General features: G+C 38.5%; 2 protein-coding genes and 3 non-coding genes across 5 annotated transcripts; all 5 read right to left on the reverse strand.

Annotated features, from left to right (window-relative positions):
* Nucleotides 1-34,996: 34,996 nt before the first annotated feature.
* TRNAE-UUC (transfer RNA glutamic acid (anticodon UUC)) lies at nucleotides 34,997-35,068 on the reverse strand. Its single transcript has one exon. It is a non-coding gene; the product is annotated as a tRNA-Glu (tRNA).
* A 202-nt stretch (nucleotides 35,069-35,270) lies between these two features.
* TRNAE-UUC (transfer RNA glutamic acid (anticodon UUC)) lies at nucleotides 35,271-35,342 on the reverse strand. The gene has a single exon. It is a non-coding gene; the product is annotated as a tRNA-Glu (tRNA).
* Nucleotides 35,343-37,232: 1,890 nt separating this feature from the next.
* On the reverse strand, nucleotides 37,233-37,304 carry TRNAE-UUC (transfer RNA glutamic acid (anticodon UUC)). Its single transcript has one exon. It is a non-coding gene; the product is annotated as a tRNA-Glu (tRNA).
* An 8,757-nt stretch (nucleotides 37,305-46,061) lies between these two features.
* LOC149663980 (uncharacterized) lies at nucleotides 46,062-48,270 on the reverse strand. Its single transcript, XM_089841976.1, has 4 exons — nucleotides 48,219-48,270; nucleotides 47,024-47,283; nucleotides 46,472-46,945; nucleotides 46,062-46,414 (listed from the first exon to the last, which is right to left on the reverse strand). The coding sequence occupies exons 1-3, from the start codon at nucleotides 48,268-48,270 to the stop codon at nucleotides 46,502-46,504; spliced, it is 756 nt and encodes a 251-aa protein (XP_089698102.1). The 3' UTR covers nucleotides 46,062-46,414; nucleotides 46,472-46,501.
* An 11,785-nt stretch (nucleotides 48,271-60,055) lies between these two features.
* On the reverse strand, nucleotides 60,056-60,947 carry LOC149663981 (uncharacterized). Its single transcript, XM_089842122.1, has 2 exons — nucleotides 60,722-60,947; nucleotides 60,056-60,660 (listed from the first exon to the last, which is right to left on the reverse strand). The coding sequence occupies exon 2, from the start codon at nucleotides 60,650-60,652 to the stop codon at nucleotides 60,170-60,172; it is 483 nt and encodes a 160-aa protein (XP_089698248.1). The 5' UTR covers nucleotides 60,653-60,660; nucleotides 60,722-60,947; the 3' UTR covers nucleotides 60,056-60,169.
* Nucleotides 60,948-72,089: the final 11,142 nt, after the last annotated feature.

Genomic DNA, 72,089 nt, shown 5'->3' on the forward strand with positions numbered 1-72,089 from the left:
TTACGCTTCCTGGATATTTCACTCACCTTAAAACGCGCACAACATTTATTCCTCGTCTGAAATAGTACCAGCCTGGCACGCGCGTTTGTGACGTAGAATTTAAGGCATATTCAGAGGGGGGGGGGGTTGAAGTTTTTCACGTGATCGAGTTCTAATTTTGGATAGCGCGCGCGAAATTATTTTTAGAAAAGCGCGCGCGCACGCGCGCCGAAAGAAAAAGGTTTGCCTCAATTTCTACGTCATCAGCCCCCAGTCCCCACCCGCTCGAATTTTTATGACATAAATGTGTTTAAAATCAAAATGCCGTACTGAAGGCTACAGTGTAATATCCATGAAGCGTAAGCTTTTATTAAAAATCCATGGCCTAAGTTCAAGTTAAAGTTCCAAGGCGGTGAAATGGCAAATTAGCGTCGTCTACTGTAGAGTAATGAACAATTAGCGTCGTCTGCTGTAGAATAATCTTTTCAGGTACTTACATTTTTAATTAAATTAACATACTTAGACTTAATTGATTTTGATGAAACTTGAAAAAGGCACACCTTGAATAGTTACTTGTTAATTTGAAAGTATTCCGAAACGTAACTTCGCTTTAGTTTTTAAATGATTCGATGTGCTGGAGTACCAAAAACCCCATGTTATTCTTATGGGAAAATCGGTGAAAATCTGTGAATTTTCATTTAACATTACAGGAGGGTGTGGGATCTTATCTAGAAGGGCCTACCGGCCCTCTAGAATGTTGCCAAATTGTTATTATAAAATGTTCAATAATAGCAGTTAAGAATTAAATAATTTTTTTCATTTTGTAGTCCGTGGTTTGATTTTCTATAGAAAATTTCTTACATTCCTTACTGAGCTCTACGAATCCGAGGGATTTTCGCTTTATACACGACCCCTACATTTTCTCTATAGCTCCAAGGCGGCGTATCTCGAGGGGTGCTACCTAAAATGATGTTAGGTGAGTTTACAGTTTCACGGCCACTTTGACGGCTTGTCACGGCTGTCACAGTAGAGATACGGAATGCCTCCAATCGTTAATTGACTTCACATACTTCAAACTAACTTTATACCAAGTTTCATACTTTCTTGAAAAAGTGCACGATTAGTTCAGCTATCCTCCAGACTATAAGTCACAGCGTATTCGATTTTTATAAATAGAATACTATTTCTCAAACCGAATAATGAATATTCTCAAGGTTTTGAATTTTAAAACCAACTGACAATACAAGTTTTATTCTGGGAAAATACCGACTACACAGCAGCAGCCTCTAAATTCTCTTTTAACTCTTCCCTTACCGTGTAGACCTTGACATAGACAGGGGCTCGCTGCCTTTCTTAAATTTTACCCCAAAAAAATTGTTCATAAATTTAAACACACACAACTGATTTAGTTACCGCATACCGTTGACAAAAACAAGACTCACGTGATCCGTATTATATGCGGTAGCGTTAGCAAAGCTAGACTTGCACTGGAAACGACCAAATATATTTTAATATTACCGTTATATTCTTATGTTTTTACTAGTGTATTTTTACTCCATACCTTTTTCAGATATGGTTCGGGTTAGTTTGCGTCATTGTCGTACTGGTGGCGATTGACATACTGCACATGATGGTGATGGGAACTCGAAAATCAGTCATAGCCTTTGCCTCACTAAAATTCATACAATACTTTGGAGCCATTTTGGGAAAAGGTAATGGACGACTCGTATTTGTTTTTCACTTCAACTTTCAAAAGCTCTTAAAAATCAGGATCGAGGTATAGAGCTTTTCAACTCATCACAGTCAAACGGCTCACGTAATTTTAGCTACCCAATATTTTCAAATAGTAAAATAATTTTTCAAATTAAATATTTCAGAGATAAGATTATACTTAAAGCAAACATTATTCAAAATTAGACACTAGTATCAAGCAAGCATCAATTAAAATTTTTATGAAGATACCATTCTTTTTTTTTGGACTACAAAGACAGTGTTTATTAAAGGGAATGAGAAGCTTCGTTTGGAAAACCTCTGATTTTTATAGCAAAAGATAAGAAATAATTTCTGTGAATTCAAAAATATCAAGCTTTTAATTCTCCGATTTCTGGTTATTTGGCAATATACATTTGAAAATGCTTCATATGCAATTATTTGAAATCTTCTTTTTAAGAAAGGCTAAAACGTTTCCCGTAGACTGACGTCACAGATATCATTTTTCACGTGAGATGGTGCCACTCTCTCCGCTATCAGACCCAGAGTTTGGAAATGCGTATACCTCGCGCGTATAGGATTCCCGCGCTTTTTCCCCCCTGACGTCATAGTGATGTCATGAAACGGGCGAACACGCTCGACAAGACAAAATTGTTGATTTATCGTAACTGAGTTTTCATGATTTTTCAATGGATTTTAAAAATAGAAACTTTGGTTCAATTACATTAAAAACCTGATATTTTGAAAGTAGAGACTTGAAAGTGTAGCACAACACCACTTTCGTGGTAAAATATGATATGAAATCCAAAATTCGCATACCCTTTAATGTCTTTAACTTCAGTCTTAAAATGAATGAATTTCCGGACTCGACCGCCAACGTTCATAACTATAAATCATATTCGTGTACATGAAGGAGGAAGATTAAGGCTTGACACCCGCTAGCGCCGAGGGGCCACTCACTCAGTGTAATCGGTATGCACGGCTGAACATTAGAAACTGAATATGCGTAATCTTTAAAAGCCCAGCCCTTGACAGTCCTAAAATGATCACACTTAGTTTTTTCTTAGAGTTTTCCGGGAGTAAAGGTAATGCGTTCAGGGTTGGCGGTGGTTTAGGCGCAAAAATGTTGTTATATTTATATTAATTTCGCAACTGTCATTATTCTCGTTTTATATAATAAGGAAAATATATTGAGTGAGCTTTAATTTTGCTCTTGTAGGGTTCGATATTTCTTCGTCACAAGCCATTCGCTTCAGCGTGGGACCTTTCATCTTGATAATTGTCATTATCGTCAATTTGTTCAACGGAGTTTTGAAAGCCAACTACTCATCTCAGAAAAGAGAAAATATCAACAGTGTAACTGATGCCCTGAGATTATCTGATGACATCCCGATTCGATTAAATCCTGAAACTTACAAAATGGATGAATTTTGTCGACGGGTTAGGATATCGTACTTTCTTCTAAGGAGTCTTCTAGAGTTCTGCCCTAATACTATTCGAATCATTACAGACTGAAACTGCAATGGAAATGCTCTGCGGCAAGCTGTTACGGCAATTTACCAAATCCCCTAATCTCGAAAAACTAGCTAGAGGAAGGGAAGTTTGGTTTGCGGATATATCTCTTTTTCAGATGGCGTCCGTTAACTCAGATAAAGAACACATTCTTCGGGATCTTTACCTTGGTTCTGATAAGTACTTCGAGGTACCGACGGTTTTTAACGCAAAATGGCCAATGAATCCTGAAGCTCTGAAGCATATAAACCGAAGGTTGGTTTCCTTACTATCCTAGTTCAGTAACACTCTGCGTGCTAATCTTTTTCATTCAGAACATTTAAAAATCGCAGAAACTGTTATCTGGACTAATTAAGGTTTCATTTAGTAGAACTTTATAAAAGACTAGCAACAAAGGCATCCGGCGTTGCCAGTTGGGACGTTTTTATTACTTAACTGGTCGCTATTTTAATCGATGACGACAAATCGAACTTAGGCCCGTTGATAGAAACGGTGTAACATGCAAATCAGTACCCGAAATAGGAACCAACAGCGGTGTAGGTCAAAATTTGTTTTTTAGAAAGAGCGGTTGCGGTTTTAGCCAATAGCTGTTTTTACCTAGAATTTTGAACCATTCTTAATCCTACCGTTTAATCATAGCCTATCAGGTATAACGAAACCTAAAATTGCTTATAAAGTAGATAAAAGCCAAAAATTACCATAAAAAAAACTCACCTCACCTATCAAGTAACTGTAAAATCCTTTGCATAAAACTTGTATTTTTATCTATTTTTTATCTATGTAAATAATTGAAAAACATTTGTACCAAAAAATAACCTTAACAAAAATAACCTAACCAAGAAAAAGTAACATGTATAGAAAAAAACCACCTGCAAAAATATCTCCTTCAAAATCAACAATAGCTTAAAACCCAAGATTCAATACAACAAAAAAGAACAAATTGTAAAACCGAAAAACCGTGAAAACACGCCCAACTAAATTCCCTCCGAGAGCAAAAAACTTTAACCCTTGACCTGACCTAACCCTAAACCAGGAGTAACACGCTGACCAAGGGGGAAGGAAGTTGGGGGCGGATTCATGATTTTCACGTTATCTATAGAATCGATGTAAAAAAGAGGCACTTCGCTTCGCAACCTTAACTTAGCAACTTCGCTTCAAACTCTCAACAACTGAAGCTACCTTAAACTCTGTCCCTCCCTGACACAGAGTAACGACCAATGTAACCAAGCATTTAAATAAACCTTTTTGTTAGTTGTTTAACTTAGTAGTTTTACTATATCACGCGCTCACGATTCACACGAATTAGGAATTTAGATAAACTTTAAAACCAACTCATTTCAATGAACTAAAATTATTCAGTCTAACAAAATAACGGATAAACGGGGATCCTTAAAAAATAAACTATTAAACCCCCCGCAAGAAATAACAGTAACCTAACCTCACCAATCATGTAGCCCAAAGTTACCTTTCGTGTAACTTATTATATTACCTATCAAGTATCCTAAACTTACCTGTCAAAAACAAGCAAAATTAGCCTTATCACTTCAGATAATCCTGGCTCATTTTAACCTAATACTATTAGGGTTTAAAATAACCTAACTTAACCTAACCTAATGCTATTGGGGTTTCAAATAACCAAATTTTACCTGAACTATTTATTCTTACTGACCTGGTTCTATTTAAGTTCAAATAACGCAACATAAACCATCCGAAATGACAATTGTTTATCAAATCCTGGTTGTAGTGCTCTCTAGGAAATTGCTGCAACCACAGAGGTTTACGAGAAGCGCGGTACAGGGACCTGTCGTTATGGGTAAACGTAATTTTGATTAAAAAGCTTTTTAGGGTAACGCGGTTATGAGAACCGCTATATTAGGATACGGGAACCGCTTATATGAGGGTATCTTCACAGATTAAAGGGAGCGTCTGTACTAATTACTAGAGAAATCGGTTGAAATGAGCTTACGTTATTCAAAACCGAAAGTTTTTTCCATCTGTGACCACCAAGATGGCGATGGATTGGAATAATCATTGTTTATAAGAGTAACTTCCTTGCCAATTTCAGTCTCCTGAAGCGGTTTTGGGCTCAGCGTTGATTACCAATTGTTCAGCCTAAATCTATATAATTAGATGTAAATAATTGGAGAGGCTCCTCAAGACGACGTATTTAATAGGCCTAATAGCTGTTACCCTCGACTTTGCTCGCGTAAAATGAATAGAGTTTCAAACAACGAAACTAGAATCGTAAACGCAATGCAAAAGAAATTGAACGGCGCTCAAAGATCAGATTATTAGGCTCACTCGGATTCCACCTGTTTTACGCTGCTGATTAGAAAACTTTAATTATGACCTATTCTTGATTAAAGAATGCGGGCTTTCTTCGAAACTGGTCAATTGACACCATGGCTACGCTCCGTCAAGAGAGACTAACACATCGTATTGGACCATTCAGAGGCTGAGAATGTAGTACATGTACTCAGGTTCAAGGACATTGCAGCCAAGTTGGCAATGTGGGCGGCAATGCTTGGAGTCGCTTCTTTTGTCTTCACCTTGGAGATGCTGACAATTTTCATGTTTCGTTAAACACTGATGATGATGGGAACATTATAAGAATGTAACCAGGTTATTAAGGGTTTTTAAGACAGCTAATCAAATCCAAAAAGATTTCTAAAACAGTTAGGTATTTGAAGTTTAGTCGTAAATATTTAACTATTGCTAGGTATTGACGATAAAATCTAACACAGAGTTAATCTGCCTACGAGCGCCATGTTCCTTCTCTTTTTAGCTTATTTGTTTAAAAAACTCCTGACAAACAAGAAGTATCTTTATCGCATCTTGCTAATGTTGGGTTTAATACTTTTAGCTATTCTTCAGAGCCGCTGGGGCTTGAAGATACGACTTGACACACCCCCTTAATTTTAAGTGAAAAAAATTCACGTCTTTTCGCTAGATTCCCCATTAAAAAGCATGGGGTTGTTGGCGGCCCAATCTATCCTATTTCTTAAACCTACAGCGAAGTTACCATTCGTGACACTTTTATATTAACAAGTCCCTATTCAAAGTGCGTCATTTCCAAGTTTATTCGCTGTACATGTAAGTTTAAAACGTTAGCAAGTTCAAAGCTATTTGATGGCATTCTCAAGCTTGTTGAAAAACAAGGTGGTCTAGCGTTTTCCTTAGTAACAGGTTATGTTGATTTAGTGTTATTTTATAGGAGAAAAGACTTTCAATACAAAACTATTACAACTATTACTAATACAACAAAGCTATTTTTTTAAATTTTCGTGCCGTTTGAAAAAGAAACGGGCCTACCCCTCTCAGTGCTAACAAGTTAACTTGGTTAATTGCAGTTTTCAATACAAATCTCGTGAAATATCAACGATTCCGTAAAGATATCCTGTTATGAGCAACGTAGAAAATTCGGAATCAAAAAGTGTCACGCTTATGATGCTAATGATTGACGTTGCAAATCTCTGAACTTATAATGAATAATGTTTCAAAGTTTTCTTAATGATTTTGACATTATTTTAACAACAGCTCGTTTTCGTGTTGAGGTTCGTGAACTAAAAGCGATATTAATTACAAAATTTCTGTGTTGCTTAAATAAAGTATATTTATCGTTATAGTTGTGTAAAATAGTAATCTATAGTAAGTTTTTGTAGATGAAGTGCTAGGGATAAAAATTGTATTCGCGAATATTTATATCTTACGGTGGGAATATAGTCTCAGATTTTTGTGGTCTCCTAAATTCAAGTTCAACATTATACTACCTAAAAATATATATAGACCATCAAGGTGATAATACACAAAGCTGACCCCATTGAATTATGGTGCGATATTGTGGTTCGCAAGTTAAAAATTTAGAATTAATAGCGCAGATATAAGGAAAATAATCACTTCCTTTAATATCTGATTGCTTAAAGCGCGGGAAAACAGCTTCCCAATTATTGAGACTTAAAGAGGGATAATTAATGATATGTAAAGACGAAAAAGCAAGAGGGCCATTGCTGTCTTACCTTGCACATGGCTTTTATATTGTGATATTTATCATATTAACAATTTTTTTTCTCAAAATTTGAATGTGAAATTAAAAACTCTCTGCTCTCACGAGCAAGGTCGAAAAAAGTGTTTAAGTTCATGTTAAAGAATTTTGGGCAAATGAAATTATGGTGAAGAAACGAAGATGTGCAGTTTTTTCAATTATTTCCTTTTTCATGATCATATCTCTAAACTAAAAATTTTCAACATCTGGACTTCAGTCATTCCATTTTGTTCTATTATATTATACTTTTTCTATTTTTATTAACTAAGATATTTTTTATGATACTACGATAAGTACTTTTAAAAATTGTTGAATTTTATAATCATGACTTTAAAACTGAAAATTTTAAAATCGGGTCCTTCAGCAAATCGATTTTGCATACCCACGCTTTATAGAAGCTATTTGAACACTTTTTCTGTTTGATAAAAATGTATTGTGAAAAAAATCGTTTAATCGCCAGTGTTAAACGTTGAAACTAGATTAGACTCAGAGAGATCGTGACATTATTTGTGGTCACTGATGACATAAAGTATCCTCGTGACTTACACTATTAACTGTATTATACAATTTCCATTTTGACCACGAATCCTATGAAGTATTTTTGACGCAAAATTTTAAAAATGCGTAGCGACGCAGCGTCTAGAAAGCACTGGTACATTATTAAATAGAGTAGAAGTTTTAAAGTGGAACACTCACGTTAAATCAGTATTAAGAAATTCTGATATTTGTATAACACAATTGTAACCGTAAACAACTTCTTGTTGCGCATCGTGTATTTTTATTACTACAGGGATAGATTTAATTTTAGAAGTACGAATGGAGAACGGTAAGTCCGACTCGTAGCCCAGTATAGAGCCCCTCCCTCCCTCCAACACGTAACGAAAAGTTTAAATTATCTTATTGGCTCACTTAAACAACGTTTTGATGACGTTACTGACGGGGACGGCGAAAAAGACGTAATTCCTTTTTACCTCTGCCGCTATGACTCGCCTCTTCTTTCATACCCCCTCCCGTCCCGTCTCGTGGAAGGGGGTCCGTAACTTTGACGCAGGCCAAGATTACTCTGTTCTCCATTCCTACTTCTAAAATTAAATCTATCCCTGTTACTATCTGTAATGTTATGACTGAATTGCTTAGGGAAATTCTCATTAAATTTTACCCGATCATCAAATTGAGCGTTAATTGTCAGTGCTATGACACTGCGTTCCAAACCAGAGTGAGTGACGTATTTGGTTTCACGAGTAACACTGGGATACACAAAATAAGTGTTTTACAGTGCATGGTGAAGTTCAAATGATGTCACCCCCGTGATTTTACGCCTTCAAATCATTGGCAATTGAATTAGAGAATACCTATAAAACTAAACCAAGGGGACATTACTAAAGCAGTCAACTTGACTAAGAATTAAAAATACTATGAGCGGAATAAGTGTAAACGAAATAATATAGTAAAGGTCGCTGCCAGAAACTGAAGTATATTTAAAACAATTGGAAACCCTCATAATATTGGAAATACAAATATTTTCACTAAGACGCCGCGACTCTCTATTTCGTCCGAGGGGTTAGTCACTTCAATAATCAGGTGTACCAAGTCGCAGAAATCGATTATTTGATTTCTAGAATTCTTTGAAAATCTTCAGAAACCAAAACTATTCTTGTGGGTAATAGGAAATATCCGATAATCACTGGAAATAACGAGAAATCTTGAGAAAATCAGAAATAGTCAGGTGATTTACTAAGTAGTATTTTGTAATCACCTCGAAAATCAGACCTTTCGTGAAATAATCACGCATAATCAATCGAGGCCTTCGAAAATCCTAAATTAAATCGTAATCAGTTGAAATAGAAATAATCACTTCATTCATAGTAAATCACGAAGAATCCAGTGGTAATCACGGCATTCACCAAAAAATCACCGGACTTGAAACAGAAATCACACGTAATCTGCGGCAATAACGGTAAGTCAGTGTAAAGATTATGAAAATCACCTAAAATAATCGTAATCACAGAAATCAAGGAATTCGTTCAGTAATCATCGGAATTCACATAAAAATTAAGAAATCAGTATTCAGGTGTACAGTCTGTTAGAAAAGTCTTTGCCCGTTGATTTTTTTTCCGAAAATTTTGAATAATTCAAAAACCGTTTATCTCAGAGAATTGATATTTGACGATAAGATAGATATTTTAGTTTTCCATCAAATGAGACCAAATTTGAAGTCGTAGGTCGAAGCACGTGCTAATAAAAGCGAATTTTTCGAAAATCTGAAAATGTTCAACTTTTTAAATATTAGTTTTTGGAGAAAATAAATGTGATTTTCGTTATCAGGGGGGTCAATTTATATTTAGAAAGTGTCTTCAATTTCCTTGTATCTTTAATATTTCGCCAGATATTTCAATTTGTTTAAATTTATAAAATTGAGAACCCTCTAAGTTCCACAAAAAGTGAAAATGAAAACCGTTTACCCAGATATCTAGAACATCCCATATAGGGTATTTCTACCTATCTTTTTGTTGATATGACGAATTAGTAAGTTCCAGCTAACTTTAACTTTTCATTATGTTTAAAGGGATACATAAGTGTTCTAATTTTAAGAATTTAGTCTTTCACTTCAATATTACCTGGCCGTTGTAAATGTCACAAGAAATTTTTTTTAAATGTAAAGACTACTTTCCCATTGGTTTAGTAGCAGGGCCTGAAATAAGGTAAAATTATTATATAACGTGTGTCCAGTAACCCCTCCTTTGACTGGAAAATATATAGAACCCTGTCCTCCGGAATGTCCAAAAAATAGTGTCGAAACCTAATAGTCAAGCTATCTCAACTTCGGAAATGTTTATCGGTCAAAATGTGAAGTGACCTTAATTTTAAAAAAAAATATGGGGCATTTTCAAATTTAATTGGACAATGTCCCGTGCCCTGTGCTTATTCCCGGCCCTGTTTAGTAGTGTTTACCTGTTTGGATTAAATCTCGTAATCTAAGCTGCTGTTAATGACCGAGCTTCACGATATTTTGACTTCACCATGAATAATCACAACGGTCGTTCTACTCAAGCCAAATATAACCCATAAGGAGAAGGTTCATAAGTAGCTGTGATCTTATATTTGAAAAGTTAGTTTGTATTTTAGTTTATTTAGTCTTTATGCACAATCACGGTTAGTTACCCAATTTGACCACTAACAATAGAGGATGACTTCACATGTGAATTAGCTGAGGCTGGGTCTACGAATGTCTAGTTATTCACTCCCTTAGGAACGTCTTATTATAGATTCGCAACATATTAGTTTTATGAATAAACCCTGGTTAGGCATTGTTTGAAATCCTTACACACCACACTAACTTATTCATAGAAATAATGTTTAAATTTACGATTGCTGTGACGTTCAATTTCTGAATGTCTTGTATGGGTCATGAGTAAAAATAGTAATATCAAATGATCATTGGTATGAAACTTCGGGCTTTTCTATTGCCAGGAATATCGTAACATTGTTAGTACAACAGCAGTTACCACAAATACAAGTGGATTTTTAGTTCCGAGTCTTAAATTTACTTCGAAACGGTATACGGACTAAATACCCTCAAGACCGAAACCCCAGGTCATAATCCACGCTATTAAAAAAAATAAAACACCCCTCCTTAGACAAAATCCCCGGTCGTTTTCCCCCATTCTCAAGGAAAATTCCTCTGGTCCGTTTCGCCTATCCTAGAAGAGAGTAAACCCCCCATTCTCAAGGCAAAATACCCCGGTCATTTTCCCTCATTGTAGAAGAAAGTAAAGCCCCCATTCTCAAGGCAAAATCCCCCAGTCATTTTCCCTCTTCCTAGAAGAAACTAAACCCCCCATTCCCATTCTCAAGGCAAAATCCCCCGGTCATTTTCCCTCATCGTAGAAGAAAGTAAAGCCCCCATTCTCAAGGCAAAATCCCCCGGTCATTTTCCCTCTTCCTAGAAGAAACTAAACCCCCCATTCTCATGGCAAAATCCCCCGGTCATTTTCCCTCATCCTAAAAGAAAGTAAAGCCCCCCATTCTCAAGGCAAAATCCCCGGTCATTTTCCCTCATCCTAGAAGAACGCAAAGCCCCCCATTCTCAAGGCAAAATCTCCCGGTCATTTTCCCTCTTCCTAGAAGAAAGTAAAGCCCCCCATTCTCAAGGCAAAATCCCCCGGTCATTTTCCCTCATCGTAGAAGAAAGTAAAGCCCCCATTCTCAAGGCAAAATCCCCCGGTCATTTTCCCTCTTCCTAGAAGAAACTAAACCCCCCATTCCCATTCTCAAGGCAAAATCCCCCGGTCATTTTCCCTCATCGTAGAAGAAAGTAAAGCCCCATTCTCAAGGCAAAATCCCCCGGTCATTTTCCCTCTTCCTAGAAGAAACTAAACCCCCCATTCTCATGGCAAAATCTCCGGTCATTTTCCCTCACCCTAGAAGAACGCAAACCCCCCCCCCGCCCATTCTCAAGGCAAAATCCCCCGGTCATTTTCCCTCATCGTAGAAGAAAGTAAAGCCCCCATTCTCAAGGCAAAATCCCCCGGTCATTTTCCCTCTTCCTAGAAGAAACTAAACCCCCCATTCTCAAGGCAAAATCCCCCGGTCATTTTCCCTCATCCTAGAAGAACGCAAAGCCCCCCCCATTCTCATGGCAAAATCCCCCGGTCATTTTCCCTCTTCCTAGAAGAAACTGAACCCCCCATTCTCAAGGCAAAATCCCCCGGTCATTTTCCCTCTTCCTAGAAGAAAGTAAAGCCCCATTCTCAAGAAAAAATCCCCCGGTCATTTTCCCTCTTCCTAGAAGAAACTAAACCCCCCATTCTCAAGGCAAAATCCCCCGGTCATTTTCCCTCATCCTAAAAGAAAGTAAAGCCCCCCATTCTCAAGGCAAAATCCCCGGTCATTTTCCCTCATCCTAGAAGAACGCAAAGCCCCCCCCCCATTTTCAAGGCAAAATCCCCGGTCATTTTCCCTCATCGTAAAAGAAACTAAAGCCCCCATTCTCAAGGCAAAATCCCCGGTCATTTTCCCTCACCGTAGAAGAACGCAAACCCCCCCCTCGCCCATTCTCAAGGCAAAATCCCCCGGTCATTTGCCCTCATCCTAGAAGAAAGTAAAGCCCCCTCATTCTCAAGGCAAAATCCCCTGGTCATTTTCCCTCATCCTAGAAGAAAGTAAAGCCCCCCATTCTCAAGGCAAAATCCCCGGTCATTTTCCCGCTATCCTAGAAGAAAGTAAAGCCCCCCCCCATTCTCAAGGCAAAATCCCCTGGTCATTTTCCCGCTATCCTAGAAGAAAGTAAAGCCCCCCCCATTCTCAAGGCAAGATCCCCTGGTCATTTTCCCTCGTCCTAGAAGAAAGTAAAGCCCCCCCCCCATTCTCAAGGCAAAATCCCCCGGTCATTTTCCCTCATCCTAGAATAACGCAAAGCCCCCCCCCAATTCTCAAGGCAAAATCTACCGGTCATTTTCCCTCTTCCTAGAAGAAAGTAAAGCCCCCCATTCTCAAGGCAAAATCCCCGGTCATTTTCCCTCACCCTAGAAGAACGCAAACCTCCCCCCTTCCATTCTCAAGGCAAAATACCCCGGTCATTTGCCCTCATCCTAGAAGAAAGTAAAGCCCCCCCCATTCTCAAGGCAAAATCCCCCGGTCATTTTCCCTCTTCCTAGAAGAAACTAAACCCCCATTCTCAAGGCAAAATCCCCGGTCATTTTCCCTCATCGTAGAAGAAAGTAAAGCCCCCCATTCTCAAGGCAAAATCTCCCGGTCATTTTCCCTCATCGTAGAAGAAAGTAAAGCCCCCCCCATTCTCAAGGCAAAATCCCCGGTCATTTTCCCTCATCCTTGAAGAAAGTAAAGCCCCCCATTCGCAAGGCAAAATCCCCCGGTCATTTTCCCTCATCCTAGAAGAAAGTAAAGCCCCCCATTCTCAAGGCAAAATCCCCCGGTCATTTACCTCATCCTAGAAGAAAGTAAAGCCCCCCATTCTCAAGGCAAAATCCCCCGGTCATTTTCCCGCTATCCTAGAAACACCTCACTTGGATAGACTATTGGATTTCTTACTTATGGTTTCAGTGTTTTTTTTGCCAATTAATACTAAAAAAATTCCTTTTTATATAAAAATATTTTATTATCACAAGTAATTATGTGTTGAACTCCTTATAAATTAATAAAAGAGGCAAACAAGACAGAGACTGCGGCAGTTATAATAAACGTCCTGCATGGTTCGTGTGCCGAAATTACCAAGATCTACTTAACATACTTTATAAAGTTTTAGTTCAATAGCTCAAGTTGCTCAACTCGGCTCGCATTTTGGCCTGATAAAAACACTGAAACTAATGAATATTTTTCAAAATTTTTAAAAACTGAGTTGAACTACTGCTGACCAAAGGTTCTCAACCGGGTTCAAATCGGGGGACTTGGAAGGCCAGTTCAACGTATGTATTCCTTCACCGTTCAAGAAGGTCGTTACGACCCTGGCAGTGTGCGCTGGACAGTTGTCTTTCATGAAATGGAAACTAAAAACCAAAAATATTTATAACACCTCATGGTCCTTCGGCGAAAACCGTAAATTAATAATACTCTGCTGCATGTTCCAATTCGTAAATTGCGGCTGCCGATGGAATCATGGCTTCCCGCAAAACGTTTATGTAAGCGTTACGGGTCAACCTGCCCTGTATATGCTGGAGGATTCCGGCTTGATTGCTTCCCAAGCAACACCACTGAAGCGGCCACTCGTCTTAGTCTCTTCGGTGTTCCGATGTTGCGCTCTTTGGGAGCGCCTCCTGGATACCCACACAGTTGGCGCGGAAGAAGAGCTCTGGAAGGTCTAAAATGGATATCTCAAAGTGAGCGTTTAAACGCTTATTGAACAAGTCAACTACTATATAATACTTTTTCGTCAGAAAAGAGAATATATTTTTCCAATGTTTCTCTTGGCCAAGTCAACAACTCTCGACAAAACTCCATTCGCTCTCGTCTGTGTGGGTTTATTTCATCGTGGTTCAATTAGTATTTTCGTTGTAAATAGCCAATAATCATTCTGTTAATTCTCGTTGTGAAGGATGTACCACGAGAAGGTAGACCACCGGTATTAAATGATGTCCAGGGACGAAGACTGGCAAGAGAGGCTCTTCGCAAGGCCGAAACTTTCATTTCGAAATATTGGACATATGTGGGAAGACATCACCGGTAGCAGTCTGTCGATTCCCACCCTGTGGCAAAACCTCAAGAAACATGGTGTGGTAAACCAATGTTAACGGCAAGGCACAGACGAGAGCGAATGGAGTTTTGTCGAGAGTTGTTGACTTGGCCAAGAGAAACTTTGGAGAAATATATTCTCTTTCTCACGAAAAAGTAATATATCGTAGTTGTTGTTCAATAAGCGTTTAAACGCTCACTTTGGGATATCCATTTTAGACCTTCCAGAGCTCTTCTTCCGCGCCCACTGTGTGGGTATCCAGGAGGCGCCCCCAAAGAGCGCAACATCGGAACATCGAAGAGACCAAGACGAGTGGCCGCTTCAGTGGTGTTGCTTGGGAAGAAATCAAGCCGGAATCATCCACCATATCCAGGGCAGGTTGACCGGTAACGCTTACATAACGTTTTGCGGGAAGCCATGATTCCATCAGCAGCCGCAATTTACGAATTGGAACATGCAGCAGAGTATTATTAATTTACTGTTTTCCCCGAAGGACCATGTTTTATAAATATTTTTGGTTTTCAGTCTCCATTTCATGCAAGACAACTGTCCAGCGCACACTGCTAGGGTCGTAACGGCCTTCTTGAACGGTGAAGGAATACAGACGTTGAACTGGCCTTCCAAGTCCCCCGATTTGAACCCGGTTGAGAACCTTTGGTCAGCAGTAGCTCAACTCATGGAGAAAAGAGTTCCAAACAATAACGAAGACTTACTGCTAATGGTCCAAAACGCTTACAATTTGCTGAAGCCAAACTCTTGTGAAACCCTATGCCTGTCGTTTCGCAAACGGCTAATAAAATGTTTGAGTGTGCACGGGCGTATGCTCGATTACTAAATAATTTTTGAAACAAAATTGTTAATAAATATTTTTCTGTATAACTAAACTTGGTTTTTAATGCTAATTCTTCCTTAGTCCGTATAAAACAATGTTTCATAAAATGAACTCATAATTCTTATTTAAACGCCTCCGTTGTGGGTCTAGGAAGATTTTGATTAAAATGTTATCATTGCTTCCTATATTATATGCAAAGTAGTCCTAGTTTTTAAAAATTTCGAAAAATATTCATTAGTTTCAGTGTTTTTATCAAGCCAAAATGCGAGCCGAGTTGAGCTATTGGAATTAAAAATTTATAAAGTATGTTAAGTAGATATTGGTAATTTCGGCACACGAACCATGCAGGACGTTTATTATAACTGCCGCAGTCTCTGTCTTGTTTGCCTCTTTTATCAATTTATTGGCGCTCTACATATTTCAAAACCTTAAGGAGTTCAACACATAATTACTTATGATAATAAAATATTTTTATATAAAAAGGAATTTTTTTAGTATTAATTGGCAAAAGTAACACTGAAACCGTAAGTAAGAAATCCAATAGTCCATGCAAGTGAGGTGTTTCTAGGATAGCGGAAAATGACCGGGGGATTTTGCCTTGAGAATGGGGGGGGACTTTACTTTCTTCTAGGATGAGGGAAAATGACCAGGGGATTTTGCCTTGAGAATGGGGGGGCTTTACTTTCTTCTAGGATGAGGGAAAATGACCGGGGGATTTTGCCTTGAGAATGGGGGGGCTTTACTTTCTTCTAGGATAGCGGGAAAATGACCAGGGGATTTTGCCTTGAGAATGGGGGGGGGCCTTTACTTTCTTCTAGGATGAGGGAAAATGACCGGGGGATTTTGCCTTGAGAATGGGGGGGGGGCTTTACTTTCTTCTAGGATGAGGGAAAATGACCGGGGGATTTTGCCTTGAGAATGGGGGGGGGCTTTACTTTCTTCTAGGATAGCGGGAAAATGACCAGGGGATTTTGCCTTGAGAATGGGGGGGCTTTACTTTCTTCTAGGATGAGGGAAAATGACCGGGGGATTTTGCCTTGAGAATGGGGGGGCTTTACTTTCTTCTAGGATGAGGGAAAATGACCAGGGGATTTTGCCTTGAGAATGGGGGGGGCTTTACTTTCTTCTAGGATGAGGGAAAATGACCGGGGGATTTTGCCTTGAGAATGGGGGGCTTTACTTTCTTCTAGGATAGCGGGAAAATGACCAGGGGATTTTGCCTCGAGAATGGGGGGGGGCTTTACTTTCTTCTAGGATGAGGGAAAATGACCGGGGGATTTTGCCTTGAGAATGGGGGGGGGCTTTACTTTCTTCTAGGACGAGGGAAAATGACCAGGGGATTTTGCCTTGAGAATGGGGGGCTTTACTTTCTTCTAGGATAGCGGGAAAATGACCAGGGGATTTTGCCTTGAGAATGGGGGGGGCTTTACTTTCTTCTAGGATGAGGGAAAATGACCGGGGGATTTTGCCTTGAGAATGGGGGGGCTTTACTTTCTTCTAGGATGAGGGAAAATGACCGGGGGATTTTGCCTTGAGAATGGGGGGGGCTTTACTTTCTTCTAGGATAGCGGGAAAATGACCAGGGGATTTTGCCTTGAGAATGGGGGGGCTTTACTTTCTTCTAGGATGAGGGAAAATGACCGGGGGATTTTGCCTTGAGAATGGGGGGGCTTTACTTTCTTCTAGGATGAGGGAAAATGACCAGGGGATTTTGCCTTGAGAATGGGGGGGCTTTACTTTCTTCTAGGATGAGGGAAAATGACCGGGGGATTTTGCCTTGAGAATGGGGGGGGCTTTACTTTCTTCTAGGATAGCGGGAAAATGACCAGGGGATTTTGCCTTGAGAATGGGGGGGGCTTTACTTTCTTCTAGGATGAGGGAAAATGACCGGGGGATTTTGCCTTGAGAATGGGGGGGCTTTACTTTCTTCTAGGACGAGGGAAAATGACCAGGGGATTTTGCCTTGAGAATGGGGGGCTTTACTTTCTTCTAGGATAGCGGGAAAATGACCAGGGGATTTTGCCTTGAGAATGGGGGGGGGCTTTACTTTCTTCTAGGATAGCGGGAAAATGACCAGGTGATTTTGCCTGTAGAATGGGAAGGGCTTTACTTTCTTCTAGGATAGCGGGAAAATGACCGGGGGATTTTGCCTTGAGAATGGGGGGCTTTAGTTTCTTCTAGGATGAGGGAAAATGACTAGGGGATTTTGCCTTGAGAATGGGGGGCTTTACTTTCTTCTAGGATGAGGGCAAATGACCGGGGGATTTTGCCTTGAGAATGGGCGGGGGGGGGGTTGCGTTCTTCTACGGTGAGGGAAAATGACCGGAGATTTTGCCTTGAGAATGGGAGGGCTTTACTTTCTTCTAGGAAGAGGGAAAATGACCGGGAGATTTTGCCTTGAGAATGGGGGGGGGGCTTTGCGTTCTTCTAGGATGAGGGAAAATGACCGGGGATTTTGCCTTGAGAATGGGGGGCTTTACTTTCTTTTAGGATGAGGGAAAATGACCGGGGGATTTTGCCATGAGAATGGGGGTAGTTTCTTCTAGGAAGAGGCAAAATGGCCGGGGGATTTCGCCTTGAGAATGGGGGGTTTAGTTTAAACCTAAACCTCTCTTCAATTTTCATTATTTCTGCGAGAGGTGCCTTGTGGGATATAACAACTTAGACTTTACTCACGCTTGCAACAAGTATTGTTATTCCTGTCAAAGGGCCGAAGATTGCGAGGGGGTGGAAATAAGATGCGGGACCTGTCATCGCGACTTTAGGGGGCAAGAATGCTTTGACGCCCATAAGGCTAGTGGAAGCAAAACCCTATCAGTCTGTGAAAGGGTTTTTAATTGCCCCCGTTGCGCAAAAACCATAGATATGGGGAAACGCAAGTCACCTCACAACTGCGGTGAAGTCTATTGCGTAATCTGCAATAAATTCAATCCACACCCCCACTATTGTTTCATGCAGGTTACCGAATCTAAAGCCCACCCTGCGGCTAAAAAAGCTAAGACCCTTCCTTCGGTTACTATCTTTTATGATCTCGAATGTGTTCAAAATACCCCAGACCCTTCAAACCCTAATGCTTTCCTACACACTCCTATCTTATGTATTTCTCAAAAAATCTGTGATCAATGCATTCTCGAGAAATCCGATCAATTTACTTGCGCCACCTGCGGGCCTCGAGAACGGGTGTTTTTCGGGAATGATCCTGTTCTGGATTTTTTAAATTATCTTCAAGAATTCCACAATTCTCCCAAAATAACCGTTATAGCACATAATGCGAAGGGTTACGATTTACAATTTCTGTACAAAGCCATGTTAGCCATCAAAGCGTGGCGCCCTCAAGTGATAATGACGGGAACGAAGATTATGCAAATTCGATATGAGAATTTGACATTTATAGATAGTTTAAATTTCATCCCATCCCCCTTATCTAGCTTTGTTTCCACTTTTGGCTTAGACCCTAGTTTAAATAAGGGATATTTCCCGCACTTGCTCTTCAACTTTGTTCCCGAACACGTGTTTGATCCAAAAGATCCTACGAGTACAAATTATGTCTTGAGGGAAAGCATGCCTCTTTTAGAATCTTACGCGCCAGACAGGCTAACCGAAAAACAACGCTCGGTTTTAATTTCATGGTACAACGAACAAGTTGAAGCCAAAAAAGGTTTCAACTACGTTGAAGAATTGATACATTATTGCCGTTTGGACGTTAGGATTTTAAGAGAGGGGTGCTTAAAGTAGAGGGAGATTTTTGAGAAGATTGCAGACGTTAACCCTTTTAACACTGCCGTGACAATTGCCGGGCTCTGCAATGCCGTTTTCAGGAAGGACCACCTAGCGCCAAATTCAATTGGAATTGTACCACCTCACGGCTATAGAATGAAAGACCCTCAATCTAAAGTAGCCATCGAGTGGCTGAGGTGGGAAGCCCATAAGCGCGGGGTCATAATTAAGTCGGCTTTTAACGGTTCAGAACCTAAAATTTTGAACATTAAAGTCGACGGGCTTCTAGTAGACGATCTTGGCGCAGATCAAAAGGTCGTCTACCAATTTCAAGGTTGTTTTTGGCACGGGTGTAGAGCCTGTTTCCCGGTAAACAGAGACCTGGTTTTGCACGGTGACGTCACCCAAACTTTACACTCCCGCTATACTGATACTTTGAACTGTAATAAGAGGCTTAGGGAGCTGGGGTATAAGGTAATCGAAATGTGGGAATGCGAATTCCACAAATTGAGGGAGCAAAAGCCCGAAATTAACACCTTTCTATCTTCTATCTATATCCAAATCGATGCGTGGGAACCACTCAATCCCCGTAACGCATTTTTCGGGGGACGTACTTCCGCTCTTTGTCTTCATCACAAGGTTAAGCCGGGAGAGGAGATTCGATATGTCGACGTCACTAGTCTATATCCATGGTGTAACAAATACGGTAAACTACCATACGGCCACCCTACGATCTTGACAGACAACTTCCCACCCATTGACGAGATTGAAGGTTTTATTAAACTGGATATCCTGCCCCCTCGTAACCTCTTCCACCCCGTTTTACCCCAAAAGATCGGGGGGAAATTGTCCTTTGCCCTGTGTCAGCTGTGCGCTGAAAACAAATATCAGGGGGATTGCACACATTCCGACGAGGAAAGAGTTATTAGGGGGACGTTTGTGGCGGACGAAGTCCATTTAGCAGTTAGAAAGGGTTACGTGGTTGTTAAAATCCACGAAGCCTGGTCGTACAAAATATCTCAGTACGACCCCTTAACAAAAAGTGGCGGGCTTTTTAACAATTACGTCAACTGCTTTCTGAAGCTAAAACAGGAAAGTAGCGGCTGGCCTTCTGACGTAGTAACCCAAGCGCAGAAAGATCAATACGTAGCCGAGTACTACGAAAAGGAAGGGGTAAAACTTGATCCTAGCTGTATCGAGAAGAACGCTGGCAAGCGTACCAACGCCAAACTGTGTTTGAATTCGTTTTGGGGCAAATTTGGTGAGAGGACTCGCCTTGACAAGGTAGAAGTCTTCGATGATCCACAGAAGTTCTTTAACTTGTTCTATGACCCAGCAATTGAGGTCAAGACGTTGATACCAGTTAGCGACGACATTTGCGTTGCTAAGTGGTGTTATATCAACGAGATTGACCCAATTAATAAAAATGTCAGTGTTCCGATCGCTGCCTACACCACTGCCATGGCTCGGATTAAGCTTTATTCCTACTTAGACCGCTTGGGTGAGTCTGTTTTATATACAGACACTGATTCGATACTGTACGTTTACACACCAGGGGGCGTAGAAATCGAAACTGGGAATTTCCTCGGTGAAATGACCAATGAGCTTGAAAAGTACGGACCCCAGGCCTACATCGAAGAATATGCGAGTGGTGGATGTAAGAACTACGCATACCGAGTTGTGAACCCTGATACCGGATCGACAGCCGTCGAGATGAAGGTTAAGGGGTTCCGACTTAACCATACCACCAAAGATTTGGTTAACATGGATAGGTTAATGGGGCTTATAGGCATTTACGAACCGCCGGCGGAACCAATCCAAGTACCAATCCCCAAGCAAATACGCCGAAAGGCTGATCACACTGTTATAAGTGTCGACCAGTCCAAGGTTTATAGAACTGTTGTGGATAAGGTTAGGTTAATTGAAGATTTCCGCACGCTACCTTACGGTTACCGAGTTTGAGCACATTCGACAGTATCTATTTCTGTGAGGGGTCTCTTCTTTTTTTATTTATTTATTTATTTATTTATTTATCTAGTCAGTCCCGGTGATATTTATTTATATATTTATTTATCTAGTCGGCATGTATATAAAGTCTAGCCATATTGATTTTTGATCAATATTATCAATTAGTAATTTTCGTCTCGGTGAAATGTCCTGTGATTAACTAATTTTTTCGTCAATGCTTCCTTAAATATCCCATGTATTTTCGAAATTGCAATTGTTCATTTTCGTGTCAATCTCTTCTATATATATATATATACAAACACTTTACAATCTTTATCTCATTAGTTCGTTGAAAGTCAAAGTGTAAGGTCATGTATCCTTTCTACCATCCTTTTAACATGGTGATAGCAGGCCCGTCTCAAAGCGGGAAAACTCAATTAGTTTTAAAAATATTAGAGAACAGGGAAGCCATGTTTTCCCCTAATATAAGCGAAATACATTGGTTCTACGGTGAATGGCAACCTTTTTTCGAAAGTTTGAGGAAATTTGTGGTTTTCAAACAAGGTATGCCAGATTTATCAGAATATACCGGCGGTAAGCCTTGCCTTTTAATCATCGATGACTTGATGACCGAGAACAAAGGAGAAGGTGGGTCTCTTTTTACCAAGGGCACGCATCATCGCAACTTGAGCGTGATTTATATCGTCCAAAACGTATTCCATCGATCCAAAGACTCTAGAGATATTTCTTTGAACGCTCATTATCTTATACTTATGAAATCTCCTAGAGACAAATTGCAAAGTTCAATAATAGCTAGACAAATGTTTGCCGATAAATGGCGTTTCGCTGTCGACGCCTACCGTGACGCTACTAGTTTACCTTTCGGATATTTATTATTCGATCTACACCAAAGATGCCCCGAGAATCATAGACTTAGGACAGGAATATTTCCCGACAACCCTTGCGAAGTTTACATCCCCAAATAATTATAATAGTAGATGGGTGTTTAGCCATCTCTTCATTTAGTCACTATGCCTTATGCCGTTCGGTCACAAAGAAATTTGCTCTCCGTTATTGCCAAATCCCCTCGAAAACAACGTAGAATCATTTTACGTAACGCCAAGAAGCCCTTAATTGACGCAATCGCAGAGTGTGTTGAAAATACTTTACACGGTAACGTTAAATTAAATAAAAGTCAAAAAGCTAGATTAGCTAGGCATTCCGCAAAACTTAGAAAAATTGCTAATAAGAGAATATCTTGGAAAACAAAACGTGATATACTAGTTCAGGAAGGTGGTAGTTTCTTTTCTTTCCTTTTCCCTCTAGTTTCCTCTATTATCGGCGCTATAACAGGAGGTAGTCAGTAAAATATGCAGTACGCTCAGAAAATGCTCCTTGTCACTAGCTCTACCTTTAAAAGCGACCCCTTTCCCCACCCCCAACAACAAGTAGTTTCGGAATTGGACAATGAAATGAATGTTATTTTAGCTCGTAAAGATTTAGACGAAGCTTCAAAATGGCGCTTATACGAACAGACTGTACAGAGATATAATAATTTACATAATATCGCTAGGCAACCTATACCCACGGTTCCCCAACCAACATCCAACTATTTTAACTTGGCTTGGTTAGACGATATCCCCCTTAAATATATAGGGCATGTACATAGTATCGTTGATCAGATTTCAACTAACCCTGAAAAGCTTAGGTGGACAGATAGTGGGGAAGTTATAGTTAATGATTCATTAATACCCGGCTCGAATATTAGAGATATAGCTTTAGAATTTGTCAAGCCTTCCTCTAACAAAGACCCAAAACCTAGAGGTTTTTACGCATTTACAAACCTACTTTCTAGTTTTTCCCCTCTAACTTCGTATACAATACCCCAACAAATTAAAATCAAAAGAACTAGAGCTCCCAAAGTTAGTGTCAAGTCAGCAGCTAAAAAACTTAAAACCGAGTCTCCGAAATGGGTAGCGTACGTAAAATCTCCAAAATTTTAGAAGGTATCTACTTTAACCCTTCCCACCCTGCCAGTTTCGGGGGTGCTGAAAAATTATATTTAGCAGTGAAATTAAAGGGTATTAGTAAGAAACAGGTACTAGATTGGTTAAAGGGAAAAGACGCGTACACTCTACATAAGAGAGTTTTTAGAAAGTTTAAAAGAAACAAGGTGGTTGTAACTAACATAGGAGATCAATATCAGGCGGATTTGAACGACATGCGTTCTTTGAGTCAGTACAACGACGGGTACAAATACATATTAACCGTAATAGATTGCTTTAGCAGAAAAGCCTGGGCCGTACCTTTAAAATCCAAAAGCGGTGTTGAAACGGTTGAGGCTTTTAAGTCTGTCTTTAGAGAGAGGGTTCCTAGGAAACTACAAACGGATAAGGGTACTGAATTTAGAAATTCACAATTACAAGGATACTTGAAGGAGAAAGGGGTTATATTTTTTACAACTGAGAATGACGATATAAAAGCGTGTATGGTAGAAAGATTAAATCAAATTTTAAAGTCACGCATGTACAGGTATTTTACAGAAAAGAATACCAATAGATATATAGATGTTCTAGATGACCTGGTTAAGGCTTACAATAACTCGGTGCATTCCGCGATAAAAATGACTCCTTTGGAAGTTACTGGCACCAATGTCCTTCAGGTTTTTAAAAATGTATACGGAAAGTACTTTAGCGAAAAGAAAGTTTACGGGAAAAAATTAAAGGTGGGCGAATACGTCCGAATAAGTAGAAATAAGATGATTTTTGAAAAAGGGTACGAGCGAACGTACACAATAGAGGTTTTTAAAATAGTGGGAAAAATATACAGACGCCCTCCTGTATTCAAACTAGAAGATTTAAACGGGGAACCAATAAAGGGGGTGTTTTACGGGATGGAACTTCAGTCGGTAGTTAGACCCGAGACGTACAAGATCGAGAAAGTAATTCGTAAGCGCACTAGTAGAGGACAAAAGGAGCTCTTTGTAAAGTGGTTAGGCTATCCCCCTTCTATGAATAGTTGGATTCCTGCTAAAGATGCAGTCTCCCTTTTACCTAACGCTCCCCAGCAACGCTAGCATGAAAATTTATGACAACAACAAGACGTCTTCGTACACTACCAAGTTGCCCCAGGCTATAGAGCTGATCGGGGATGACTGGGAGGTTGCTCTAGTAGAAGTTTTGTACCCAATGTCCTTTTTTAACATACCCAGGGAGGAAGGTCACGTGCAGGTGGTCTCGCATGAAAATAAAAAAGGTCGGGACGGAAAATCACAGCCTATTGTTAAAGCCGAGGCCTTTATAGTTCCCGGGGGTTATTACAAATCATTAGAAGCCCTACTTAAACAAATAGCTTCCGGATTAAACGGCTTTCAATACTGTTCAAAGTTTAAATTTGATTCGGATCCCCTCTCTGATTACATTTCTTTAACTATTCAACCTAACGGTATCTTGGCTCTTTCTCCCACTTTGAAAAGGATATTAGGATTTAAAACCCCAAAAGGCCAAAGTACGTCTTTCTCTTGCTCTTCAGATAAAACCAGCCAATCGTATAGAAGCTCTGTTCCCGCTAATTTAAATTATTATATTCCCGACCAATTGTTTATTTATTCCGATATAGTAGCTAATGAATTTATAGGCGATACGGTAGCCCCGCTACTTCGTATAGTAGGCGTAGACAGCGAAAAGCCTCACGGTTCGACTATAACTAAATCATTTAACTCTCCCCATTACGTTAAAGTTGCTAAACGTTACTTTGATACTATAGACATTGATATAAGGAATAGTTTAGGCCAAGCCGCGTCATTCGAGTTTGGAACGTCGACCTGTAAACTACACTTTAGACCATGCCAAAACCCCAAACATTAGAGTCTCGTTGCGAGTATAGAAGGTATTATTTAGATCAGGTAGGGGGTGGAGGGGTGTCAAAAGTATTTGTCGGGACACCCCACCAAAAAGGACACGGGATAGGAAGCGCCCTGAAAGGGTTATTTAGATGGGCACGCCCCTTATTAATTAGAGGTGCAAAGTATCTGGCACCTAGAGCCATTAGTACGGGACAAAAGATTCTTGGTGACGTAATGCAAGGTCAGAATGTGAAAAGTGCCGCGAAAAAGAGATTGCAGGAAACTTATGAGAACATGACTGCTGCACAGCAAGGTTCAGGATTAAAGATAAAGAGACGCAAAGTTAAACGCCTGTCAGTTTATCACCGTCATTCAAAGCAGACGCCACGCGATATATTTAGCTCCTGAAAAAAATCATGTTTTCTCTCCAAGCTCTTAAGAGTGAATTGGACATTTTTGCCCCTGTGCCGATTCAAACTAGTGTCGAACATGCTCAAGGTGTATGGGCCAAACCCTTGGCGGCCATTGGTAATAGCTCTACCCTCGAATACCTCATCTCGGGCAATGGAGATAGCTACATCGATGTAGCCCACACCATGCATTACAACAAAGTCAAAATCACCAACGAAGACGGAAGTGATCTTCCTGATGCCGCCGTGGTAGCTTTCGTAAACAACGCTGGCCACGCATTGTGGAGAACTTGCGATGTTTTCTTGAACAATACCCGAGTTTCTTCAGCCGCTCAAAACTACGCCTTCACTTCTTTTATCGAAACTGTCTCAAATTACGGACCCGCGGCCAAAACATCTCACCTCATGATGGCCGGATGGGAAAAGGACGAAGCCGGAAAGTTTGACGACTTTTCAAATAAAGGTTTCGTCGCCCGAATGGCTAAAACTGCTAAATCGGCCGTGATTGAATTTTTTACACCCGTGTTTAGTGACGTGTTTAATATTCCCGAATATCTCTTAAACGGGGTGGACCTTAAAGTCGTGTTTACTCGCAACAAGGACGAGTTTGCCTTAATGTGCCAAGAAACAGCCACTCTCAAAAACTGTAAAGTCAAGATACTAGACGCAGCACTAGCGGTACGTAAAGTTAAACTCAGTCCTAAAACATTGTTAGCGCATGAAGCAGCGCTTAATAACGGTACTGCCAAATATAATTTTACGCGCACCGAACTTAAAACTAAAACTATCTCTACCGGAAGTAGCACCGAGAGTTTTAACAATATATATCTAGGCCCTCAGCCTAATCGCGTCATTATTGGAATAGTTTCCAACGCGGCGTTCAAGGGCAGTTACGCTCTGAATCCCTTTAACTTTAAAACTTGGGATTTAAATTTTTTGTCTCTGTACCTCGATAACGAACAAATACCCTCGAAACCGTTGACTCCTGATTTCGGTAAAAACTTGTATATAGAAGCTTATCAAACATTGTTCGCGGGCACGGGTATTCATTATAAAGACGACGGTAACGATATTACTCCCAACGAGTTTGCCAACGGGTTAACCCTCTACGCTTTTGATCTGACACCTGACCTATCTGCTAGTGAAACAAACCACTGGAACCCCGTTAAGCAAGGACAATTAAGATTGGACATGGGATTCGCTAAACCTTTGTCGGAAGCCGCAGTCTGCATTGTATACGCCGAATTTCAAAGCATGATTCAAATCGATAAAAATAGAAACGTAATTGTAGATTATTAAAATGTCAGCAACCACCACCGTAGACTTGATTCTCGCTTTATCAGATACGCCCAACTTTTTGGGTGTTTTCGCATCAAATAGGTTACCAAAGGTTACCAGATATCCCGCATCGTTAATTATAAATTTAGATCAGCACTATGAAAAGGGGTCTCACTGGGTATCGGTCTTTATAGACGGAGCTCGTGTAGGGTATTATTTCGATAGCTACGGTTTGCCACCATTTCTGCCTAGTATAAGAAGATTTTTATCTTTAAACTGCAGAAAATGGACTTTTGGTAAACGACAACTTCAGAGGTTAGAAAGTAGCGTATGCGGGCAGTATAGCGCCCTCTATCTTATTCATAGAAGTAAGAAGAAAAGTACGAAAGCCTTCCTAAAAGCTTTTACCGCAAATCGAAAAATTAACGATATGAAAATTGCTAAACAATTTCAAAATCATATACGGCGACTAAAAAAAAGTGTAAAAGGAGCTTATTAACAAACCGTGTGGTTGCCTGGTGGTAATGCGTCCAGCTCTGTGTTGTTTCAACAACATTTGAGTTTCCATTCCAGGGTTCGACTTCCTACAAACGGCGCTTTATTAGTCCGGTATAGGAAAAAAACATCTTCAGATATGGCTTGAATCAAGTTTAAGGAGGAGGTTTTTTAAATATTTAACCAATTTATTATTAATTTAACTTAATTATGTATGTTATTATCACGCTAATTAAATGTTTTTGATTTAAAATCCGATTGTTTTACAACTAGCATAGAAGCCAGTAAGTACAGACTAGTGTCCGTGTGGAATGGACAAAGACCAGAAGATGGTGGTGTGAGAACTCAAGTAGAGGAGCTATTTCCGTGACTGTGAATGCAGTTCGGAAATGGCGAACACGTTTGCTCCGATTTGGAAACTGCAAACGCGGTCACGTGGGTGTAACAACAGACACACACGTCAAAATAAGAACCTCTCCGTGACATACGTCACTCGGAGAGGTTAAAAAAATAAAACTTCCTATTGCGCCAACCCTAACCCATTAAAATAATCTGAAAGATAAAATACGACTCTGAACCGTCCGCAAACAATCACAACATTTCTAAAACGTCGTATGCTTATACTAACTACCTTTCAGTTCAAAGTTTCATTGGTTGATCTCCTTTTCCGGTTTTTTACCGGAAATACGTAAGCGCCGGGAGAAGTGTTATTTTCTCTCACTGTAGGTCGCATATAGGTAACACTTTTTTGGCGGGAAGAAAACGCTGGATACATTAGGCCAGTGTGGCTGAGTAACTTATAGGGAGCTATAGTCTGTCAAACGAAAGAAGAGCCCTGAGAAATTTGTCCAAATTGGTGTCACCACCATCAACCCCATAGTACTTTATCAACTTGTTTTGTTTTGTCAAAAGTCGTCTGTAATATAGTCTGCTATAAACAGATGGGCTTAATCGCAATAGAACCCATACATTTTGCAAAATATATTTAATATGTTTATGTTTCATTATTTTTTACGATCATCGAGTATTAAAGAATATAAAACAAAATTAACGACAAGACACCAGTTTTATCTTTGTTGAACTAGCATTGCAACGTATTTTAATGACATAAGTTAAAGTACTTGTCCATAAGTAGTTCAGCATCAAAACGTCTTTTGTCCACGTCTTCATCAGAGCCTTCGCTGTCTTCTTGCATATTAGTTTTAAGAGGTTCAATTGTGGTTTCGATGATGGGATCTTTTTCCCAATACTCATGCATTATATTCTCGACATGCTCTATTGCCTTACGCTTATTCTCTGGTGTCACACGTTCAATGGCCCTCAATGTTGCATCTTTGACCGTCGAGAGTTAGAAACCAGAATTTTGCTTCGCAACGTCGTTCTTCACTTGTGCCCATATTAGTTCAATCGGGTTAAACTGGCAATGGTACGGTGGAATCCTCACTACCGTGTGACCTCGTCAATTTCGTACTTCAGGGTTCTGGACTTGAGACGCTTTATTATTTCATAAAGTTCACGTCGAGAATATAATGCATGAGTATTGGGAAAAAGATTCCATCATCGAAACCACAATTGAACCTCTTAAAATTAATATGCAAGAAGACAGCAAAAACTCTGATCAAGACGTGGACTGAAGACGCTTTGATGCTGAACTACTTAGACTTATGGACAAGTACTTTAACTTTTGTCATTAAAATATATTGCAATGCTAGTTCAACCAAGATAAAATTGGTGTCTTGTCGTTAATTTTGTTTTTTATTCTTTAATACTCGATGATCGTAAAAAACCATGAAACATAAACATATTAAATATATATTGCAAAATGTTTTGGTTCTATTGCGATTAAGCCCATCTGTTTATAGCAGACTATATTACAGACGACTATTGACAAAATAAAACAAGTTGATAAAGTACTATGGGGTCGATGGTGGCGACACCAATTTGGACAAATTTCTCAGGGCTCTTCTTTCGTTTGACAGACTTTAGTATATGATTCACTCATGATATAAATCAAAGTCCTGACTGACTGACAGACTGACTGACTGATAATCATCGCCCAGCCCAAACCGCTGGCCCCAGAAGGCTGAAAATTTGGAGGAACGTTACTCGTAAGTAGTAGGCGCGTACCAAGAAAGATTTTTCCAGTCCGCCACCATCTTAATAAATGGCGCCCAGAAATGTAGCAAATCTTCTCTTTGTAAGAAAGTCCGCGCGTTTCAACAGATTTCCCAAATATTTAGTACACTGGATTCCTTTAACCTATAGACGGGCTGAATGGTCTTTCGGGATCGATTTGTTGCCATCATTTTAAATGGCGGCCAGATATTAAAAAACCCTTCTTTATAGAATGTCTGCGTGTAAATAATAAAAAATGTCCCGACGAGCTGATGGTCGACGCCGAGTACCTTCGCTCCTAGGATGCTACAAAAATATTGGTCGAATCAATAAAATGTACCCATACTTGATGGAAGTTCTTACTACACTCAAGCGATGCCGCGGGTAACAGCTAGTCTCCTATGATTTCCTGTAAATCAATTGTAAATTTCCTATTTTCCTATAACTATTACAAGGCTTTGTTGTGGTCACCCTGCCTGTGCACAAACATATTTCGTAGAGCTGTACACATACAGATACCATAGACTTGTGAGAAAACATGTCATATAATTGTGTACAAACAGAGCCCGTAGACTTGTGCACAAACAGATCCCTTAGAATTGAGCACAAACTGATGTCATAGACTTGCGCACAAACTGATGTCATAGACTTGCGCACAAACTGATGTCATAGACTTGCGCACAAACTGATGTCATAGACTTGCGCACAAACTGATGTCATAGACTTGCGCAGAAACTGATGTCATAGACTTGTGCACAAACAGATGTCATAAACTTGTGCAAAAAGAGATGTTATATACCTGTACACAAAAAGATTCCATGGACCTCTGCACAAAAACATTCCATACCCCTATGCTCGAAAATATGCTCAAGAATATCTCGTACACCAGTGCACAAAAATACTGCATATCCATTTGCACAAAAATATCCCGTATCCATTTGCAGAAAAATGTTCTTTAGACCTGTGCACAAACAGATGCAGTGGCCTTTGCAAAACAGATTCCTTAGGCGTCTGCACAAACCGATTAAGTAGGCCTGTGCACAAAAATATTCAGTAGACCTAAGCACAAAAATATTCCGAAGACATGTGCACAAAAATATTCCGTAGACCTGTGCACAAACAGATACCGTAGACATGTGCACAAACAGATACCGTAGACTTGTACACAAACGGAAGTCACAGGGTTGTGCACAAACAGATGTCATAGACTTGCGCAAAAAATACATCATAGACTTGCGCAAAAAGAGATGTCATGGATATGTGCACATCAGATTCCATGGACTAGTGCAAAAACAGAAGTCTTAGACTTGTTTACAAACAGAAGTGATAGACCTGTTTACATAAAGATTCCATAGATCGGTTTACATAAAGATTCCATAGACATGTTTACATAAAGATTCCATAGACCTGTTTACAAAAAGATTCCATACCCATTTGCACAAAACAATTCCATACCCATTTGCACAAAACGATTCCATAGTCCTGTGCACAAAAATATTCCATAGACCTGTGCCCAAAGAGATTCCATAAAACTGTGCACAAAAAGATTCCCTAGACCGGTGCTCAAAAAATATGCCGTAGGCCTGTGCACAAACAGATGCCGTAGACCTGTAAAGAAACAGATTCCGGAGATCTATGCACAGATTCCGTAGCCATGTGCACAAACAAATTCCGTAGACTTGTACACAAGTGGAAGTCACAGGCTTGTGCACAAGTGGAAGTCACAGGCTTGTGCACAACAGATGTCATAGACATGTTCAAACCAGATTCCATAGTTTTATGCACAAACAGATGTCATAGACCTGTGCACAAAAACATTCCATAGACTTGTGCACGTCAAGTTTCCATAGACCTGTGCACAAAAAATCTCATGGAGATATGCATAAAAGATTTCATGGAACTGTGCTCAAAACATTATATAGGCTTGTGCACATAAAGATTCCTTAGACCTGTGTACAATAAAGATTTCATACCCATAGCACAAAACTATTCCATAACCATTTGAACAGAAATATTCCCTAGACCTGCGCACAAAAATATTCCCTAGACCTGCGCACAAAAATATTTCATAAAACTGTGCACAAAAAGATTCCATTGACCTATGCACAAAATATTCTATTGGCTTTTGTATAAACATGTGACATAGACCTGTGTACAAAAATATTCCATGGACATGTGCACAAAAACATGCCTTGGACCTGTTCAGAAACATTCCATACCCCTATATGCTCAAAAATATTCCACAACCATTTGCACAAACATTATCCGTAGACCCGTGCACAAACAGATGCAGTAGACTAGCGCATAAACAGATTCCATAGATTTGCGCACAAATATATTACGTAGACTCGTGCACAAAGAGATTCCACAGAGTTTTACACAAACAGAAGTCACACGGTTTTGCACAATCCGATGTTATAGACTTGTGCACAAACAGATGTCATATGCTTGTGTAAAAACTGATTTCATAGACTTGCTCAAAAAGAGATGTCATCGACATTTGCACAAGAGATTCCGTAGACTTGTGCACATAAAGATTCTTCATACTTGTGCAGAAACATATTTTGTAGACCTATACACACACAAATACCATAGACTTGAGCAGAATCATATGTCCTAGACCAGTGTACAAAACATTCTATAAATTTGTGCACAAACATGAGTCATATACCTGTACACAAAAAATATTTCACGGACTTCTGCACAAAAATATTCCATATACCTGTACACAAAAATATTCCATTGACCTCTGCAAAAAACATTCCATAACCCTATGCTCAAAAAGTTTCCTTACCCATTTGCACAAAAATATCACGTTAACCTGTGCACAAAAATATCACGTACACCTGTGCACAAAAAAATTTGGTATCCATTTTCACAAAAATATCCCGTACACCTGTGCACAAAAATATTCCATATACCTGTACACAAAAATATTCCATTGACCTCTGCAAAAAACATTCCATAACCCTATGCTCAAAAAGTTTCCTTACCCATTTGCACAAAAATATCACGTTAACCTGTGCACAAAAATATCACGTACACCTGTGCACAAAAAAATTTGGTATCCATTTTCACAAAAATATCCCGTACACCTGTGCACAAAAATATTCCAAATCCATTTCCACCTATAATATTCCGTACACCTGTGAACAAAAACAGTTCGTACACATGTGCACAAAAATATTCCAAATCCATTTCCACCTATAATATTCCGTACACCTGTGAACAAAAACAGTTCGTACACCTGTGAACAAAAACAGTTCCTACACCTGTGCACAAAAATATTCCAAATCCATTTTCACCATAATATTCCGTCCACCTGTGCACAAAAATATTCCAAATCCATTTCCACCTATAATATTCCGTACACCTGTGAACAAAAACAGTTCGTACACCTGTGCACAAAAATATTCCAAATCCATTTCCACCTATAATATTCCGTACACCTGTGAACAAAACAGTTCGTACACCTGTGCACAAAAATATTCCAAATCCATTTTCACCTATAATATTCCGTATACCTGCACACAAAAATATTCCGTACACCTACGCATAATAATATTTCGTACAAATAGAAATCACAGGCTTGTGCACAAAGAAATGTCGTAGACTCGCGCAAAAAGAAATGTTATAGACATGTGCACATCAGATTCCATAGAGTTATGCACAAACATTTTCAATACCCCTATGCTCAAACATTTTCAATACCCCTATGCTCAAACAGATTTCAAACCCTTATGCTCAAAAAGATTCCATACCCATTTGCACAAAAATAATCCGTAGACCCTTGCTCAAAAATATTCCGTAGACCCTTGCTCAGACAGACGTCACTCGCGTGTGCACAAATAGATGTCATAGACTTGTCAATAAACAGATGTTATAGACTTGTGCACAGAGAGGTGTTATAGACTTGTTCACACACAGGTGTTATAGACTTGTTCACAAGCAGGCGTTATAGAAAAGCTCACAAACAGGTGTTATAGAATTGCTCACAAACAGGTGTTACAGACTTGTGCACAAACAGATGATTTAGACTTGTGCACAAACAGATGATTTAGACTTGTGCACAAACAGATGTTTTAGACTTGTGCACAAACAGATGTTTTAGACTTGTGCACAAACAGAAGTTTTAGTCTTGTGTACAAACAGATGTTTTAGACTTGTGCATAAACAAATGTTATTGACTTGCGCAAAAAGAGATGTCATAGAAATGAGCAAATCAGATTCCAAAGACCTGTGCACAAGAAAGATTTTTCACTTGGGCACATAAAGATTCTTCAGACTTGTGTGCACATAAAGATTCTTCAGACTTGTGTGCACATAAAGATTCTTCAGACTTGTGTGCACATAAAGATTCTTCAGACTTGTGTGCACATAAAGATTCTTCAGACTTGTGTGCACATAAAGATTCTTCAGACTTGTGTGCACATAAAGATTCTTCAGACTTGTGTGCACAAAAATATTCTTCAAACTTGTGCACATAAAAATTCTTCAAACTTGTGCACGTAAATATACCGTAGACCCATGAACAAAAATTCCATAGACCTGTGCACAGAAGATTCCATACTCCTATACTCAAAAGAATTCCATGCAGATTTGCACAAAACATTCCGTAGACCTGTGTAAAACAATATTCCATAGGCATGTGCATGAAAAGATTCCACACACCTGTGTAAATCAATATTCCATAGGCCTGTGCATGAAAAGATTCCATACACCTGGAAACAAAAATATTCCACTGACCTGTGCACAAAAAGATTGCATAGGCCTCTGCACAAAGAGATTTTATACCCCTTTGCAAAAAATATTCTGTAGGTCTGCGCTTAAACAGATTCCGTAGACTTGTGCACAAACAGATGTTATAGTTTAGACTCGTGTAAAAATTTAATTACCTATAATTGGTAATTATCTTTAATTGCTTATTTTGTTTAATTAAGTTTAATCTGTACTTCGCAACTAAATTGGTTGGACGCGCAAAAGTTTGAAAATGGGGCTTTCATTTAAGACCGTTTTCAAATCTATCAAACGTATAGTTCTTTTTGTAAGGGTAGTTACAAAATGGGTAAGTTTGGAAATTTCCCATGTTATTTCTCTGGAGATTCTCTAGTTTTTCGCCAAAACCTGTGATTAATTTTATGGAAATGAAAACCACCCTTAGCAACTTTATGCTTTATAAAATAAACTATTGAATGGATGATCTTGAAATTTTTACCACATATTAAGGGCCCGGAATTTAGTTCAGTAGAAAAATTTCAAAACAATAAACTTAATACGAAAAAAGTTAAAACCAATCCAAAAACCTTCCTTATACATTAGAGCCGTCATCAGGCCTTATCTAAGGGAGCTACCGCTCCCTTAGAATTTAGAAAACTGACCTCCGATACCGGGAATTGAACCCGGGCCTTCTTGGTGAAAGCCAGATATCCTAGCCACTAGACCATATTGGATCTGCTTCGTTTCACACAATTGAGCTTCTAGTATCGTTGATTAATAAAGTTTTTAGAAAACTGACCTCCGATACCGGGAATTGGACCCAGGCCTTCTGGGTGAAAGCCAGATACCCTAGCCACTAGACCATATCGGATCTGTTTGGTTTCTCACAATTGAGCTCGTAGTATCGTTGATTAATAAAGTTTTTAGAAAACTGACCTCCGATACCGGGAATTGGACCCAGGCCTTCTGGGTGAAAGCCAGATACCCTAGCCACTAGACCATATCGGATCTGCTTGGGTTTTCACAGTTGAACTCCTAGTATCGTTGATTAATAAAGTTTTTAGAAAACTGACCTCAGATACCGGGAATTGAACCCGGGCCTTATGGGTGAAGGCCAGATATCCTTACCACTAGACCATATCGGATCTGTTTGGTTTATCACAATTGAGCTCCTATAATCGTTAATTAATAGAATTTATAGAAAACTAGCCTCCGATACCGGGAATTGAACCCGGGCCTTCTGGGTGAAAGCCAGACATCCTAGCCACTAGACTTTACCGGATCTGTTTGGATTTTCGCAATTGCGCTCCTAGTATCTTTGATTAATAAAGTTTTTAGAAAACTGACCTCAGATACCGGGAAGTGAACCCGGGCCTTCTGGGTGAGATCCAGATACCCTAGCCACTAGACCATATCGGATAAGCACGGGTTTTCACAATTGAGCTCCTAGTATCCTTTCTTAATAAAGTTTTTTAAAAACTGACTTCCAATACCGGGAATTGAACCCGGGCCTTCTGGGTGAAAGCCAGATATCCTAGCCACTATACCATATCGGATGTGCTTGGGTTGTCACAATTGAGCTTCTTTCATCGTTTCATAATAAAGTTTTTTAGAAAACTGACCTCCAATACCGGGAATTGAACCCGGTTTAGAATTTCAAGTAATCTACTGTAGTCATAAGGCGCCTTGGGGATAAAGAAAGTATGACAATACTCTGTAAATTTTCTCTGTATTTTTTCAATATTGTTGAGAAGGTAGAGACTACAGCCACCCCACGCAAACCCAACCAAACAAAGCTCGAGACCGAACTAGACTCAGATACAATAGTCGAAAATGATCTAACGACCCTAGCTTTTTGGTAAGTTTAAGGACAACTGCCAAGGTGCGTCTGCAACGGTTGACGCAGGAACTAATTTGGTCTTGAAAGCGTAGGTGAGCATCAATTGTGACACAAAGAACTTTGGTTTTTGACGCAGAAGGTATCCATTGAGTGTCTATAATGTAGACCGTGTTTATTCGGTTACTAGTCCGCCATTGTATGTCACGTGTACGGATTTCGAAGCGTTTATGGGTAGGTTGTTCTTAATACACCATATGGCCACTGAATCAAGATCCGTTTGCAAGAGAGCTCTATCCAAATCCGAATCCATGCATTTGCAGATCGTATTATCATCTGCAAACTGTAGCATAGTAGAATGCTTCACAACAAATTGCAGATCATACAAAAAAATGTTGAAGAGGAGAGGCCCCAAAGACGAGCCCTGAGGGACTCCGCAATTAACGGGATAGTTGACAGTGGTAAGAGATCCATTGAAAAATTATTCTGGTATTATAGTGGTGACTCCCCTTAATTAACATATCAGCTATTTCTTTACTGTTACCACATTCTGAAGCATAATCATCCAACAACAGGAGGTTATTTTGATTTCTATTCCAAAATTCTTCGTTATTCGGAGGTAACCCTTCCATAAATTCAATTTCAGGGATTTCCCTTTTCAAATCATCAAATTTATTTTGGTAAATTGAATAGCAATAAACTATCCGATCTGGCTTTGGACTAATCATGCATGTTCTATATCTTAATAAATTAAAAACCCACGATGATTTACCACACATGCTAGAGCCTGCGCATAACAACTGAAAGGGCGCTACAAATTTTATTCGACACGCCATGGTTAATAAATGTATTTAAAATGACACAAAAAATTCAACACTTGAATATTTTATTGCTCAGTTCAAATTGCGTATATTTTGAGTAACATTTTTTCCACCTTTCGAATACGATCTTTAAACCTTAGCGCATTGTAAAGGGCGTAATTACATCTATCTTCGATAGGTATTTCAAACACAGTAACATTTGGTGAAAATGTACAAGATTTTAGAAAACTGACCTTAGATACCGGGAATTGAACACGGGCCTTCTGGGTGAAAGCCAGATATCCTAGCCCCTAGACCATATCAGATCTGCTTGGGTTTTTACAATTGAGCTTCTTTCATCGTTTCATAATAAAGTTTTTTTAGAAAACTGACCTCCGATACCGGGAATTGAACCTGGTCCTTATGGGTGAAGGCCAGATATCCTTACAACTAGACCATATCGGATCTGTTCGGTTTATCACAATTGAGCTCCTATAATCGTTGATTAATAAAATTTATAGAAAACTATCCTCCGATACCGGGAATTGAACCAGGGCCTTCAGAGTGAGAGCCAGATATCCTAGCCACTAGACCATATCGGATCTGGTTGGTTTCACACAATTGAGCTCGTAGTTTCGTTGATTAATAAAGTTTTTAGAAAACTGACCTTCGATACCTGGAATTGGACCCTGGCCTTCTGAGTCAGAGCCAGATATCCTAGCCACTAGACCATATCGGATCTGCTCGGGTTTTCACAATTCAATTGAGCTCCTAGTATCGTTTCTTAATAAAGTTTTTTAAAAACTGACTTCCAATACCGGGAATTGAACCCGGGCCTTCTGGGTGAAAGCCAGATATCCTAACCACTAGACCATACCGGATCTGCTTGGGTTTTCACAATTGAGCTTCTTTCATCGTTTAATAATAAAGTTTTGGTAGGTTGAATTTAAATTTCTGGGAGCACGGCAGTGCTCCCAGCCAAGTCGAGCACTGACATCCTTTTCTCGAAGCAACTCGTGGCACTTTTAAGCCCACTGTAACTTCGTGATGGGTACAGGTAAAAGTCTGAAATTTTGCTTGCCGCGAGGACTGTCAATCCTAGCTATAGTTTCCAAATTTCAAGTTCCTACCCTATATACTTTTCGATATATCGAAGGTGAAATTTACCTTATTTTGTCACTCACTCACTCACTCACCGATCATCAAAATTCTAAGGTACTTCTAGGGTAGATAGAAACTTAAAATTCAGGATTTAGTTTTAATTTATTTTATAAAGCACAGAAAAATTAAAACATCCCGAAATTTTTATAAAATTGTTCTTTAGTTCTTAATTTTAAAACTAGATGGCGCTGCCGTCTTTTCAACAGAAATAGTGTGTGTTCTTGATGAAAGGACGTAATGGTCCAAAGTTGACCGAAAGTTGTAACTGATGCTACATTCTTATATTAGGATATCGCGTACAATCTTTATCACATATTCTCTGCGGGTCGAAAGGGCTAATTCAGCGTAAATAAGGACAAACGTTAGCGATTATATTGGCAAACGAAGTACCACGAGAGGGTCTTGTTTTAATATAACTACCGAGGGTCTACAAAAAGAAGTGAGATCCTATGAAAAACATTAACATGTACAAAAATGGGCCAAGCCTCGCCTCGTGACCTCTCCGCCGTAAAACGTTCTGAGATCCCATGTAGAGCCAAGTCTGCCTTTTGTTCTCATTCAATCGCCAATTGAACAATTATGTTATAAATTAAGTCCTTTTCCTAATTAATAACCAATATTCTTTGACTCTATCATTATTATACATCTTTGTTCGTATCAAAAATATCGTGACTTGGCAAGAGCAGGTCATCCCCTTCGATTATTTTAAAATAGGCAACGATTTAGTGAATATCCCTCGACTTCCTTTTAATATTACTTACCTGCGATTGCCAAGTCACGATATTTTTGATACGAACAAAGATGTATAATAATGATAGAGTCAAAGAATATTGGTTATTAATTAGGAAAAGGACTTAATTTATAACATAATTGTTCAATTGGCGATTGAATGAGAACAAAAGGCAGACTTGGCTCTACATGGGATCTCAGAACGTTTTACGGCGGAGAGGTCACGAGGCGAGGCTTGGCCCATTTTTGTACATGTTAATGTTTTTCATAGGATTCAATTTAAAATTTACTATGACTTGTAAATGCGCATTCCCGCTTTGCACAAACACAGAAAAGGATGTTTATTTATTTTATTTTCCAAATAATCATGACGTTAGACAACAATGGTTTAAATTTATCGGTAGAAATAGCAATGATGCCTTAAATGGAAAATATCGGCACTTGCGTCTTTGTAAGGTAATGTCTTGTTTTATTCATGAATGAATAATAGTTATCTAATAACCACTTTGTTTGAAGGATCATTTTTCTCAGAATTGCTTTGGCACAAATGGTAGAAAACTCCCAAATGCAGTTCCTACAATTGGAGCACCAAACCCAATTCAAAAAGAAGCATCCATGTCTGAGAGGAATAAAAGAAAAAACACCGGAAATGATATGGTAAGTTTAGATTTAATAACATCGCAATATTGTTTGGTATCAGGGATGTTTTAGTTATTTATTGCAATTAATCCCAGGACGAGATGGAAAGACTTTCTAAAGTGCGGCGATTGGAATCAATTGATGTGACCAAAAATGTAAATAATCACGATTATGAAACAGATTGAATGTATGTTAAACCTTTTTAGCGTTGGTCTAAACTTTGCATTAATATGTTAAAAGCGTCTGTTGACAATTCACGAAAGTGCCACATCGAAACTCAGACAGAAACGTTTTCTGATGAGTCAAAGAATGCCTCTGAAAACCTGAAAATAATTATAAAAGATTTGAAGACTTCAATAGTGGAATTGTCAAAGAAGAATACAGACCTTGAAAAACAGCACGCTAAACTGTTTTCGGAACACGAAGGATCGAGGTACCAATTAGAGAAAGTAATGACGGCCTTTGGCAAACTCTTCACTGCGGATCAAATAAATCACGTTGTAGAACAGCGCAAACGATGCAAACAGTGATCTCCTCAAGCCATACAATCGTCGTTACAACTTCTATACAATATTGGTACAAAAGGGTACAATTTCTTACGTGAGCAAGGCCATCCTTTTCCAACAACAAGGTGCCTAAATCAACATTTAGAGGCGCTTCAATTTCCGCCAGGTATTCAAAGTGCCACGCTGCGCCTGCTGCAAAAACAATAACCCAAAATGACAAAGATAGAAGAAAGTGTTATACTCTTGGTTGACGAAATGGAAATTAAGCGGTCATACGAATATAATGCTGGATTAAAAACTGTATTGGGACATTCAACATTGTCTAACCATGCAGTCGCTACCCAGGGATTAGTGGTAATAGATCGTTCTGCTTGCTCCAAATGGAAATACATTCTTGGTTGGCAACAGTATAGACAGCGGTGATCTGAAGAATTTCATGACGGACTGTATAAAATGCCTTCATGACATTGGATTTTACGTTGTGTCGATAGTAAGTGACATAGCCCTAAAAATATGGCTATGTATCGTGACCTAGGAATTAAGGTGTCATGTTATGAAAAGAAACACCACTTTACACACCCGTGCAATCCAGAGAACAGGATTTTTGTAGTACCAGATCCACCTCATATTTTGATAAGTGTTCAAAATTCTATTCTGGTCAATGTCTTGGAGCTGCCAGAGCAATGTGTCGCGAAATATGATCTTCCTTACAAAAATGTAGACATTAAGTACTTGAAGCACCTCATACACTTTCAGGCAACTTCAGATCTGAAACTAGCGCCTAAACTTACCCCAACACATGTTAATCCAACACATTATCAGAAGATGAGAGTGCCTCTTGCGCAACAACTATTAAGTGCCGATACAGCTGCTGCGGTGGAAACCGCTGTTCACATTGGACATATTGAAAAGGAGGCCTTAACAATTGCTTGGTTTTGTTGGCTTATGCATAACTGGTTTCAAATAATGAATGGTCGTTGTAAAGGCAAATCCTTAAAAGCAAGCAACATTGAATATTTACGTGAAGTGGTAGTTCTTTTTGAAGGAATGAAAATTGCTAAAGCATGGAAGCCAGTTCAAACTGGTGTTATAATGGCATCACTCTCAATCATAGAATTGAATACCTACCTTTGTCAAAGGGGTTTCAAGTTTGTCATGGCTGGGCGCTTCAATCAAAATTCACTAGAAAGTTTATTCTCGTGTGTTCGCGCCAGGGGTAACAAATTTCCATCAGGTAGAGAATTTCGGCATCGATTAAAGATTTTGCTTGTGAAGCAAGCCCAAAGGTTTATGCCTGATCTAAATGTTGAAAAGATCATGAATGAATTGGTAATATTATTAGCATTATCAAAGCAATGTGCTGCTATGGTGTTGCTTATCTAACTCTATAGTTATAACATTTTTCTTTTTTCCTTTTTCCGAACCACATTGAGACGGAGGTGGAAGAAATGGCATATACTGCTCCAAGCACGTCTGTAAGTTTAACTTGCTCATATTGTAAAGAACATAATCATTATCTCTCTTACCTTTCTTTCTTTTTATTATGGCCTGTTAAACGAGCCACTACATTTTAGTGAACGTGAAAATCAGGTGCTTCAAGATTCCACAGCCTTGGAGATGACTCAAGTGACTGAGCATGGTCAAATCATGGATATCATGCCATTAAATCGAGACCAATGTGTTAAGTGATATATCCTATACTATTATAAAATGCTAACCTTCACATTTCCATAGATATGTATAGAAAAACCGGCCTCTGACATTCTTCGAACTCTAGTGGAAGACATATTTGGTACAGAGGCCGTTTATAGCTTTATGGAAGAACAAAATAGTTCTGGCCACAAGCAAGCAAGGAGTTCTGATTCATGCTGTGATAATTTAGAAGACTTGGTGGAATTCCTTGGACTTGCAGGCTTGGCACAAAAAGACCAAAAAATTACTAAAGTAGAGAGCATAGACCCAAGGGAAAAGGCAAAAGAGTTGATAATTTACCATATAGCAGGATATATTTGTTTTAGACTCCAGAAACAAATTTGCGAATCCTGTTATAACGTAATTTCACATGAAAATAAAACGTACGAATTGCCTTCATCATCAGTTTGTAACGACGCCCTCCACGTTCCTCCGAAGTCGTCTGCTTCATCTATTTCTTAGTTACATTTTTTCTCACAAGTGGCGCTTAAGGCGCCACTAGCTCTTTGTAAAAGATAAGAAACTTAATGTTGGCGGGGATAAAAAACCCCGCCGCCGCCTGCTAAAGGGCAGTCAGTTTTGTGATGTAACGCGAACCAGTACGGACGTGTTTTTGTTTTTCGAGAATTAAATATTTCAATAAGTTCTATCTCTCTGCGTTATTCTTCCTACAACAATGGACCATCTGGTAAATATAGTTAGTCATGGACAATAAGTACTATAAACGGGTAGCCTGGGAACTTCTTCAATTGCTAGTTTTACTTTAATTCTTTGTGAGCCGTGAAATTAGGCCCCCTTTCCTACATTCTAATTTTACGGTTACTTAAAATGGCGAGCTTGCCAGGACTCGTTAAGACTGACATTACCATTTGTGATTAAACGCGTACTTGTGAATATTACTTGTGCCATTGCTTGAATTAACTGTCGCGTCATGAATTCCGCCAACCCACAAGCTTTGTTCGCGGCGCTCAACGCGCAGTTACCGGGATCTTATACTCCGAACTTGTTGGTATTTGCAAGAGAAATATCCTCCCCGAGATACGCATCCATGTCTTAAACGACAACATAAGGACAATGCGCAGTTTTATAGAAAAGGGCCGCGTGACAGAAGAAATTTTACCAGCGACCCCTTCTAGCTCATTGTATCCTAGAGACAGTGCAAAGTCTACCCCGCGTGAATCCAGTGGGAGAAGAAAATCTCCCGCAACCGCGGTTTTAACTAAACCGCCGGGGGGAGGGGCAAAATCAAAGGTTGCGACACCTAAATCAAGAAATACCAATAGACCAATGACTCTTACACAGGTTAAGACAGAGGAAAACGATTTGAGTCTCGTAGAATGCTATAAGTGCGGACTCTTAGGGCATTATGCCACAACCTGTCCGGACAAACAAGAAGTCGTGCAAAGACAGGCTTCGGAAAACGCGAAAGCGGGAAGACAAAAAGGGTATCGTCTTCCCGCCGCGCGAAGAAAATAAAGCCCCTCATGGAAATTGGCTCTATGGATGTGCGTCGCTGTGAGGTTGATCCTCCCGTGGCCATAGAAGCCGTGTATTCGCATGGGACTTTCGCGACCAGACTAGATTCAGGCGCTGATGCATGTTTTATCAGCTTATATCAGTGGCGTAATTTAGTCAGAACTTTGAAACCAGACTTAGTACTTCCGGAAGAAGAAGAGACTCAATGCATAGTGTTAGGCGATGAACGTTATACCTTCCGCTTAGGACAATTGAAACTAAAGCAGGTATTTCACGTAGTTCCCTCACTACCAAACGATTTTATTTTGGGAAAAAATTTCCTCTATAAACATCGTGCCGTTTTGGATTTTGGTACAAAGACTTGTCAGATTGACGGAACAACGTTTCCATTCGTACTTAATATCGTCGGGTTTCCATCGTCGCGGCGGCCGATACTGCCGCCGCAGAGGTTCAGACCGACCCCATTCCACATCACCACCAAGAGGTTCAAGCCGACCTAGTCAATCAAAGAGAGGTCCTCGAACAGTACGAGGCGGCCCAGAACTGGCTGCCTCCCGCACATCTCGCGGCGGCCTTCATGGCAGCCGCCGCACCGGCTCAGCCTACCACCGCACCTCCACCAGGTGCCGCCGCACCTGCCGTTCCCAAGCTACGGGTCCGCCCATCCGATTTTGGTCGGGTGTCGCCGGTGGCAGACATCTTGTCCGCCTATCCTCCTGGTCAGGGACGAGGTCGAGGGAGTCGACCCAACGTGATGCCACCACTTGGACGAGGCCGTGGGCGAGGGCTCGGTTTCCTTGGTTTCCGCCCTGTAATAGCCACGAATGTTCAGCGACCACCACCCCGGACAGCGGCCAGGGAACTTCCACGGCGACACCCCCACCACCCGCGGCTTCCGTGAACCGCCCAACCAGCGCCGCGCCGCCAAATATGGTCCCGGACGAGCGGTACACCCTGTTTCGCCGTTGCCAGTTGGGACGTCACCACGAAAAGAACTGCTTTCGGCCACGTCCCAAGCGGAGCGAGGCCTACAAGGCCCGCCGCCGCCAACGAACCAAGACGGAAGGCGCGGCCAGAAGATCGCCGGAGCACCGGGACGCGCTCGAGTCCGACTCGTCATAAGGCAGACGACTTTTTCCGGGGGGGATTATGTAACGACGCCCTCCACGTTCCTCCGAAGTCGTCTGCTTCATCTATTTCTTAGTTACATTTTTTCTCACAAGTGGCGCCTTAAGCGCCACTAGCTCTTTGTAAAGGGCAGTCAGTTTTGTGATGTAACGCGAACCAGTACGGACGTGTTTTTGTTTTTCGAGAATTAAATATTTCAATAAGTTCTATCTCTCTGCGTCATTCTTCCTACAACAATGGACCATCTGGTAAATATAGTTAGTCATGGACAATAAGTCCTTTAAACGGGTAGCCTGGGAACTTCTTCAATTGCTAGTTTTATTTTAATTCTTTGTGAGCCGTGAAATTAGGCTCCCTTTCCTACATTCTAATTTTACGGTTACAAGTTCTTACACAGCACAAGGCTTTTGGTAACCTCAAACATCCTTCATCGAGACTATTAGACTTCGTTAGCCTGTCTGAACAATTCCTGGACACAGTTCTACAAAACATTACAAGCATGAAATCTCCACTTGAAGAATTAAGTTCTTTCATAACTAGAATGCTCCACAATCAATTGGAGGTTGAGCTAAGTTGTTGCAATGTCGAGCAAAAAATTGTAAACTTGTTTGTAAGGCTATGAATGCACATCAGAAACAAATTCCTTACCTTTAAAATGAAAAAAGATGTTCTACATTACACCAGATCATCAGCTCTGTAATATGCATATAATAAAAGTCGTGTAATGCACTTGGTGCGTGACATGCCACTATTGCCCAAATACTATAGTACAGTCTCAGATTACGCATAATGTTGAGCAGACTCCTAAGCAGACGATCTTAAAAAAGTAATTTAAATTTCGCGCCAAAGACCAAATTTTCCCGCCATCTACCTATTACTGTTGGAAGTAAAACATCCAGTGGTTACCGCGCATGTCAATGGGCGGGGCTTCATCTTTCCCCACTCGGTCTATATCCCACTCTAATTCGGAGCAGCACGGCATACACGATGACGTCAAAAACAGGATTAGACAATTGTACAAGGACGGTGTGACCAAACCCAAAACTATTCTCGGAAAGATAAAAGAAGCTGGACTCAAGGAACCAACGACTATGCAGTTAAAGTAATTTCTTAAAAAGTGTGAGACTGACTTTTAACGGTGAACCCATCATATCTATGGGGGAATTATGCAAATTTATTGAGGCTGACACACCAATCCCTGTTGACACAGACATGCCGTATGTATGTAAATACATGATACAAATAAAGGGAAAACGATTCTTCCGTTTCTCATATACTACGAGAAGACTACAAGAGCTAATTGTGGCTGGGATGGCACTTCATGTTGACGCAACGTACAAGCTTATATGGAACGGTTTCCTCGTATTGATAGCCGGGTTTTCAGATAGAAACCGAAAACTCTTTCCTGTAAACATATCAGTTTGTGACTCTGAGACAACAGTAGATTTCAATTGTGCAAATCAAACACAGAGTTTGACGCAGCTACAGATTTGTTCGTAAAGAAGTGGCAGTGCAACCGTGCCGTTCAAAATTTTCTGTCCTATTTCACTTCCGAGTATTTGCAGAAATCGAGAGGATGGCACGTTGGGCAAAGCTTTGGTTCCCCTTGTACTAACAACGGTCTTGAATCTTTAAATGCATGTATCAAAAAGGACTATACGTTTCGCGAGCGCCTGCCTTTGCATCAATTCATTTTCTGTCCTATTTCACTTCCGAGTATTTGCAGAAATCGAGAGGATGGCACGTTGGGCAAAGCTTTGGTTCCCCTTGTACTAACAACGGTCTTGAATCTTTAAATGCATGTATCAAAAAGGACTATACGTTTCGCGAGCGCCTGCCTTTGCATCAATTCATTTATGTTTTGAAGAAAATGGTCACGGATTGGTCTCTAAGGTTATCACCGGGTGAAGTCAATCATTGTCCGTTCGCCCAAATACCTACTTACACTTTGGCTATTAAAACCGATGCTTATAACTGGAAGTTGTCGAATCCATCAATTAGAACCAGAACATCAGGATGTGAAAAAATATATTACATAACACCATCCGGTAATCTTCCCTTGCAAGAAAAAGATGTTACTATGTACAATCGTCAATTCACAATGTTTAATTGGAAGAAGTTTGAAACGTTCAAACGTTCCTGCTCGGTATTATGGATGGTTAAGATTAAATCAAACGACTGGGAAATAGGATCATGTACGTGTCCACCGTTTCTCAAAACATATGTATGCAAGCATCTTCTCGGAATAGCATTGATAGAAAAACTAGCAACAGTTCCTCCAGAAGCAAAAAATGTTCCAATTGGTGAGAAGCGGAAAAGAGGACGACCCTCAAGGGTTAGGAAGGCAATACTGGTTCAATAATTGCTTTTATTATTGTATTGTTTTATTGTAGACTTTGGTGAAATAAACACAATTTTTGTAATTGATGGTATAAATTACTTATTAAACGGTAAAGATCCACTTTAAAAATGGTAAAAATAACCTAGTGAAGAGTGTAAAGCGTACTAATTGTAAAATCACTTTGTTTTTGGGGTAAGAAGTACATAAAAAGGGATTTGATTAAATGGCACGCATTCTTCTTCCCTACTGTATTTGTGACAATTCATTTTCGCTGTTCGAAGATGGAAAGTCCAAAGGTTCAGTACGAGTATGAATGAAGCTAAAAGAAAATCAATTAAAGTTAATTAAGGTTCAAAGTTAAAATAGGGTGGCGTACCTTTTCTCTTTCTTCGCTTCTTTCCGATGTTTAGTCAATAGTAGGCGCTCCTTTTTTAGACGAAGCAATTTTAACAAATTCCTCGTCACTTAATTCGTCAAATGGTACTTTAAAAATGTCCTTTTCAAGAGTTTTCTTTATCGCTTCCGCAGTTTTTCTTGGGGTTGACGTATCAGTAGGAACTATCGCGCCATCGGACGTGTTCAAGAAAGATCCAGCGCTTGAAGTTTGGCCAATTTCCCCCAAATCAATAAACGAGCCTTCCAATTCAAAAATATCGTTACAAGCACTTATTGGGGCAAAGACGGAGTTCCACAGTTCCCTAGCTATGTCTTCAATACCCGTTGAATGTTGCAATGCCTTTTCTAATATCGGTGATAAAACATCAAAATGTTTTTGACCGCTTATTCCGTGGAATTGACAAAGCAAACGAAATTTTTCGGCCAAAACTCCAAACACGGTGACGGTTTCCACCTATTTATAAAAATCAAAACGCTTAGTAGATTTGAAAACTAACAGAGACTTAAGTTAATCGCTCCCAATTTAAATTACTTTGTTTAGAAGACTCGCAGATTTTATACTCGTACGCGATAAGAGGAATAATATCGTTGGCGTAAAGCGTTCAATGAAATTGAGAAGGCCGTCATTGCTATTAACGCGAGTTACGAAACTCTCGAACAAATTAAAACTGGTTTCTTGATAAGTTAAGGGAGCTTTAATATACTGGCGTGAGCGGCGAGCTTCTTCGAGAAGTTTGCAAAACGAGCGCAATGTTCCTAGAGGATGCGAATTTTTCTTTGGACTATTAAACGCTGGAAAGTGTGGAGAGCCCCCAGAATGGGCTTTTATCCTTTTTGACAAGGGGTTCTAAGGCAGTAGATTCTGGACGAATCACGAGGCGTCTTGATGACGTTATGAGTTTGAAACTAGCACTTTCTGGAAAAACCATGCACGTAGTGCACGTAGGCCAATGCTTGTTTTGAAAAATACTGATCTGGTTTTTCTAGATTTTGTACTGTTAACGATACGGCCTGGTACGGGGATTCTATTTTGCAATTTTCTGGAAAGTTTACTGTCAATCGCGATATATGGCTTCTATTCTATTTAGTTTGGAAACTTGGAATTTAAAGGGTTAGTGTCATCTTTCAAGGGATAGTACTATATATGTTATATAAATCGGCACATGTAATGTCCCAAAATAGTTAATTTAATGTAAATATATGTAGGATCCTATAAGATAAAATCGATTCATGTAATATTAATTAAGGAGTATTAAATCAACGTTTATTTAAGAAATCAATTTGTTATGTGAAAAACTCTTTTTCAAAAATTTAATTTGAAAAAACGTAAATGAGAGAAAAGAAAAAGAAAAACATTAATGTTTTTAAATCGTAATTTAAAATCAAATGAAATAGAGATCTCATCTCAAACGGTTACAACAAGTACACCAAGGGGAAATTCCATCCCTTCCCGAATTTGATCGTAGTAGCGTTTCTGGTGTGCTTGCGCTTTCTTGGCAAGTTCTTTAGACAAAACAAGTTGCTTCGCTAAAGCCGAGAGCGATGCGAACCTTTCAACAAAGTCCGCTACTGGCATACCCACGTCCAAGTCCCAGGGAAATCTTGGTTCCCTACCCATGTTAAGGTAGAAAGGAGTTCTTCCTGTTGTTGTACGTGTAGTCGAGTTGATGGCGAACTGGATAAATGGTAAGTTCTCGTCCCATCTTCGGTTATCTCGACCAACGAACATTGAGATAATTTCGCCCAGAAATCTGTTTGTGCGCTCCACGATGTTATCATGTTACACCGAGAAGAAGAATAAATCGTACTTATCCAGCGCGTTCATTCATTCTGCAATTTTCACTTAAAGAGAGCGGGTCTTTGAAACTGATTTATCATGAAGACAATCGAAGGAAAGAGACCTGGTTCCGCCGTGTATATTTACGACGATTATGGATACGTCAACAACAAAGGTTCGAGAGGAGGTAGCATGAATTTAAGATGTTGGAGGAAAGGGGTACTTCCAGATGCAGATGTCGGTAAAGCTTGCTGTGCAACAGCGACAGTCAATGACGGGATTTTGGTCGTGAGAAAAAATCATAATCACGGGCCAGATTTAGAGGAGCTGGAAAACGCGAAGCTAAAATCACAGCTGAAAAGAAGGCGGTTAGAAGAGCCGTAAAACCTTCCAAGCGTTCTATTTGCCGAAGAAATTGCCACTGGAAGGTAAGCTATTACAATATAGATTTAGTTAAGGTGTTGGCTTGTTTTAAATTATCGGCACATCTCTTTTGGTTGCTCCCACAGCAAACAATAGTACATTGCAGGGTTTAAAGTTTTAGGATTTATCTTTACTCGAAAGTCGAAATTATTTACAAGTTTTTGGTTTTAAAATTTTAAGTTTATTTTCATTTTAAACGCCCGGGTTTGGTTTGGGGGGCTCGCTACTTTATCGGGGTTTCTTCAAAAGAAGATGAAAAAAGGGGTAGGGAGTGAAATTTCGAAGGTATTACTAGAGGTTAGTGCTCTAGAAGGGTTAAACCCCGGGTTGAATTTATTTTTCCCGTATTTGGTGAGTAGATGTTATTTTTGTAGGATTTTATGGAAAGTTTCAACACGGGGTTACTATTTTAATAACAAAAATTACAAAATGAACGTTCAATGTAAGAAAATGTCGAGAAATATTTCTGTCTAAGAATCTAAAAAGTTTTAAACGCCATAATTGAAAGCGCCACCTTAATTCGGCTTGAACGATGTATTTTACCTAAAACCATTTATTATTACCAAGGTACCCGAACGCTTCAATCGTGTACGATGACGTGAGAAAGTCCATGTTCTATTTTAATACAAAGACCGGACGTGAAGTTCCAGGGGCGGAGGGACAAGAGGGGGTTGGTGATGGGGCGGAGGGACAAGAGGGGGTTGGTGATGGGGCGGTGGGACAAGGGGGCGGAATTAGAAATAGAGGGGGATCATGCACCCCTAAATAATAGGATATACGTAATATGTAAGATTGAAAATATAGGTATGATTGCACTTCCGTGCAGTCATGACTACTTTTGAAAAAGATGTATTAACCGGGTCTTGATTACAAATTTCGAAAATAACTTACGAAATTACACTAATTATGCACCAAGTTGTCCCTATTGCAGACATCCCAATACAGAGTTTAGGCGAATTTTTTTCCGTAATGTATAGCTTTAGCACGGACATAGGGGAAGCGGTTACTTAGTTAAATGGGGAAGATAAGAAGAAGCAAAAAAAAACCCAAAAAAATATAAGAAACCAAAAAATTTAAAAAAAATTAAAAAAAGCAAAAATAATAAAAAAAAATTTAAAAAAAAAATTACTTTTGTGTCAGTAAATGCATTTCTTCCAGATAGAGGCCATTATTATTTCATAAGCCCCCAGCATTCAAAATTGTACATTGTCTATTGTCAATGTTTATTAAGAAAATATATAGTTAATACAATTCTTATTTTTATTTTTCAGATAGATTTATTTTTACGTTACCAAATTGGAGGGAAGATCACTATATAATCGCTGGGGCTTATACTCTTCAATGGTTGTATTAATTTTAACAAGCGTACAATCATTGAATAATTTTTTTCCTTAGTCAATTGTCACGCCTGATTAAAACCTTTATTACCAACCGCGGAAGTAGAAACCATGGAGTAAGGAACTCTCCTGCCTGGTGACAGCAAGTAGGCACCTGGCTAAAAGCGTGGTAAAAAATTGCATTCCATGTAAAACGTTATGAGCCACTCAGGGGGAAACACTACCTGCTAATGTTCCAAGGGAAAGAATTGAAGAAATTTCCGCCTTAAAGGTTGATTTGCGGGCCCAATTCACATAAAATTAGATGGAAATATGGGAGAGGCACATATTTATTTGCTCACCTGTGCGCGCAGTTCACCTCGAACTGGTGAGGTCACTGTCAAACCATGAATCCATTTAGCATTTTCACGCCTCATTGGCCGCAGAGACATTCCACATATTTGTTATAGCGATAATGCTAAAACTTTCAAAAAGGCTGATAAGGAGCTTAAATTAGTTTGGTCAACAATTGCGGACCCAGAAGTTCAAAACTTCTTTGGCAAGAAGGGCATTCATTGGCGATATATAACTGAGCAAGCTAAGTTGGCACGGGGATATTGGGAACGATTAGCGCGGTCTTGTAAAAACACCTTATAAAGGGGTGGACCTCATATGAGCAGTTCCCTGTAGAGCAGGTCTCGAAATAGCAACCGCGATTCCAAAAAAACAGCGTAGTTTTTCAAAACTGCTGTTTTAGAAATAGTGGCTTCTGTTTTGGGAAATAGCAGTGTTTGTGTTGAGTTTTGAGCATTTCTTAACAAAACAGTTGTATTCGTTTGTTTCAAAAACTACCTTTTTCTGTGATCATTTAATCAGTAATGTGATCTACTAACGGATCGTGTTTATGATTTTTTTAAAAGTACGTTTACATATTGTACTATTCTTCAGGCTGTTATCAGATTACAGTAATTTGGAAAAGGCATTTTAAAATTCGAGAAAGGTTATTTTATTATGGAAGTACACTCTTAGAAAAATTAGTCCAATCACTATCCAAATTTGCACAAAGTAGTCCAAATTTGGATGGTAAGTGATGGAAGGATCCAAAAATGCTAACGTTAATCCAAAAATGGATTCCTTCGATTATTGGTGCTAAAACTATCCAAATTTGCGCAAAGTAGTCCAAAATTGGGTGGAAAGTGATGTAAGGGTCCAAAAATGGTAGCTTTATTGCGACAATTGATTCTTTCAATTCTTGTGACTAAAACTATCCTTACTAGCTCAACATAGACGATCTTCAGCCTAGCAAAGAAGGGATAATATATGAAAAATGTTAAGGTAAAAAACGGAGCGTGAAATAATATTTGAGGACTTTTTTGACTCCCTACTTAGGCCCCATTTATTTTAAGACCGTGCTTTTTGATTTGTCACTGAAAAGTAAACACAATAATTAATAATTATTGTATTTATTAAATTATTTAAGAAAAACTTGGGAAAACCAATATATTAGCTCTCTGAGTCAAGAGGAAGACTGCCTACAAACCTATTTACCTAGATATGCAATTATTGCAATTTATTAAAAAGCAATAGCAGAAGTTAACACAAAGACAGACAGACACCTTATAGCCCAGGACTTTTAGGGTTTGACCTAGAACATTTGAACATAAAGATGAAAATTGGTACATGTGTTGTTTTTGACCCAACAAAAAATATACTAAAAGTCCGCTGCTTTAGAGCGCGAGCTTTCACCGCCATCTTGGAAAATGGCCGTCGGGAATGCCAGCTACAATGTATTCCACGTTCTTCTTCAAAAATTATGAAAATTGGTACACATAATGATTGGAGCCACATGAACATCATGGCCAAATTTTACAGCTCTGTGTTTAATAGTTTGGTCGCCATATTGGAAAATGGCCGCCGTTAATGCTAGGTACAGTATATTTCACCATGTTGTTGGAAAATTATGAAAATTGATAGTTATTATGATCAGAGCTGTGTGAACCTCATAGTAAAATATTGAAGCCATTCATCAGATAGTTTGGCCGCCATGTTGGAAAATGGCCGCCATCAATGTCATTTAGATACTGTATATGGTTCAAAAATTATAAAAATTGGTAATAATTATGTTGAACACCGTCTAAACATCATACTTGAATTTTGAAGACGTGCAACTGATAGTTAGGGCGCCATCTTCGAAAATGACTGCTGGAAGTGCTAAATATATTTCAAATATATAAGTATTTTTTGAAATTACTATTTTGAATAGATGATTTTCATTAACGTAATAAAAAAATAGATATCTCGAAGTTGAAATTATCGACGCCACCTTTAAAAATGGCTACACGAAAATCATTGCTCTAAATTCTGAAAGAAAGAAAAGTTATTCAAAGCTGTTATTCTCAATATGTTGATTAGAGAGTATGATTTAATATAGGGTTTATAAATTCTAGTGTTGATTAAGATTAGAATTTAGACAAATCTCTAACATTTCATACATATTCATCGTCAGCCTGAAGATTGTTCATAATAATTGCATGTCAAAACCCTTGATTAGGCGCTACACCTAGCTGGGGGCCTTATCAGTTTCCCTCACCATCATATTCCAAATTGAACCTGCGGCGTCATGGCACACAGGATCGGCCAGTGGGACCGACAAACGCCACTTGAGCAGGTCACAAAAGCTGGACACCGTCAGCGGCGAGCCCAGTCAGGAGGTGGTCGGTGACAGGGAAGGATTAAGGCAGCAGAAGACTCGAGGGGACGGGGGAGTTCTCTCCAAGCACAACAGTGCCATACGGCCCAAACAAATAGTATATCCGCGACCCCTAGAGGGTTGCCAATAGCGGGGGCGAGCCAAGGCAACGCCTGGGCGGGGGCGAAGCGGCCGGACAAAACCTTCAAGGAATGGGGCAGGGAACGGTCTGAACCAAGGGTGAACCCAAGGAACTCCCGAACCGTCACACCGAAGTCGGGCCACGGCAAGTCCTTTGAGTTAAAAAGGTTAAGATAACACTTCTTTCTTTTACGTGCTGTAACTGGGTGTGGTAATGATAAGGCGTGGTTTAAAGTAATGACAGATAATCAACATCTTACAAATTTGTTGCGCTTTTAATGACCATATTGCATCTAAGGAAGCCACAGCTGCTGCCGAAGAGAGATTCCTTTTCGCTTTTTTTAGGGCGATAATTGACACGTCACGCTTCAACTATGTAGATATTACACGTATAATGGAACCGTTGCCACACATACTGTCAACTCCTCATTTGATCTTGCTAAGCTTCATCGAACAACCGACGCCGCTAAACTACATTTTTTCCGAGCGTATCTTCAAGTCCAACAACAGCTAGGAAACGATTTAATCCTGAACAGTGGGGATTAGTTCGCGATCGTGAAAGTCGAAGACCCATTCACACCATTTTCCTTCCGACATCAGATGAACTTATACAACTCAGTATTTGTACCTGCAGTCTGCAGAACATCTTGTATAAAGAACTGTGAATGTAGACGATCTGGATTAGCTTGCTGGGCAATATGTGGTCATTGTCAAGGTATTAGCCGTAATAAAAAATCTTCAGCATGACGAGAAATATGAACGAAATGCTAAAAATGTGCTTTCCTAATCCTTAACGACACTAGAATGTATATACCCCATATAAAACGGTTTTTCCTAACCAAAATCCGAGTAATATGGCTTTCCTTCTCTTTTTTCCAGATTTTTAGGATAGTAATATTTCAGCGACCATTTTTGAAGATGGGTAAATAATATAGACTCGAAAATAGTTATTTTTATGGTGTTTTATACGTTCATGAAAATCATCTACTCAATAAAAAAATATCGAAAAAATTTATATATCGGTAATATATTTGGACTTCGAGCAGTCAATTTCGAAAATGGCGCCCAAACTATCAGTAGCACGTCCTCAATATTCAAGTATGATATTAAGACGGTCTTTAACATAATAATCACCAATTTTCATAATTTTTGAACCAAATACTGTATCTAAATGGCATTGATGGCGGCCATTTTCCCACATGGCGGCTAAACTATCTGACTAATGGCTTGAATATTTTACTTTGAGGTTCACACAGCTCTGATTATAATACCTATCAATTTTCATAATTTTCCAACAACTTGGTGAAATATACTGTACCTAGCATTCACGGCGGCCATTTTCCAATATGGCGACCAAACTATTGAACACAGAGCTGTGAAATTTTGGCATGATGTTCATGTGGCTCCAATCATAATGTGTACCTATTTTCATAATTTTTGAAGAAGAACGTGGAATACTTTGTAGCTGTAATTCCCGGCGGCCATTTTCCAAGATGGCGGCGAAAGCTCGCGTTCTACAGCAGGGGACTTTTAGTATATTTTTTGTTGGGTCAAAAACAACACATGTACCAAATTTCATCTTTATGTTCAAATGTTCTAGGTCAAGCCCTTTTTTGGCCTATCTGTCCTGGCCTATAAGGTGTGCAGTCATTACTTATTTCATTGGAAAATCACAGTTATCGGCAGTGCTATTTTTTGTGTTTAATAGTTTACAATGTAAACAAAGAGGTTACGTTGGTTGTTCTGTAGTATGCGTGGTCTTTCATAAAGCATTACCTTATTAAAAATTTCAATTCTTTGGGTAGAAATGCCATTTTTTAATTAATTCAATGGAGATATGGAAATAGCGGTAACGGATAAAAGCACATGTGTACTAAAGAACACTACTACATGGTTTTCTACCCTGATTTGAGCAAATTAGATAACGGCATCCTGAATTAACTAGCGCTACTCTTACCTATGTTGACGAGATAATCAAAGCATAAAATCATAGCATAATTACGACTTTGAGGTTAAAAACAGAGGATATGAGGAAACCTGGGTAATAAGAAGCACCGTACTACATAAATTGTTTTGACCAAGGCTTAGTGAAATGAAATAGATTAATTTGCAATAATTTGCAAATTTAATGATAATTCTTACCTTTACCGTTTTATATTTAAATAATATTAAGTTTTAGCAACTAAAAATACTAAAATCAGACAAAAATGCTTTCCTAAAGCTTCACAAAGTTCATAAACGCTATTTAAGGCGACGATTTAGACTCGAGTCTTTGATGGCGTCGCCGACTTAAGCTATCGCCGTTTCAACGTCACGGCGGCTGCGCGGCATTTTTAAAGCCGTCTTATCCCGCTCTCTATAGGCCATTTCATCCAAAAAGCATTATGAAGAAACTCTCAAATTATTATGAGGCAACTAAACGTTAAAATACGCCAATTTTGGTCGCGCTGATATTTTCTAGTAAATTAGCGTATCCATGATATAAAATCGCAAATCGAGTTATGTTCTAAATGTTATCAAAATTAATACTTAAACTTAATTATTTTCCATGAAAATTGCTTAGCGGAATGAGAAATGTTCTACCTTTCATTTAAGACCGTTCCCAAAACTAACAAACGTATCGATTTTCTAACATCGAATTAACCGGACGGTTCTTTTTCAAAAATTTCCATGTTATTTCTATGGGAAAAATTCCTGTTTTTCATAAAAAGGTGTGATGAATTTTATGGTAATGAAAACCACCCTTAGCAACTTTATTTTTTATAAGAAAAACTAATGGATGGATCTTTTTGAAATTTTAACCACATATTTAGGGCCCAAACTGTAGTTCTGTGGATTTTTTTCAAAACAGTAAACTTAATACAAAAAAGTTACATCCAATCAAAAAACCACCCTTATACATTAAGGGCAGTATGAAGTCTTATCTAAGAGAGCGCAATTAAGGTCATATTTCAAAAAAATCCCATGTTATCTCTATGGAAGAATATAGTATCTTTCACCAAATGTCGGATTCATTTTATGAATTCTAAAACCACCCTTAACAACTTTTTTATTTATAGAATTAACTATTAGTTGGATCTCTTTGAAATTTTAACCACAAAATTAGGGTCCAAATTTTAGTTCACTGGCAAAATTTCAAAGCAGCAAACACAATATGAAAAACGTTACGGCCAATCAAAGAACCCTCCTTTAGCATTATAGGTGGTATCAAGTCTTATCTAAGAGAGCGACCGCTCTCCTAGAATATTCAATTCATTCGTATTAATATAAAGTTCGAAGTAAGACGTATGATACCTTTGGAACGGTATACGGACTCAATACCCCCAAGACAAAAGACCCCCGGTCATAATCCCCCCATTTTTAAAAACGTACAAAATCCCCCCACTCTCTAGACAAAATTCTCGGTCATAATCCCCCGACAATAAAAAATACAATATCAATATTACAATAATATATATTATCTAAAACACTGGAAGCCTCAGCGATCTGGTGGCGTAGTGGATAAGGCGTTGAACAACGGAAAGAAGAATGATGGGTTCGATTCCCCGAAGGTACGTGAGTATTATCAAAATATTATATGAATTATTTCTAATTGTTTCGTTCAGTTTCATTCATTTCTAGGGTAGAAATAGGTTTTCGAATTAATAATTAGTTATAAGCGTGAATAATGGAAAAAAATTGGAAAAACGAAACAATTTTTGCTTTCGAATTGTTAATTTGTTGTGTCACTGACATTCAATATTGACATTCAGTTTGACAATCTTTTGATTTTATTCGGGTTCAGTTGGGTTAGGTTCGGATCGGTTCGGTTGGGTTTGGTTAGGTTGGGTTGGATGAGGTGTGGTTAGGCTGGGTTGGGTGAGGTTAGGTTTGGTTGGTTGTGTTTGGTTAGGTTGGATTAGTAATATTTTGAAAATATGGTAAAGATGGTCCGATTTTTTCCAAAATTATATTTTTTACATTTATTTTCATCCGAAGGAACATCACTTTTAAAAATATTGAGATTTCCCTCCCTTTAGAGACTGGCTGATGTTTTTTTTCCTTATAAATCTTCATATAAATTGAAATAGTTCTCTAGGGTATTTTGTCGTAAACACAGTTTGGGGGGAATTTGTCCTGGGGCTGAAGGTATTTTGTCTTCGGCATCCATTCGGGGGAAATTGTCCGGGGGATTTTGTCTCCTACCTGAGGGAATTATGTTATTTTCTTTTCTAATGGGGGATTATGTCCAGGGGGGATTAGGTCCTACATTCCTTTGGAACATCCAGCATCGATATTGTTAGCTGGTAGTTCGGGTAGTGGTAAAACAGTATTCTGTTATAGAATTTTTAAAGAATTAGAATATATGTTTAAACCTAAAATTGATCGAATTGATTATTTGATTATTATTTTTATGTCGATATGAAAAGTAGTAATATTAATTTTATTCGTGGATTACCGGATGATATTACTATTTACGACGGTTCTAAAAATATATTAATGATAATTGACGATTTAATGAGCGAAAATAAAAGTACTTTAATAGCCGATATATTTACTAAATATAGTCATCATAGATCTATATCGGTTTTATTTTTAGTACAAAATTTATTTCATAAAAATATAAGCGAAATATCTTTAAACTCTAAATATAATATTTTATTTAGGCAAATTAGAGATAAAATGCAAGTCAATTTTTTATTCAAACAAATCGATCCCTATAATTGAAAATTTATTTAAGAAAGTTACAAAGACGCTACCAAAAATCCTTATTCTTATTTATTATTCGATTTAAGTCAAAATTGTCCGGAGAAATGTAGAATTTGAATTAATATTTTCCCGAATGAAAAAACTACTATCTACGTTCCTAAATAAAAGAAGATGGATTGCGATACCTATCTTCATTTTTACGATGGCTATGAAACGTAATAGATATTCGAAGCGACGAAGGAAAGGAAATTTTTGTCAAAGCTTAGCTAAAAAGAATATACACTTAATTAAATCTTTAAGTATATTGAGAAGAAATCAACGTTTAGGTCTTTTGAAAACCGCCAATAGAGAACTTATCGAAACTCTTAGCGAATTCGAGCTTAATACCCTAAACGGAAATCTCGAATTAAGTTCGAAAAATTTTAAAAAATTATCAAAGTATAAAAATAGATAAAGAAAAATCGCCGATAAAAAAGTTAATTGGAAATTAAAAAGATCGATATTTGTTAGTCAAAAAGGCGGAGGGATCTTTTCTTTGCTTTTACCCTTGGCCGCGTCTGTTATTGGCTCTTTATTTAGAAAATGAAATTCGTTAAAAAAATTTACTTTAGTGCCCTACGAAAAACCAGAAACGTCTCCGGTTTCCAACGACGTCAATGCATTAAATAATTTGAAAAATGATATGCGTGAAATAATTAACAACCTTAATTTAGACGATAAAACTAAATGGGTTTTAAATCAACAATTATGGCAAAGATATCAAACGACTAAAAATACGATAGAATATAATTCTTTACAACCTTGGATTAATTTGTTTTCTATGAAATGTAGAGAACGCACGAAAGATAGCTGCAGATTATGAAAATCTTGAAGACATATGTGCTCGAAATAGGAAACAATCAGAAAATTTTAAATAAAATATTGACCAAAAACAAAAAATTACTAATGATACAAGACTAAATACTATTTACATAAAAACGGTATAAGGAGGTTCTTAAAATATTTTGGAAGTATGTCGCAATTTAAGTGGAATTCGATGTTTGGGGACGCATGCAAATAGTGGTTTATTTTACTATAAAAAAACCTAACTCTTATTGAGTTCCGTACATGGAATCTTAAAGACTTATACTCGCGAACTGGTTAGAAATTAAAAGCTAGCTTACAACTGTTAACTGCGATAACTGAAGTGACAACTGCCTTTTTCGTTACACAATCTTAGTATATATACAGATATATAAAAAACTAGTTGAGTTAAAACACTATCTTATTTCTAATATTATTTTGGTCTATTCGCCTATTTTTTAGTTCAAGTCTCAACAAGTGCAGCAAGTATATTTAACCCCATCATGTTGTTCGCGAATGTGCCTTGCCAGCGCATTTTTTCGGGTAAATTTTTTATCACACGTACTACACGGAAACATTTTTGAAATTTAAAGTTTATAACTTCGTGGACTTGGATTTGAAATAAAGTGAAATAAAATTTATCGAGCCTTTTATATCCCACCCGAACAACACTCGAAATTTTGTTATCTATATAGGAAAATTATGACTGTCAGTAAAGTAAACATGGATTCACACACTTTTGTTTTATTTAAAATCAAATGTTTTCACTATTATATTTATGTTATCGATTTTGTACATCCAAATCGTCTTCGGGGTCATTCAGGATTTGCTGTATAATTTGCTGAAGGTCGCTTTGACGTTGGAGTTCATCGGTTTCAATGACTGGCTTCATTCTCCTCGCTCGTTTTTTGGTTCTCCGTCAGTGAGGTTTGAGGCATTGGTTCTTTTACGTACAGGTGTGGTTGAACTACCCTCGGGGGTTGGCGGTGGTGTCGATGATGATGGTAGAGCTTCAATTCGGGACAGGATGGGTTCGGGTACTGCCGGTGGAGACAAGGGTGATGCTTCATCCAGCTGGGGTTAGTAGGAACATCTTGGTTGATGACGGGTATAATCGTGGCTACATCGATGTCAAAGAACCTAAGGACATCCTCCACCTCAGATTCTCCGTCTACAGGAAGATGGACTTTCTACACCTAGTTTAGAAAATCAAATTATAAAGACAGTCTAAATATAATATTGATAATAATAACATGCCTTTATAAACTGCTGACTTTTTTTAAGTCCGTTCGTCCTTATATTCTCCAAGTTGGCGTGATACGGGAGATTTACCCGAATTTGACGCTTGCTTTCATCGGGGAAAATACCGCTATGCCACGTCCCGTGGTACTTGGAAACAATTACTTTCAAAACTTGAGAAGTGAAAAGGTTCGGAGCTATTAAACCGAACGTTGCCGTATATACGATACGACATTAAGTAGGGCGGATTGGTTTGGTCTCCATTTTAGTTTATTCTTTTACTTTACGTAGTTAGAAGGAATGGTGCTTTTAAGAAATTTGAAACAGCTATTTATACCAAATAATAGTGAACTTAAGGGAATTACTTCCAGATATGAATTTTATTTTCAATTGGTGTACAAACACTTCAATTATTTTTTATCCATAAGTGTAATTTATAGGCTCAGGAATGTATGGAGGAGTTGGAGTGGCTAAGGTCAAATCCTTATCGGCGTGAAAAGATCCAACAAAGGACTAGCCTTATGTTTTTTTAATTTTATCTTCAATTGGTGTACAAACACTTCAATTATTTATTATCCATAAGTGTAATTTATAGGCTTTAAACAAACAACAATGGACGTGATCTCCGTGGTATTTACAATTTAAATTGGGACTTTTTGTGCAATTCTTTAATTTGGGACAAAGCAAAGAATCGGCGTTTTCCACGTCAACCCCGAGGTATTTCGAGAGTATAGCCGACTTTTCAAGTCCCTTCGTCCAATAAACGCTGGCTACACCCTTAATCTCCTTAAAAATATGGGGAATGTCGCTATACTCATAGTCTCCGTCATCCCACTCCAGGGCGCAAATAATCCTTGAAATCCAGGAATTTGTCCGTTTTTCTTGGGAAGTCAGTTGGTTGTATGGAAACGGTGGTTTAAAAACGAACACCCCATTTTCATTAGTTCCATCGGCGCAGTACGCCAATTCCTTTATGATATATCCGTTCTTTGGCCGTAGGAAGCTGACCTCAAGAATGCATGTCTTTTCCGTACAGTTCATCATTTTAAGTTCTATTAGTCTAAAGTATCAATAACAGCTCTAATGATATTGCTGTTATAAGATGTTACTTACATCGGCAGGCCAACTTGATCCCTAATACCGTCCTACCGCATTTCTCTTCTCTTTTATACCCCCGTTTGTTTACTTTACACCCAAAGGGGTTAATAAGATTTTTCGCATAAGTCTACAATTTTACAGAGCCCCGTCGCAATATCTGAAAACCATTCTTCCACCCTTTACTGTATTAGTTCCATTTCAATAGATAAACAATCGATTTATAAACTCGAGAAATAAACTTTTCACGCTTCCGCCTTTGGATACACCAAATTCCCGGGGAAATTTTCGCTCTCTTGGGTTCCTCGTTCGAATTGGGGGGGGGGAGTGATTTTATGTCGTTGACTGATAAAATGCTATCGGTATTTGCGAAGAATTATCACGGCGTTGAAATTTTTGATTTTCCATATATAAAAGCACGGTTTGGGGTTTTGAGGGCATCGCCGTAAAAAGACCATTATTTCTAGGGGATTTCTACACCCCGTTCACCCCATCTATCGAAATTCGACGGGAGGCGAAATACCCTCACCCGCGCTTAGTCCCTCGCTTCGCGGCATAAAATGCTCCTGAAAAACCCGTCGAGGTGTGCACCTTACGGGATTAACATGGGGTGCTGTGCACCCCGTGAATCGAAACTGTCACTTTTACATTACTGGAAAGATTAACTAAAATAGTAGGAGAGTTGAAAGTTTAAACCATTTGAAATAACGGAAACAGGTTTTACGAACATTGCAGAACCCCTTTCCTTGCCCCATTTGAACTGATTTTTGGCTGTATTTTGAAAGCCTGTGAGAGGTAAGGGTGGGCATAGCGCACTCGATCACGCGCGTAACAGGCTCGGTTTTGCAGAGGCCACTAACACAATGGCGGAGCAGTTACACGTTTTTTAGACTAATTAAATGTTAATTTTTTCTAATAAGAGATCATTTATTTTCTTTTTAATTATTTTTCCTTTTCATATTTAGAAACTTTTCCTTTAAGCTTTGTATGATTTACCAACGGTCAATAAATTTCCCAAATTTTATATTTGTGAACCCTAACGTTCATTTAACGGGTTTTAGAGGACTGCAAAGGCTTTGGGAAAACTCCAACTCCATAGAAAGACAAGGGACTCCCTCAATTTTGGTCGGAGTTGGAGTTGGAGTTGGGTAAAATAAATAATTTGGCTTTGGGTGGCTTTGGGAATATTATCTCTGAAATGGAACGGAGTCGGAAGGGAGTGGAAATATTTCGAAAACTTATACGCGAGTCGGTCGGGACTGGATTGTTGTTGGATTCAGGTGGCTTTGGCATTTATAGTATCCAAATGGAGTTGGTGGCATTAAGAGCCAGCCTTATTTTATTCAACCGGAGTTGGGTGGCATTAGTTATATTAGTCAATTTTTCCTCTTTGAATTTCCCACGCGGTTGTTTTTGCGCAAGCGGGATGCATGAAGTTCAACCCCACACAGACGGCACATGAAGGTCGCGGCTGGTACAGCCGTCCCTCCGCAATCAAAAAATCAAATTTATTGCTGTGCGAGAGAAAACGAAACTAAAATTATTTGTTCTTTTTAAGATAGAGAGTCATAAATTTTTCCGTCGCCTTAGATTAAACGTAAAAAGGAAAACTACAATTATAAACAATGTTCGAGTTTATAATAAAAATAATTGAAAAAATGCAGTGGGATAACGTTGGAAAACCTTCATAATATATAAGTTCATAATATACCACACGGCTGGCTGGGAAACGTTGGGGTAAATATAAATGAAAATTGGTTAGGTTAAATGCTATAGAGCTATTTCAGTGGGGGAAAAATTTCGTCTGCTACGAAAATTGGGCCTGCCTTTGAGTGTAGAGGGCGGCCATTTTGTGAGGGTTTCTCTATGGGCAAATAGCATTGGTGACGTAGCCATTATCCCCTCTGAAATAGCTCTATAGTGTTTGGAATAAGAAAATTTGTTGAAGCTCTCATTGGCTTTGGCAGAGATGGGAAAACTTGTCGGATATCTCATTAGTTTGGTCAAGGATTAGAAAACTTGTCACATATCTCATTGCCTTTGGCAGGAATTATTAGAAAACTTGTCGGATTTCTCATTGGCTTTGGCAGGGATTGGAAAAATTGTCAAATTTCACATTGGCTTCGGCAGGGATTGGAAATATTATTGAATTTATCAATTGGCTTTGGCAGGGATTGGAAATATTATTGAATTTATCAATTGGCTTTGGCAGGGATTGGAAATATTATTGAATTTATCAATTGGCTTTGGCAGTGATTGGAAATATTATTGAATTTACCAATTGGCTTTGGTAGGGATTGGAATTCGTGTGAAACTTCACAATTGGCTTTGGCAGGGATTCAAAAATGAAATGAACTTTAGTGTGGCGTTAGGGAGGAGTTGAAAATATAACAATGGCGTTAGGGTGGCAGTGGCGTTTGTGAAAATTTTACCATTGGAGTTGGCAGGCTTTGGGAATGACTTTTTTCAGTTTGCAGCCCTCTAACGGGTTTACATGTCACGGGGAAAGTGATAAATTAAAATTTAGTGATTTTTGGTAAATCATCTTTTCACATGCCGTATGTTTGTCTTATATCCTTCTACTGTATTCCAATATAATTTTAAATATTTATTTATCATTTCGGTATCCTCACATCGTTCGGAATTCCCATTGGACAGAAATCCCACTCAATCGAATGAATGAGATTTTTGCACTTAAAACCTTGATTCGATATTAATGGTAGTACTAATCACCGTATTATGGGATCTTGTATCGGTTTCTTTCTTTTGAACATGCGAGAACAGCATTTAGGGTGACGCCGGAGACGGAAGTAACTGAATCATTATAGTCTGAAAAATAATTTGTTATTGGAGTTGGGTCAGTTCAGTTTAAGTTAGGCTAATCTAGGCTTGGTTAGACCTGGTTTGAATAATCTAGTTTTGATTAGACTAGGGTAGAATAATTTAGTTCTCATGTAGAATTATCATGAGCGGCTAAATTCGCGCATATTTGTGTTGCTATCAACATAATAAATTGAGACCTTTTAAAAACATTAAGATGGGATTTTACACCAAAATAATCCTAGTATTTAGAAATGATTGCTAATTTGCTTGTTTATCGCCACCTTTCCACAATTTTGCTACCTTAAAAAGACGCTCTTTTAGCCAATCGTATATAATCTAGGTTAGTTTAGTTAGGTTATGGTTGGTAAGCTCAAATTACATTAGGTTTATGTAACACATAGTGAAATAAGTAATTTTAAATTAATGAATGATACGGATCTTAAGTTAGCATATACCAACTAAATCTAGAAAAATATAAACTATTCGGCGCTATCTTTGCTTGATAGTGCTTCGCTTAAAGGCATTGAAGGTTTGGAACAAAAATTAGAGACAAGTTCAACAGCTTTCTTCATTACATTAATTGGCTTAGAAGTAAATACATTTTATCCGTCTTAATTACCATTCAAGCCTATTATCTAATAAACTGTTTCGAAGTACGGCTTATTTTACTCTACCCGGAAAGTTATATATTACTTAATGTCTTCAAAGAATGAATGTTGATCCTGTTATTGCGTCCCCGGTGTTAATTGTTTTAAATCTTTTGATGCCAGCGCTTTTCGTAAACCGCCCAAGGTGCGGGGTTTCGGTTGAATGGGACCTCGCCTAGGTTAAATGGGATTTCGGACAAAGGCGAGGAAATTCCCAAATATCGTTGTTTCTCTACAACGGGTTAGTATTAGCAACCCAATTTACCAAATGCCTTAAATTTTAAACTGAATTCCAATTAAGAAACTATAATATTTTAAAGTTCATTACAATCCAAACGTCGAGGTGACGTCATAACTGTGTCATTTTCATCAGGATGTGCCAATTATTTTTAAACAATTTTGATTGAACTTATTTTTCTAAATATAGAATATCAAAGACTTTCTTTTTAACAATGTTGAAAAAAAAATATATTTCAATACAAAATTAAATGATTGATTTATAGTCATAATCATATGATTAAACGTTGCTAGTAATAATGCGACACAAATAAAAATTAAATGTCCTTGTTTCAAAGAAGGGAAACAATTAAATTTAATATAGACGATATTGATTGAAGTTAAATTTTAATTAGATTGAATTATTTTTATGACATAAGGATTATTCTAAAATATTATATGGTAATTTACGTTGATCTCAATTTTAAATTTAAATGTCCTTTTATTAACCTTATTAATGGGCCGGGAAGAAACCTTCAATTAGACATTTTAGACGATACGGATGTCTAGCATTCACTTTTATACCTAAACCACATCGACACAAATTAAAGAATCGATCTAATAAGGGCATTATGGTGGGATATGCCATTAAAACGAAAGGTTATAGGATTTGGAATCCTACAGACGGGAAGGTCATAGAAACAAAACATGAAACATTTGACGAAAGCAAACTGGGTGTGGATGAACTAGAAGATGCAGGCGAAGAAGAAGAATATGTCTCTTATCAAGAAAAAGAAACGATCAGGAAGAAGAGATTGGCAAGTGTCCCGGATGAAGAGGAAGAAGCAGAAGACAATAATGAAGATCAAGCAGGACAAGAATCATCGGAGGATGAAGACATGGAAGAGACAAGTGAAGAGAAAAATGCGATTTCAAATTCATTTAACAGTGACTATCTCTTTTCCACGTTGTACTGTTTTATGTAATGGTTTGTTTCCGTCAACAAAAAGAACTTCATTTTGACCGTTGTTTTAACAGTCAGGAATGGCTACTGTGATTTGGCCGTTAATTATAATGGCAAATAACATGAACGAGGAAAAAACTAAATTGACTGTTATATTTACGGCGAAACTTGTTACAGTCGTATGACTGTTCATTTTACATTGTTTTAACGGTTTGGTTACGGTAATTTCATAGAGTGCAGCTAAAAACCAAATTTGAAGGTAACTTCGTATTTATACTCAATTTAAAACTAAGTAAGCCTTTTAATTAGTTGTTTTAGTAACAAAAAGGCAATTTCAGGTTTTTTCGTCTTCTACTGATATGGATGTTCAAGTCGTCGGCTTAGCGACGAAATTGTTAAATGAATAAATAAAAGATACATGAAATGATAATCTCTTTATTCGTTAGCCAATACATTTCTGATATATTCCAGCGTTAATATTTATATGTACGAGCAATGGCAACTAAATTAAGAAAGGTTTCTTATTCTTATGACGAGGTGGAATGTCTAATAACCCAACTGGAGGATGTGGCCCCGCTTTTAACAAAATAAGTATGGCATGTTCCAAGAGGAAAGCCGTAAGATGTGGAAAACTATAGTTGACAGGGTGAATGAAGTTAGTGGGCATGATCGAACGGGCAAAGAAATAAAGACAAAGTGGCAGGCCATGAAAAGTACCGTTCACAACAAAGTTGCATTAATATACAAGGAACAACGCAAAACTGATGGAGGAATTAATAAAGCAGGGGAACTCACATCTACTGAGTCCCGTTTAGCTGCATTAATTCCGACATCTTCCATGAAAGGAATTGAAGGCTGTTTTGAGTTGAATGACTTCGATGAGTCCGCGCCTCGACCATCCTCGGCTCCTTAATACCAGCCATTGCCTGAAACGTACGTAATTAGATATTGATACAAAATGCACAGTATGGGAAAACAATTATGTCGGAAAGTCACTTATCTCGTACATTTGCTCATTTATGTACTCCTTGGTGTTTGTTATTTTACAAATAGTCCTTGGCAATTTTGTAATGCATTTGATCAAATATGTTGGCTCAACATTATTTACACTCTGTTTATAACGAAATAATAATTTCAATTAGCCATTCCAATTCCAAGAAGAGCATAAGAGAACCAGTGTTATGGATGTCATTGTAGATAATTATCGCTCCCACGCGCTACCCCGTCAAGGGCTTTGATACTCAAAACCCGAACACCTTGAACATACAAAGAGTCAAATTATACCAATTTTTCATTTACTGTTGTTTGTGGCTTTACCTTGCGTCAGAGGTCCCCGGAATCTTTTAGTTTTATTGTTGAATACTGCAATGCTCATACGTTTGTCGAGTAACAATTTTTAATTTATATTTACGTGTGCAGTAAGACAAGCAGACCTTCTTCATTACCTAGTCCAGTTTTGTGAGTATCCAAACATAACAGCTTAAAGAGCCTACTGGTTCCATACACCCTATTCGAACTTGTCCTGTAATGACCTATAATGTTATGGAAACTGTACATTATCCACTTCGTCTAACATTTAAAATTTAAAAGCGTCACCTCTGTATTGTAAAAGAAACTAACAAAAGGCAAGGTAGCTGTCAAAACGTCATTTGAAGTTGTGCACAGTTCCATCCCAGAATGGTCTGTAAAATAATGAGATATTTAAGGGGCGACCTAGAAGTTAGTTAATTTGTATAAAGTTTTTTTGGTAATCATAATTGAATAATTTTGTTAAAATTTAAGTGTTTTGATGTAGGAATATTTTGTTGTAAATTTGCTTGCAATTAATTGAAAATCAATGCTTAACTTCTAAATATTAAGTTTGTTAAGAGCAATGTTCATTCTTGATATTTTTTAAAATTTGTCACGGTGTTATTTTTGTACACTTCCTTCCAAGTCGTTTTCGACATTCCCTTTGTAAACATGTTTTTCTCTATTCGAATCGGTGAATAACCGTTTAAAAAAAAAAGAAAAAAACCCATCAACGTAGGTAAAAAGAAGAAAAACCCTTACGTCAGTGCTAGTGCGGGTATGTTTGCCCAAAACAGGTGTTTTTTAAAGATTTGAGCCAATAAGATAAAAGCCCTTTGTACAAAGGAATTGTGGGTGCAAAAATACACCTAAGAAAAAAATTATAAAATAGAGAGGAGAATCTCTCGAGCAGTCCAACAAGTAAGTTGGCTTGAAAATTTGTGAGCACTCTAGGCCCCCCAAAAAGTCCCAAGAAAAAGGACTAACTGAGCAACCTGTAAGTGGTTTAAAGTTAAATTTTGTGTGAGCTTGGCCCTAAAAAGCCCTAGAAATAGAAGAATCTTGTGAGCATTTTTAAGAAAAATAAGAAAATTAGTGCCTTTTATAAGGCGTAATTTTGTGCGAATTTAAACCAGAAATTTAAAATAAACAGTTAAATTTTATGCGAGCTTGGCCCTAAAAAGCCCTAGAAATAGAAGAAACTTGTGTGCATTTTAAGAATAATATGAAAATTAGTGCTTTTTATAAGGCGTAATTTTATGCGAATTTAAACCAGAAATTAACAAGTTGGGAAAACCAAAATATTACCTCTCCGAGTCAAGAGAACTACTTAAAAACTTAATTAATTATGGAATTATTTCTCTTTTTTATATTAAAGTTTACGAATTATAAAAGCAGTATTGAAAGCAAAGCGCATATACAGTAAAGCAGACGACATTTTACATCCAATTAGCTTAGCTTTATTTTCTAATCACTAAAGCAAGGTTTATGCCATCTACAGTTGTAGTATAGCTTAAGTAATATATAAACAGCCATTTCAAATAAAAATATAAAAATGCTTTTGGAATATCAAAACGAAATAGTTACAAAACTACGTGAATTCTTCGAAATTCCAAAAAAATCCCTATAATCATTTTATATTAGGACAAAAGCAAATATGAAGGTTTTATAGGATTTTTTTACATCTACAGAAGGCGAACTGCGAACGCGGCGCACTAGTGTAAAAACGGTCGGACGCGCACACACAAACTCATATTGATATTTGACTCTTTCTTTATTAATTTTGAGTAAAAAAACAAGATTATCTTAAATACTAAAAAAATATAATTAATATTAGATATTTTATTCTTTAGTTATTCACCATATTGCGCGTTACATCGTTTTAAAAAGAACAATTGAACTTTCTTGAGAGACATGACTATTATTGACGTATTACTCAGAACGCCTGTTGTTTCTCCTTACTCAAATCGGTAGTATACAAAAGGTTCGAATCGCAGCAATGGGAAAGATCAGCGCAATAGCGTGAATTTTAATTTATATTTATTAATATTCATATTTTCTTTTCATATTAGTTTAGCAAACTGATCCTCATAAATAGCGCTCAACGCTTTAACCACGAAACAAAGTCAAATTCTCAACATCAGTAATTAAATAACAAAGTCATAAATTCTTAACATCAGTAATTAAGTAACAAAGTCATAAATTGGTAACGTTATATTACATGGGGGAGGCGTGAGCAAACATCATGCGATATGTTCTGAGGTTCCGATCAAGATTAAAAATAATAAAGGCTTCTTACTTTAGTACTTGAAACGATTTATTTTCAACTATCTTTGGCTTCTAACAGCATTACCCCGGGATTGACTCTTCTTAACCGACCGACTCTGTAGCTCGACTCATCCAGCTCCTTAGCCAAGGGGGTGTTTCCCATTTATATACCATCAATCTCGTCTCCTAGTGTCGTCTGCTACAGGGCTTTACCGTCGTCTGCTACATTATTCCCCCTCAATATCGGTGGTAACGCTGTCAGTCATATTACAACAAAAGTACTATTCAACTATTCTATTACATTGTATCATATTTACGAATTATTAAAAATACAGGGTGTATCTGAAATGGACGTAGGAGCGGAAGTATTTGGGTTCTTGGGGCCAATATAAGGCGAAACTGTTCTATGATATTTTGTCGTACGCCAACCCATTTGCAAGTTACTTGAACCTAGCCCTTGCTAGTTTGCATAAATCACAGCATGTTGACTTCGTCTAAAACAGTAGGAATTAAGTTCAAGATAGGATGATTATTGCAAATTAGTGGTTGCCAGCTAAAACAAACAAGCCTCATAGCCATAGAGTTTATCGTAAATTTTTAAGGAGTAGAATGTTGTACAGTTGGTGACTCATATCGAACATCATTGTAAAACAACATGTTACGATTAGTTTGTTGAAACAACTGACCGATATTAACAAGAAACTGACAGCGATAACTAGCGGAAACTAATAAAAAACACCGACATTTTGCTTCATTTTTCAAACAATCGAAAGGTTCTAAAAGCGTTCATTTTGGTTTGTGTACAAGACTACATATCCGGCGACGTCTTGTTTCCATTAAATTAGTAAATTATTTTTTACATGCTTTAAAACACTTTGAACCTTTTAAAGAAGTACCTTTTTTACCGTTTTTAATGGCAATTTTCATAGAATAATTCTAAGGGTAAGAATGTACATTTTCTTATGGGTACATTTCATTGCATCTCGCATTGCACGTATGTCTCCTGTCGTTCTCAACGCTGGCAGATTGCTACCAGTTAGTAAACGTCATAAGTCTAAAGTTTTAGGGTGGTCTGCAAATTTACTAAGGTTTAATCGTTTATTAATTAACCCTCCACTTTTGGTTTTTTCTCGAATTTTCTTTAGTTTTATTTGCGGTCATCCGTTCGGTTCCGAGGTTAAGAACGAAAATTTCTTCTTAAAATTTTTTCTCTGCTATTACTTTTGGTGGTACCTCGTAATCAGTGTAGGCCAATCACGAGCCTTTCAACCCTTTCTTGAACACGTTAGTAGTGTGTAATCTTGAGAAGGAATGCTAGGTTTCATGAAGCCCACTCCTAAGTACGCTATTCAACATAGCGTACCTAATTTGTTACGGGTGAAGTTTCGGGTGAGGCACGAAGAAAAATGCCATTACTCCCTCACTGTAATTTTTTGGAGAAAGGAATGTTCCCTTTTTTGGTCACTTTGAACCATAAAAATTTTTCATTCATTTTCAACATTTAGGTTTCATCAGTATTTGCTGATTTTTATAAGGGTTAAATTTTTAAAATTATGCATTTTACTGCTCAGTTTTAACAGGCGTTGCCCAACATCCCATCCCAAACATTCGCCCTCTAACATTTATTCACGAATACCGATTTCGATAAGTTGCAACATTAACCTAATCTTTAAACTAAATGCAACCTTTCGATTGTTTGAAGAATGTAGCAAAATGTCGGTGTTCCTTAATAGTTTGCGCTACTTATCGCTGTCAGTTTACCGTTAGTATCGGTCAGTTGTTTCAACACACTAAATCGTATTATGTTGTTTTACATTGATGTTCCTTTATGAGTCACCAACTGTACAACTTTCTACTCCTTAAAAATTTACGATAAACTCTATGGCTATGAGGCTTTTTTTCTTTTAGCTGGCAACCACTAATTTGCAATAATCATCATATCTTGACCTTAATTCCTACTGTTTTAGACGAAGTCAACATGCTGTGATTTATGCAAACTAGCAAGTGTTAGGTTCATGTCATAGAACAGTTCATGTCATAGAACAGTTTCGTCTTATATTGGCCCCAGGAACCCAAATACTTCCGCTCCTACGTCCATTTCAGATACACCCTGCATTTGTTATCCAAATTACAATGGGTTAGGAACTAATGCTTATTTACAAATGTTATACAAAACAAAGGTTATGTTAACGTTTTCGTGGCCGGGGCAACCGGTCAACAGGTAAAGTTTCATAACCCCATGCTTGCCGTTGGGGATTGTTCCGTAACACACGCCGTGGGTGCGGGCACATTGTTACGAGTTGTCCACGATGTCCACATCGATAGCATCGACGTAAGTAGGGGCAGGCCGACGTATAATGGCCCATCATGCCACATTCGTGACATGCTCGTTGATGAGGCCTACGGCGACACAGTGATCCGTCGTTGTCATCTCTAGGCCGTCGTGGTGAACGTTCTCGATCTGGTGACTCCACCCTTCCTCGAGACTGCCATGGACGCCATGAGCGGGGCGGGGAAGAGGTTTCCGAAAGATTGTCGTCTTTATGCGTCGTTGGAGCAAGATAGACACGTCGAGGCGGGGAAGATGTTCTCACGCCTACAGAGCGTAACACTACATTCCCTTGTCGCTGTAAAGTCACCTGCACGGTGTTTTCGAAGGCGGGAGGATATTCAGTGGACATCTATGGAATATATTCATGATTAAAACGAGACATAACTACCGCGCGTCCCGGAAGATTTCCAGGGTGCGGAGGAGCACCCGGAACAGGTGAAGGCTGCCAGTTAAAGTTATGGCGCTGCAAACCAGGAAAGACATGTTGTACTTCCACGTAATCAGGCCAGGAACGTAATTTCTGTTGTAACGGCCCTACGGTGTGATAATACACTGCATGAGTTTGGCCGGAGGGTTATGGTTTTTTTCGTTTCACTACTTCCCGTGTCCATCCCAATTCAAATGGGACCAGCAAAGGGTCAGGGGATGGCAATGATGGAGTTTCTTCCTGGTCCTCTGGATCAGAGACATCACCCAATAGTGATTCATCTGGAGATGGTATAATTATGGAACTCTCATCCTGGGTGCAGGGTAGACCCGTATCGGTAGATGGTGACACGACATCGCAGGAGGCTTTATTAAAAGTGGTATTTAAATTAGGTTTCAAAGTTTTGTCGTTGCCTTGGT

Source organism: Phalangium opilio, unplaced genomic scaffold (assembly GCF_054372755.1).
Source record: "Phalangium opilio isolate 3A_F unplaced genomic scaffold, DU_Popi_V2 ptg000061l_1, whole genome shotgun sequence".
NCBI lineage: Eukaryota > Metazoa > Arthropoda > Arachnida > Opiliones > Phalangiidae > Phalangium > Phalangium opilio.

Excerpts from the sequence above, each read along its gene's own strand:
- LOC149663980 (XM_089841976.1), bottom strand. The coding sequence starts at position 48,270 with ATGATAACATCGTGGAGCGCACAAACAGATTTCTGGGCGAAATTATCT. Across the intron at positions 47,284-48,218 it reads CTGGGCGAAATTATCTCAAT|CGTTTAATAGTCCAAAGAAA; the intron begins GTTCGTTGGTCG and ends CACACTTTCCAG. Across the intron at positions 46,946-47,023 it reads CTGCGAGTCTTCTAAACAAA|GTGGAAACCGTCACCGTGTT; the intron begins GTAATTTAAATT and ends TTTTATAAATAG.
- LOC149663981 (XM_089842122.1), bottom strand. The coding sequence starts at position 60,652 with ATGATGAACTGTACGGAAAAGACATGCATTCTTGAGGTCAGCTTCCTA.